Raw genomic sequence first — 68256 nt, 5'->3', positions numbered from 1 at the left:
ACACACACGCACGCACGCACACACACACACACACACACACACACACACACACACACACACACACACACACACACACACACACACACACACACACACACACACACACACACACACACACACACACAGGAATTGCACTTGTTTTAATGGTCTTTTTTTATGTCAACTATATTTCTGTAGCTATTGGTTCATATTTGAATTGCTAGTATTAATATTATTATTTTATTTTTTTCATATTTATTAATCATTTTTTATTTTATTTTTCTCAGCTCCACCTGAGTTCCTGCAGTGGCCGCAGTCTGTGTCTAGGCCACCAGGTGGCAGTGCGGTGCTGACCTGCAGCGCGCAGGGCGTCCCCGAGCCGCATATCATCTGGCTGAAGAACGGAAAGATCCTTTCGCCTGGGAGTGGGAACAACGTCAAGCTCACCAACAACAACACGTGTGTAACTCTCATTAGCACACCCACCCTGCTCTGTGTCACCTTTTACAAATCCACCCTTTATATCAGTCAGCACAAAGCAAATAATCGATATTGTTTTATATTATTATTAATATATATCATATATATGTTTGATATTATAATATTACATATTGTATTACAGGACTCTAGCCATAACCCGTATCACAGCAGAGGATGAGGCCATCTATCAGTGCATCGCTGAGAACAGCGCTGGCACCAACCAGGCCAGTGCCCGCCTGGCCCTAAGCCCCTCCTCCCAACTACCTGAAGCCCCTGCCCACCTTCAGGCCACGCCCACTTCCTCCACCTCCGTGAAGCTGAGCTGGGAGCGCCCCTCCCCCGAGGTCACAGAGCACATCATCGGATATGTACTGCACATACGCATGTTGGGAGGTAGGGGGCGCCAGACACCAGTCTGATCCTAACGATACGTGAAACACGGAATATGTGTTGCATGTAAAATTAAAGCGATGACTCACGAGGGCACCGGTATCCTAAGTGCTTCCGTTGGATGTTTCAGAGCCAGACAGTAAGGAGCTTCAGGAGGCGGTCAGCAAGACCACCTTCCAGCATGAATTCTCCGCCCTGGAGCCGGCCACCGCCTACTCCATCTACCTGAAGGCCTACTCCCCGCTGGGGGCCAGCCAGAGCTCCAGCACCCTCGTCACCACCACCCTTGGGGGCGGTACGAACTTCTCACAACACTACAACACTTTCCATACGATTTTTATTAGTATCCATAAAGGGATGCACAGAGTCAGCGATGCGTCGGGGTTTGCCTGTCCTTACCTGGATTCAGACGAGTTGTTGCTTTCCAAATTCATCACTGTGCCTCTAGAAGGGGAGGTCGCTGGGTTGACGTCTGCTCTCCGTTAGCCGCATCCGTTGATTTGTCTCGCGGTGTCTCCCTCTATATCTCCTAAAAGTCTGTCAGTCTCTGTCTCTCTCCTCTCTGTCTCCCCCCTCTATCTCCTAACAGTCTCATTGTCTCCCTCTGTCTCCTAACAGTCTCCTTGTCTCTCTCTGTCTCCAACAGTCTCATTGTGTCTCTCTGTCTCCTAACAGTCTCCTTGTGTCTCTGTCTCCTAACAGTCTCCTTGTGTCTCTGTCTCCTAACAGTCTCATTGTCTCTCTCTGTCTCCTAACAGTCTCCTTGTCTCTCTCTCTGTCTCCAACAGTATCCTTGTGTCTCTGTCTCCTAACAGTCTCCTTGTGTCTCTGTCTCCTAACAGTCTCCTTGTGTCTCTCTGTCTCCTAACAGTCTCCTTGTGTCTCTGTCTCCTAACAGTCTCCTTGTGTCTCTGTCTCCTAACAGTCTCCTTGTCTCTCTCTGTCTCCTAACAGTCTCCTTGTCTCTCTCTCTGTCTCCAACAGTCTCATTGTGTCTCTGTCTCCTAACAGTCTCCTTGTGTCTCTGTCTCCTAACAGTCACCTTGTGTCTCTGTCTCCTAACAGTCTCCTTGTGTCTCTGTCTCCAACAGTCTCCTTGTCTCTCTCTGTCTCCTAACAGTCTCCTTGTCTCTCTGTCTCCTAACAATCTCCTTGTCTCTCTGTCTCCAACAGTCTCCTTGTCTCTCTCTATCTCCTAACAGTCTCATTGTCTCTCCCTGTCTCCTAACAGTCTCCTTGTCTCTCTCTGTCTCCAACAGTCTCCTTGTGTCTCTGTCTCCAAACAGTCTCCTTGTGTCTCTCTGTCTCCTAACAGTCTCCTTGTCTCTCTCTGTCTCCTAACAGTCTCCTCGTCTCTCTCTATCTCCTAACAGTCTCCTTGTGTCTCTGTCTCCTAACAGTCTCCTTGTGTCTCTCTGTCTCCTAACAGTCTCCTTGTGTCTCTCTGTCTCCTAACAGTCTCCTTGTGTCTCTGCCTCCTAACAGTCTCCTTGTCTCTCTCTCTGTCTCCTAACAGGTCTCCTTGTCTCTCTATCTGTCTCCAACAGTCTCCTTGTCTCTCTCTGTCTCCAGCAGCCTCCTTGTGTCTCTGTCTCCTAACAGTCTCCTTGTGTCTCTCTGTCTCCTAACAGTCTCCTTGTGTCTCTCTGTCTCCTAACAGTCTCCTTGTCTCTCTCTGTCTCCTAACAGTCTCCTTGTCTCTCTCTCTGTCTCCAACAGTCTCCTTGTGTCTCTGTCTCCTAACAGTCTCCTTGTGTCTCTGTCTCCTAACAGTCTCCTTGTGTCTCTCTGTCTCCTAACAGTCTCCTTGTGTCTCTCTGTCTCCTAACAGTCTCCTTGTGTCTCTGCCTCCTAACAGTCTCCTTGTCTCTCTCTCTGTCTCCAACAGTCTCCTTGTCTCTCTCTGTCTCCAGCAGCCTCCTTGTGTCTCTGTCTCCTAACAGTCTCCTTGTGTCTCTGCCTCCTAACAGTCTCATTGTCTCTCTCTGTCTCCTAACACTCTCCTTGTCTCTCTCTATCTCCTAACAGTCTCCTTGTCTCTCTCTGTCTCCTAACAGTCACCTTGTCTCTCTCTGTTTCCTAACAGTCTCTTTGTCTCTCTGTCTCCAACAGTCTCCTTGTCTCTCTCTGTCTCCAACAGTCTCCTTGTCTCTCTCTCTGTCTCCAACAGTCTCCTTGTGTCTCTCTGTCTCCTAACAGTCTCCTTGTGTCTCTGTCTCCTAACAGTCTCCTTGTCTCTCTGTCTCCAACAGTCTCCTTGTCTCTCTCTGTCTCCTAACAGTCTCCTTGTGTCTCTGTCTCCTAACAGTCTCCTTGTCTCTCTCTGTCTCCTAACAGTCTCCTTGTGTCTCTGTCTCCTTACAGTCTCCTTGTCTCTCTCTCTGTCTCCAACATTCTCCTTGTCTCTCTCTGTCTCCTAACAGTCTCCTTGTGTCTCTGTCTCCTAACAGTCTCCTTGTCTCTCTCTGTCTCCAACAGTCACCTTGTGTCTCTGTCTCCTAACAGTCACCTTGTGTCTCTGTCTCCTAACAGTCTCCTTGTCTCTCTCTCTCTCTCCTAACAGTCTCCTTGTCTCTCTCTGTCTCCTAACAGTCTCCTTGTCTCTCTCTATCTCCTAACAGTCTCCTTGTCTCTCTCTCTGTCTCAAAACAGTCACCTTGTCTCTCTGTCTCCTAACAGTCTCCTTGTCTCTCTGTCTCCTAACAGTCTCCTTGTCTCTCTCTCTGTCTCCTAACAGTCTCCTTGTCTCTCTGTCTCCTAACAGTCTCCTTGTCTCTCTCTCTGTCTCCTAACAGTCTCCTTGTCTCTCTGTCTCCTAACAGTCACCTTGTCTCTCTGTCTCCTAACAGTCTCCTTGTCTCTCTCTCTGTCTCCTAACAGTCTCCTTGTCTCTCTCTGTCTCCTAACAGTCTCCTTGTCTCTCTCTCTCTCTCCTAACAGTCTCCTTGTCTCTCTCTGTCTCCTAACAGTCTCCTTGTCTCTCTGTCTCCTAACAGTCACCTTGTCTCTCTCTGTCTCCTAACAGTCTCCTTGTCTCTCTCTCTCTCTCCTAACAGTCTCCTTGTCTCTCTCTGTCTCCTAACAGTCTCCTTGTCTCTCTGTCTCCTAACAGTCACCTTGTCTCTCTCTGTCTCCTAACAGTCTCCTTGTCTCTCTGTCTCCTAACAGTCACCTTGTCTCTCTCTGTCTCCTAACAGTCTCCTTGTCTCTCTCTCTCTCTCCTAACAGTCTCCTTGTCTCTCTCTGTCTCCTAACAGGTCTCCTTGTCTCTCTCTGTCTCCTAACAGTCTCCTTGTCTCTCTGTCTCCAAACAGTCTCCTTGTGTCTCTGTCTCCTAACAGTCTCCTTGTCTCTCTCTGTCTCCTAACAGTCTCCTTGTGTCTCTGTCTCCTAACAGTCACCTTGTGTCTCTGTCTCCTAACAGTCTCCTTGTCTCTCTCTGTCTCCTAACAGTCTCCTTGTCTCTCTGTCTCCTAACAGTCTCCTTGTCTCTCTCTCTCTCCTAACAGTCTCCTTGTCTCTCTGTCTCCTAACAGTCTCCTTGTCTCTCTCTGTCTCCTACAGTCCCTGCCTCCCAGACCTTCCTCACTAAGGTGCTGAACCGGACCGCCGTGCAGGTGTTCTGGGAGCTGCCGTCCAAGCCCGGGAAGGTTGAGGGCTTCCGGCTGTCCCACCGCCGTGTCCCCCTCCCGGACTTCGAGGCTCTAGAGACCCTCCCCGCCCACATCAACACCCACACCTACTCCGGCCTGGGTCAGTCATATAGACTATTTAATCAATATTATTTCTGAAGATACATAGATAATATACGTCATATACAGATATTATAGAAAATACATAATATACGTCTATGTGTTGTCATGGTACCGGTGTGTTCCTGTAGCAGTGGGTGGTTTCGTTCAGTGGCGTCACTAGGCTGTTTCATTCATGGTGTGGATAAAATTTGATTAGCCCAGAATCTTATTAAAAAAAATAATAATAATATTCAATGTGTTGTTTTTTTCTTTTTTTTGCTTGCTTTACACGAACATGGAGATTCCAGGGGCATCTAAAAGTAGCCTAGTCCTTCTAGATAGTCCTTCTGGCAAGAGAATAAACGATTTAAAAACATAACCAGACTGTTTACCACCTCAAGTGAATTAGCCTATCCAATCTCCTGTCATATATATACATACATATAAGGTCTGTCTCAATTGTATTCATTTTACTCTGAAATAACTTGAAATTAACTTTAGATGTCTGGGGATAAGCAGTACAGCAGTCAGGCAGCTATTTAAAGCTACAATAAACGGTGTATTTTGTATATTTATGTAAAGCATTATGAAAAAATGTGCATGCGCAATAAGCATAAAGAAAATATTGCTGCACTCATTTTCCCTATCCCTCTGGGCTTGGCCCCCGGGATATTTCAGAAACCTAGAACCGCCCCTGGTTTCGTTGTGAGGTCCATGTTAGCGGTGTGTGTCGTCATGGTAACCCTGTGTCCCCGTAGAAGCGGCCGGTGTGTACGAGGTGAGGCTGGTGGCCTACAACGGGAACGGAGACGGTGCGGCCACCCGGCGGTTGGTCTCCCTGGCCGACCCCCAGCCCCGCCCCGAAACTACAGGTAGCCCCCCCCACCCCCACCTCTCCTTACCCTGGGGTCGTTGTGGACCAGTGGGGCCCCCCCTGTAACCTCTGTGTGTGTGTGTCCCTGTGTGTGTGTGTGTGTGTGTGTGTGTGTGTGTGTGTGTGTGTGTGTGTGTGTGTGTGTGTGTGTGTGTGTGTGTGTGTGTGTGTGTGTGTGTGTGTGTGTGTGTGTGTGCGCAGGGTGTAACTGTGAGGACAACCACGGCTCCGGCCTTCTGATCGGCGTCCACATCAGCCTGGCCTGCATCGTCTGCTGCCTCCTCTTCCTCGTCTTCGGTTACAGACACAGGTAAATAGAGGCCAGTGAAGGGCAGTAGAGGGGCCAGTAGGGGCAGTAGAGGGGCCAGTTGGGGCCAGTAGGGGCCAGTAGGGGCCAGTGGAGGGGCCAGTGGAGGGGCCAGTAGGGGGGCAGTAGAGGGCAGTAGAGGGGCCAGTAGGGGCCAGTAGGGGGCAGTAGGGGCCAGTAGGGGGCAGTAGAGGGGCCAGTAGGGGCCAGTAGAGGCCAGTAGGGGCCAGTAGGGGCCAGTAGGGGCCAGTGGAGGGCCAGTAGGGGCCAGTAGGGGGCAGTAGAGGGCCAGTAGGGGGCAGTAGAGGGGCCAGTAGGGGCCAGTAGGGGGCAGTAGAGGGGATAGTGCACTGTGACGATTTTGTCTGTCTTCTCTGCAGAAAGGGGACCCAGGACCGCTGGACCCTTCCTAGGGGCCCCGTTGGAACCAGGGCCCCTAAAGACGTAGCATCCCCGGGTCGCCCCGAAGCCATTGAGCTGAGCATTCAGGTTAGTTACCCCTTGTTTAGAAACAAACATACACTCTCTCACACACCAACACTCAAACACACGTGCACACAAACCCAAACATGCACACACACCCACACACACACACACACACTCTCACACACCAACACACACACACACACACACACACACTCACACACCAACACACAAGCACACATGCACACACACACACACACGGAAACCCAAACACAAAGATTGTCTTGTATTTACATCCGGTTGCCCACCCACAGGGACGTGACCCCACCCCTGCTCCAGTGACGGAGAACCCTCCTCCGCCCTGCCAGGTCCTGGTGGAGGCACCACCCCCCTGTCGCTCTGGCACAGACACCGACCAACACACAACCTCTCCCTAACCCTCACCCCTTCCCCTTACCCATACTCTCACCCTCTCCCCTTACCCTGTCTCTCGGTCTCTGCTTCTTCGCCTGTCCTGCAAACCAAAGCATTACCCCCTTAGAGTCGCAGCCCGGCGCTGTCCAAGAACTTGAGATATGTTTTAGAAGTGAAGAGTCACTATGAAGATGTCCCTTTGCTTTGACTTCGACTCAAGGAGTTGCCTCTTCGTGATTTGGAACCCAGCTACCTGTTACAGAACACACATTTCCCCTAAAGTCTCCTAAAGGGACTGTGATGTCTTTGTATCCCTGTGTGCTGATTCAACACCTCACACAAACTCACTCTTTATGATTTTCACCAACGATGCCCAGTTTTATATTCTGCCAAACGCTTCGTCCCAGCGGCCTTGCGGCTGTCCGAGCAGAGAGCCTCCCAACGAGGGATGGTGCCAAAGTTACAGCTCTGCTCCGACACGCCCTTCATGAACGACAAGCCTTAGCCACCGACGTGGCCTCCAATGTTTGCCTGAGTCCTGACAGCGGGAGGCGAAGCAGAGACAGCCCCCCCCCTCCTCCCTCCTCCCTCCTCCCTCCTCCCTCCGCCCCACAGAACTCTTTAGCTCCAAAGATAGCTACCTCAGCTTGGCCACAGACGCCTCAGCTACACAAGGAACCACTTTGCCTCGAGCTGCTGGAAAAGCAAGCCAACCCCCCAACCAAAAGGGCTGTCTGACGCCCCTGTCCTATTGTATGTAATGCCTTTGTCCGTGTCAACAGCCCACCTCCTGTGGGGAAATACAGGAGCCCTGAGACTGTGATTGTTGTTGCTGCTGCGCCTCTTCCTCCCTCCTCCTCCTCCTCTTCCCCGGGCCTGATGGGGAAGCCGAGGGGGGCATGGTGTGTTGTGCCTCACTACCCAGACCTTCTGGACTGGTTCTGGAACATTCTGCTTCTGGTAAAGGAGTATTGTTTAGCATCAGGGTCCCAATGTTTGTGAATGGGGTCTTATTACGTGGACCGACCTGAGGATCGAGGTCCTCGACACACGGGGGGGGGGCAGGAAACAGGATGTCCAAGTCCCTTCCTCTTCACCTGATCCGGTTCTCTGGAATGCTCTAGAAGCTTTCTGCCGCTACGCTAAAGAATACCTCTGGCATGTTGAGCTTCACATAGACGTGATTTTTCTATGACACACCATTTTCATTTTTTTCTTTAAAAAAAAAAATTGAACAAAAAGTATCTCTACATTTACAGAACTGCCTCTCTGTAGATCTATTTAGAAAGATATCCAAAGATGAAAAGTGTTTTGTGTGTTTTGTGCAAGCTGTAAGTGTTGAGGGGTCGGAGTGAACAGTCCTCTCCTTCTTCGCACGGGACAGATTTTGATCTCTTTTTGACTTGAGGATAATTCTATATTTTCACATATTATGAAGAGAACTCCCTAGAAGTAGTGAAGTCTGCCAAATACGTGTGTCTCGACCTGTAGGAAACACCAGAACCAAATGTCAGATTAATTTTTATACTCTTTGATATAGAAGCCCAGTATGATGAGGGATTTTACTTTGGATTGCGTGTGTTGTTGTTTTTTTGTTAGATGGGGGTACGCTGGAGGGGTCCTTGTCTTGTCATGTATGAAATTGATAACTAGACCTACCAATACAAACTATTTGCTAACTCAGACCCTTAGTTTAACAGTTAACTAGACCAACCATTATACACTGTTAGTTAACCAGGCCAACCAAAACACACAGTTAGTTAACCAGGCCAACCAATACTGACCATAAGTCAACCAGACGAAATTGTTAGTTAGCAAGAACCTTGCTAGTTAGTTAGCAAGGTTCTTGCTAACTAACCTAGTTAGTTAGCTAACTAACCTAGTTAGTTAGCAAGAACACTGTTCTTTATCGAGCCCAATTAAACAGTTTACTAGACAACCCAATAGTCTCCAAACCAAATAGTAGCCCAACCAATAAGTTAACCAAAACCTTTGTTAAAATACAGACAGAGATTCACACCATTTATTGTGGTTCCAAACAAGTAATTGTAAAATATATTAGCAATAACTTTGTCAGTTATGTAGGATTTCTTTTTTTTTTTACCATTATACCTGTCAGATGTGAAAGGAGTATGCTGCCAAAATAAGAGCTTCTTTAACATGCTATTCTATAGTTTGTTGACCCTGTGATGAATTTTGTAATTAGAAGATGTGAAACTGTGTTTTCTGCATCGGGTAAGGTAACTTTTATAACACTTTTATAACCTATAACGTCTGCATATGGGAGCAACAGCCATAAATATATATGTTTACTTGCCATATTTAATAAGCCATAAGGATTGTTTTGAAGCCATATTCTACACTATTGAATGCTGAAGTTCTGGTGATACATATGTTCTGATGCTGTTATTCAGTTCAGAAACAAAGCTTACCTCTTGCTTTTTACAAAATATTTAGTTCAGAAAGTGAAAACGTAGAATGATATACTGATCCATGGCTCTGACCAAGGAGAAAATGCTTTAACGTTATGAATATTATTTTCTCTTTCTTCTTTTCTTTAAACATTACTGGGAGGATTGCCCAAAGCTTTAAGATGGTTTTAAGAAGACTAGGGTCAGTCAAAGATTGATTGACACAGACACAGACACAGATGTTTTGCTTCGGAAATAATTCAATTGCAAATAATACTAAACAATTTGTATATTATCAGAAAAATGGATTCATATTTTTCTCCTAACATCTGAAATGAACGGACTGTATTGTCTCTCTCCCAGATAGAAAACACATGATGTCCTTCTAGACTTCTTCATGTTCACCACGTGTTTCTGGTGATCTCTGTTCTTCCATCTGATGTTCTGATACCTGCAAACCAAATAAAACAATGTAGTTGACTCCTTGTCCTTTCCCTTGCTAGACCCACTAACAAACCGACAGACAGACAGGAGGACAGAAGTTCATATAGACACACTAACAGACCAACTTTAGACCCTGATAGCATGATCCTGTTTAGATACCAAATCTATCCCATATTCTATTTATAGAGCGACATCAGAGGCCAACAGGTCACCATGGAAACTAGACCCCTAAAGAAGAAAGGGAACCTCCTCAAGGTTTGTCGTCATTGACTGTTGAGCTACGTTGACTACATTTGTAAAGGAGGAAACAAAATCAATAATATATTCCCCCAAGTTATGCAAGGGCATTGTGAAAATGAGCATTGCACAGGTCTATATGTGTCACAGACCTGCTGTGCGGCCATGTTATATGCAGCAGTTCCAAGGAAGAAGGGAGTAGAAGAGATGTGACCCCATCTCATCATATATTTATGTTATTTTCCTCAGGAATAGGTTCTCTGAGTGGCCCTTTTGACAGGGATCAACCTAATTCTATGGAGCAAAGATGGATAGACCTGTGTGATCATATAGTTTTATTATTACAAAGAGACCCTGAGGCATACACAATCATTCCATAATGTAGTTATATCTGAACGGTACATAATAATCATAATAATCTTTCAATATAGTTATATCTGGAATATGTGATTTGTTCATCTGTGCCACACACATCTCAATTCTAAAAGATTATATTCATCAATGCATAGACTTCAATAGTACCAATCAATACAGGTGTTTACAGGGCTAATAAATCAATACAGCTGTTCACAGTGTTGATATGACAATACGGGTGTTACAGGGTAAATTGAACAACCTTCACTATAATCATTTTGATGCACCCCCATGCAAATACCATAGAGAGAGGTATGCAACAAATCATTGGTCTATATGTATGTTCATATATACTACTGCCATGCACACATATATAACTGTATATATGCATATGTAACGATGAACAGGATATATGTATCTTTATTTGATTCCTCATGATGTTAAAAACAGATCAAAACAAACAACAGCGCTGAAAGGACAGCTCTTTGTTTTAGGTATTGCTGGCTAATCTGATATTTATTCACATGAAGAATCTGATATTCTGTGGAAATACAAAACACAAACGGCAGCCTGAAAGGGTTGGGCTCACCCTCACCCTAACCCTGTCCAACCCTTCCTACTGCTCATATTCACTAGTGGACCGCAGAAGATACAGGGTAACCAAGAGGCCACTTAATACCATGAAGGTTGAAATTAAAGTTGAAATGTGCCTTTAAAGAGCAGGGATGATAATTTCTTATTGCCCCCCTTCCAGATGAAGTTTAGCAATTGGCAAATCGACGTTTTGTTGTATACTTGCACTGTTATTCAAAGCATAATAAAACAAACCTCAGAGCCTTTGGTTTAATCCAAACTCCCACCATTACACTTACCCCTTACCCTTATCCCTAACCCTCTTATACCCTCAACCTTACCGCTGGACCGTTAAGGGGCAGGTATGGGGTTGGACAGTAACTACGGAGACAGTTCATTAAGGAACAGCTATGGGGTTAGACAGTGAATGCAGAGACAGGACATTAGGGTATATTTTGGACATCATAATTCATATACATTCTGCTGCAGGTGTGTTTACAGGTTCATTAGAGGTAGAACAGTATAAGGGTAATTGGGTTTGAGTTCATCTAGTGATCAGGATGCCTGTCTGGTCAAATAGACCACCTACTTTGTGTTTCTACTTCCTGCTAAAACCCCGGATGTTTTCCTCGATCTCCATCGTCCCAATGATCAACGGCTCAACAAGAATCTCAATAGGAGTTTGAATCGTCTCAGGGACCGAGGATACATCAGCGTACTAACAGGAAGTGTGATAACCATTCTTACGACTTCATCATCAGACACTGACCCACCTGATATCGTCTGACTCGCTTTTGATTGGCCGGATCATCCACAGCCCATGTTCCCTTTAACGATGACTCCTCAGACCCAGCCGGCCCTGATCCTTCACGGCCCGCTGTGTCGTGCTACTGCTGGTGCCCCCGCGCTCGGGCGACCACGTCTCCCATCGAGCATTGGGGGTATAAAAAAAAAAAAAACGAAACGCACCCTCGGTGGTCGCCATGCCTCTGAAGGGAGACGAAGAGGAGGACGCGAGCGTGTCGCCCCCCCGCCCCAGCAGCCCTATGTGTGGTGGGCGCTGGCTGGGTCCGAGTCGGGCTCCCCGCTGTGGGGTTGCTGTCGGGCGGAGAGGCGGTCCAGAGACCTGGGGGAGGCCCCGGCGGCGCTGGGGGCGGGGCAGCAGCAGCAGGCGCTCAGGTCGGCCCTGAAGGAGGGCGTGTAGAAGCCGTAGATGATGGGGTCGCAGCAGGTGTTGAGGTTCCCGAACACAAACAGGCCGTGGTGGACGTACTCGGGTGTCACCGCCAGCATCTGGGGCTGGAACCAGTACCAGATGCCCAGCAGGTAGTACGGAGTCCAGCACACGATGAAGGTCATCACGATGATGATGGTCATCTTCAGGGTCTTCATGCGAGCCTTGGGGATCATGTCTGTTCCGCTGCGCCTCAGGTATGACTCTCCGGCTGCCGACGCAAACAACATACTTATTTAGGACCACACATTACCATATGGTGCTGCACATTACCACGCATACCCTTACGGTCACCATCATTACCGTTGTTACCATGCATTACCCCGGCCTAACCAATTATTATCATATGTTACCAAACATGACTGTTACATTACCCATACATTACCCATTCATTACCAATATTTACCCATAATTATGATAATTTAACTAAACATTACCAAACATTACCAAAATGTTACCCCCTTCAGCATTTCAGTGTGTGTGTGTTCATGTCATTGTGCGTGTGTGTGAGTACGTGTTTGTGTGAGTGTCTGTGCATCTGTGTGATTGTGTGCGTGTGATTGTGATTGTGTGTGCGTGTGTGTGAGTGTGTGTGACCGTCTGTGTATCTGTGTGATTGTGTGTGTGTGATTGTGATTGTGTGTGCGTGTGTGTGAGTGTGTGTGAGTGTCTGTGTATCTCTGTGATTGTGTGTGTGTGTGTGTGTGTGTGTGTGTGTGTGTGTGTGTGTGTGTGTGTGTGCGTATGTGTGTGTGTGTGTGTGCGTGCGTGTGCTTGCGTGCGCTACCCTTGTTCTGCTGGTGCTGGCGGTTGATGTGGAGGAGAATTCGGGAGTAGCAGCAGGCCATGACCAACAGGGGGACGACGTAGAGCGTAACGAAGTGGAACATGTTGTAGAGGGTCTCCTGCCAACGCCGGGGGAAGCTGCCGTGTGTAACACACTGCGTGAAGTCCACTCCTTCAGCCTTCAGCGCCCCGAATATAAACAGCTGGAGGACCAAACGTTTCATGGTCTTAAAGTTCAAATTTCACTACCCTCTCTATCATCACATAAAATGTCATAGATTCAGTATCACATAACACGTTATATAGCTCTAATATGTTATAAATCTAATATCACAAGACATGCCATGTTAGCCTCTAACAAAGTTGTCTTTCTTTCGCTCTACAGTAACTATGTATTCAAATACTTTAAAAGAGAAGTCACATTTTTTCTATTACTTCTCTACTACTTCTCTTTCCTTTAAACTGCATTCCTAGCATTGTTCACATCTAACATTAAAGCACAGTGCTGGTATAAGCTGGAGCTAGCAACAGGAGGTGTACAAACATCAAATCTTTAGTCCCATGAGAAAAGCACATTCTTCTAGGGATTTTAATTTACCTTCACACACACAAACACACAAACACACACACACACACACACACACACACACACACACACACACACACACACACACACACACACACACACACACACACATCTATCCCTAAAAGTTAATTAACGGTTGGCATGATGTTGTTTGACAAGTTACAAGAGTAAACTATCAGAACAACAGTGTTGCAATAACAGTCGTGTCCAACACTGTGTCTGCAGTAACAGCACTACTGTGTAAACAGACCACCAGTAGAACAATAGGCTTACCTGTAGCTTACTGTTATATGGTATCACCTGGTGTTTCCCGTAGCGTTAGCTGTATTGAAGTTCCACCTGGGATGACTTGTATTGTTATCTCTGGTGTAATCTGTTTGTTAACTGAAGTATCGTCTGGTGTTACAAGTGCCACCCGTAGTGTAACCTGTAGTGTCACCTGCAGTAGGACCTGAGGTGTTACCTGAGGTGTTACATAGATGTTCCCTCGAGGATAACCTGTAGTGTGGCCTGTGCTGTTATCTGTAATGCTAACAGTATGTTGCCTGTACTGTTATCTGTAATGTTAACAGTATGTTACCTGTGTTGTTATTTGTAATGTTAACAGTATGTTACCTGTGCTGTTATCTGTAATGTTAACAGTATGTTACCTGTGCTGTTATCTGTAATGTTAACAGTATGTTACCTGTGTTGTTATTTGTAATGTTAACAGTATGTTACCTGTGCTGTTATCTGTAATGTTAACAGTATGTTACCTGTGTTGTTATCTGTAATGTTAACAGTATGTTACCTGTGCTGTTATCTGTAATGTTAACAGTATGTTACCTGTGTTGTTATCTGTAATGTTAACAGTATGTTACCTGTGCTGTCACCTGGTGCTACCCGTGTGTTATCTGTTGTTACCTGTGGTGAGGCCAGCAGTAAGCTCAGGCTCCAGGCCAGGCCCAGCATGCGCCGGTTGCGGTGGTGGGCACTGAGCGAGTCCAGGGGGTGTAGGATGGCGTGCTGGCGGTCCAGGCTGATGACCACGAGGATGGAGGCGGACGACTGCATGGCGAACAGCTTGAGGAAGGACAGCAGCCGGCACAGCACGTCGCCGCCACGCCACTGCACCGTCACGTTCCACACGGCGTCCAGCGGCATCACCACGAAGGTCATCATCAGGTCCGCCGACGCCAGGCTCATGATGAGCGGGCGCAGGTGGGAGGCCAAGCGTCGGCCGCGGCCCCGCCACACGCTGATCAACAGGGCCAGGTTGCTGCAGGCGGCGAAGACGAAGAGGACAAACGTGGCGCCGACCCTGACCTGGGCAGCGCGGGTGAAGGTGGGCGTGGCCCATTCAGCCGGAGGGGACGGGTGGGAGGAGTTCACCGACTGTTCTGAATCCATCTGAAAAACGCAACACATTCCACATCGTTGACATTAAATATTCATCAGCATTCTAGCACCATCTTCTACTGGTTACTATTATCACACAATATATTTAACATCATACTAGTACCATCCAGTACCAGATTGTAGTAACACGTAATACCTGTAGCTGATCTTATGAAAAAAGTAATCACTATGATAACCTACAACAGAATCAAGGGACACCTTATTCAGCAACACGACGCAGACACCAATCTTAGCAACGTTACTGCCGCAAGGAATGTGTCACGGATAGAAACGTTAACCACGTTTTACTCGACACGTGAAAGTGTCGAAAAGTGAATGCAGATGCAGATCGATGGATGGCTAGATGGAAAGATTAGAGATAGAGCGGGAGTCGAGAGAGCGGGATGGGTTGTTCGATATTGGGAGAATTTCTCACCTTCTAAATCTTTGCTCCCGTCTTAAAATAAGACCGCACTTCGGCAACATTCATAGTTGCGACGTGTTACGGGATGAAGTCGACATGCCTTTTCCCTTGAACGCCGTGCCGTGACTATCTTCTTTGTCTCGGCATCCAGCTGTTTGTACCTCTATCCTGCTGTTAGTTTCTGTATCCAGCTGTTCTGTGAGGAGGGAGCTGTCCCGGGCTGCGGGTGCTGAGTATGCGGGTTACCGGGGAAACCACCTCCGCTACATCAGCGATAGGATATTAGAAAAATTATGATTGGAGCTGAGACCCGCATGCGCCGTCCACTACTCGGACATCAGAGTTAGGGAAACAGTTTGTGGACGATATGCAATTTATAGAATCTCGCTGGATGACGTAGTGATCGGTGCGTCACGGTGCGGGCAGCAGGTGAATGATCTAATAAAATCCCATGAGTTGCTATGGTTGCATTCTGTAGGTGCTATGATAAGTCTACCCTCATTATACTTAATGACATAATGTAACGCTAATATCCTGCTGCTGATTTCTTGCTGCTACTTTGATATATGCTACTTTTTCATTGACTGAAGGCAACAATGACCATCCCCATGGATGGTCTATAAATGATAGACTATGTAAATGATGTTTACATACATCTAGGCTACATAGAAGGGGGTAGTGGTAGCAGGCTAAAAGGAGACCAACATCAGGGGGTAATGCATTGCATTAAAGTATTTATAGATTATGCTGACATGTGTCCCTAGATTGGTTCCCTAACCACAATCCTACCTAACTCCAAACACAGGCTTACAGACCGTGGTAGACAGACAGACAATCAGACAGACACACAGGTACACGACAGAGAGAAAACAGACAGGTAGACACATGAAAAGCGAAGTAAACAGAAGGTGGAAGAGATAAGATTGTTGGTCAGTTAGAAGGCAAAGAAAGCAAGAACCATCCACAGACACACGCGCACAGACACACACACGCACACACACGCACACACACACACACACACACACACACGCGCGCACGCACACACACGCACGCACACACACACACACACACACACACACACACACACACACACACACATACACACACACACCCACCAACACACGCACACACACACACACACAAACACACACACTATTCCTACTAATGGCTTTACCTAAATATATTGCTCAAAGCAATAGATTATGTCTCAGTTGAATTACGAATAAAAAACAACGAAGAATACAGTAGTAATTCATAAAATAATAGATACTTATTTAATAATGATTAATTATAATAATTCCAAAGGATCCCATTAAATTGATCAAATTAATGAAAGATCGATATGTTACGGGAGGAACTGGCGGCCTCTGACTCACTTGACCTGCGACAGTTTTAATTGGTGCAGGCGTCATATGTTCGAAACACACCAACAATAGTGAGGGCGGATGGGGGAGGAGGAGGGGGGAGGAGGGGGAGCAGGATGTGACAACAGTGTGAGAAAGGCGGTTCAATAATAACTTGATAATGAGGTGAGCAGAGCATCGAACACCATCATTAAAAACCAGTCACCCACTCTACACCAAACCACACAGCCTTAAAATGAAGCAGCTCCTAGACAACAGCAATGTAGAGTCTGTTCTGCTCTATGGTTCAGAGAGCTGGCGAGTTGTCAAAACAGACAGGAGCAGCATGGAAGTGTTCCATAATGGACGCCTCCGACGAATACGCCAGATCCTTTGGTCTAATAAGACGTCCAACCATGACCTGTACAAGGAAGCGGGAAGCCGGAGCATCACCACGGAGATTACGCACAGACGTCACGCCTGAGATGGCGAGGACATGTGTGGAGGGTGCAGCAGGACCGCGTCACAAAGGTCGCCTTAAGATGGACACCACCAGGCAAAAGGAAACACCAAAAAACCACCTGCCGCAGAACTGTGACACAAGAGCTGGAACAGAGGACACTATCATGGGGAGAGGCCAAACATGATGCCAGGGACTGGATGCAATGGAGAGTGCTCATCGAGGCGTTATGAGTGCTCGTTGAAGGGGAGTAGTAGTAACAGCAGTACTCTACACCATCGTTAGAGATAATAGTCAATACCGCTCTACTTTGTTAGAGATACCAGTGTGTACTGCTTGAGGGGTTGCATCTGGGGGAAGAGGGGCTTTGCACATGCTTGGCGTCGTAGTTGTTTTCGACCAATCATGTGGCTGGAGGTGATGAACACAAACTGGACTGATAATAATAATAATTGATCCGTTTTTAGGACTAGTTCCTAGGACTAGTACGAGGAAACACGCTTTGAGTGGCCGCTGGTCTGAAAAGCGCTCCATCATTAGAGATACTAGTCACTACCACCCTCTGTTAGAGATACCAGTCACTACCACCCTCTGTTAGAGATACCAGTGACTACCACCCTATACCCTACTGTTAGAGATACCAGTCACTACCACCCTATACCCTACTGTTAGAGATACCAGTCACTACCACCCTATACCCTACTGTTAGAGATACCAGTCACTACCACCCTATACCCTACTGTTAGAGATACCAGTCACTACCACCCTCTGTTAGAGATACCAGTCACTACCTCCTTATACACTACTGTTAGAGATACCAGTCACTACCACCCTCTGTTAGAGATACCAGTCACTACCACCCTCTGTTAGAGATACCAGTCACTACCACCCTCTGTTAGAGATACCAGTCACTACCACCCTATACACTACTGTTAGAGATACCAGTCACTACCACCCTCTACACTACTGTTAGAGATACCAGTCACTACCACCCTCTACACTACTGTTAGAGATACCAGTCACTACCACCCTCTGTTAGAGATACCAGTCACTACCACCCTCTACCCTACTGTTAGAAATACCAGTCACTACCACCCTCTACACTACTGTTAGAGATACCAGTCACTACCACCCTCTACACTACTGTTAGAGATACCAGTCACTACCACCCTATACCCTACTGTTAGAGATACCAGTCACTACCACCCTCTACACTACTGTTAGAGATACCAGTCACTAGTACCCTCTGTTAGAGATACCAGTCACTAGTACCCTCCGCTGTCAGAGATACTTTTTTATGTTTTTATTTATTATTCATATGTTTGTAAATGTATTGAGTAAGAGAGAAACAGAGGGAGTGTGTGTGTGTGTGTGTGTGTGTGTGTGTGTGTGTGTGTGTGTGTGTGTGTGTGTGTGTGTGTGTGTGTGTGTGTGTGTGTGTGTGTGTGTGTGTGTGTGTGTGTGTGTGTGTGTGTGTGTGAGAGAGAGAGAGAGAGAGAGAGAGAGAGAGAGAGAGAGAGAGAGAGAGAGAGAGAGAGAGAGAGAGAGGTGGTGGGGAGACAGATCTGTTTGGAGTGAAGAGAGATAGATCTTCTACCAGTATCACATAAGCACCTACACATTTCCCATGCAAGCAATCCAAACAGTATTAGTAATGCAAACTGCTGGAAAAACTGCTGGAAAGGGATTACAAAATTTGATGGACATCCCTTTTAAGGTAAAAAAAAAAAAATTGGTTCCAATTTGTTTTTTATAAAATGTAAGAAAAACTGAACAAAAAGTGCACTTCAAGAACCATGGAACGCTCCCTGGACTTGCTGTCACGTTACGTTGGCGACGTAGGTTTTTGCGCAACCATTGTTTTGCGCAGAACAGTGGGAGGACCTTGTACTCTAGCCAATAAGATTTTGCGCATCACAGTGGGCGTAGTCTCCGGTTCTCTATCCAATCAGGTGTCGGCGGGTCTTTTCAAACCCAGACGGTAAACATGTCGAGAGATGTCGGAGAGTTGCTCGGATCCGCTTATTAGTCATTATAGGTTCCTAATTTCATTGACTGTTGCATGACGTATTATTTTCCCGCAAAGGAACTAGATTGTTATCGTTTATATCATATATTTAATACTTTACTCAACTTAAAACAAACGTATTCGTTCAGCTTGTAGCTCGCTAGCAGTGGCTAAATGGAGCAGTCAGACGGACACATGCGCTGTGAGTTTGGTTTATTAAACTTAAATCTTCAAAATTGGAATTGGTTTAGTTATTTGAAGTGCAATGCAATGTACTGGCCTTAAGTCACAATGCTTATCGTTCGGTTTATATCAATCATAATGTTTGTTGACATCATGTTTGGTTACAGATGAGCGACTGACAGCTGATGAGATGGACCAGCAGCGGATCCAGAATGTTGCTTATCAGTACCTTTGTCGACTGGAGGAAGCCAAGAGGTACATTAGTAGTTTTATATTATACAACTATATTAGTAGTTAGTATCAGTACCTCTGTCGACTGGAGTAAGCCACCCTCCTAGATATATTATATTATTCAACTATATTATAGATTATCAGCACTTCCGTTGATGGGAGGAAGCAAAGCAACTAGATACATAATAATGTTAAATTACTTTAATATTGTCCTCAGATGGATCTACGCATCTCTGTAGGAGGAGCTCCCTGCTCCTATGTATATGTTATTTTATGTATATATCTATGATATAATGTTATTTCCTGCCAGGTGGATGGAGGCGTGTCTAGGGGAGGAGCTCCCTGCACCTACAGAGTTGGAGGAGGGGCTTAGGAACGGGGTGTGGCTGGCTAAACTGGCCCACCACTTCTCCCCAAACACCACCCCCCTACGCAAGATCTACGACTTGGACCAGAACCGCTACAAGGTCTGCCACTCCATCTTACACTGCATGATATACAATCTATTACACAAGTTAGACACGCATACTACCTGTAAAATACACTACTATACTACATTATACAGAAATGATAACTAGTACAGCAGGACAGCGTGTCTAATCCTGTGTACTCTCGTCCAGGCCCAAGGTTTACAGTTCAGACACACTGACAACATCAACCACTGGAGGAACGCCATGGCGCAAGTTGGACTCCCAACGGTAATCCATCTCATGATCTCTCATCATCTGTAGTCTGCAGAACCTATTCATTAAACTTTACCTAACCCGCCATCGTGTAAACCTAGATGACCTATGTGGAGTGGCTGTAAACTTTCACACGTGGTGCGTCCACTTTGCTTAAGATATTTCATCCGGAGACGACGGACATCTATGACCGGAAGAACATGCCTCGGGCTGTGTACTGTATCCACGCTCTCAGGTACCAGCCGTGTCTCCAACTATTACTACTAGTCTGAGGTTGTTATCAGTTATTGTCCGTAGCAGTTATAACTAAGACATCTTCATAGTTATAACTAACTAGTATGCATAAAAGTGTGTAGCAGTTATAATAGTGGGAAGAAGTATAATTGTGTGTAGCAGTTATAATAGTGTAAAGTAGTAGTTATAAGTAGTTATAATTGTGTGTAGTAGTTATAATGGTGTGTTAATTTTACAATATGGTTGTCGATATAATAGTGTGTATCTTTTGTGTGTGCAGCATGTATCTCTTCAGGTTGGGATTGGCTCCTCAGATCCAAGACCTGTATGGAAAAGTGCAGTTTACTGGTAACCATCTCCTCACACATTTCAATCGCCTTAATATGGTTCTCTAGATGTTAACACATGATCAGGATGGTGTTTACATGATAGATAATGTTTAGATGATAACTATACTGTTTACATCTAGTGTTTAGGTGAGTTTAGACGATGAGGATTGAATTGTGTTTCTCTGGTCCTCAGAGGAGGAGATCAACAATATGAAGCTGGAGTTGGACAAGTATGGCATTCAGATGCCCTCCTTCAGTAAGATCGGCGGCCTCCTGGCCAATGAGCTGTCAGTGGACCAAGCTGCTGGTAGGTCGATCGCTACCGTACTATACCACCATACTGTCTGCAACCATACCAGGATACACACTATGTTACCATAATACTAACCTACTACAACCATATAATCGAGTTTATGGCAATGGAAAAAAAAAAAGAATAATGCACCAGTGTCATAGTGATTGTATCTCTGCGTGTATATAGTGTATCAGTATCATAATGATGGTATGTTATTTGGGTATATTCTGTACCACTACCATCATCATAATGATTGTGTGTGTGTGTATATATTTTTTACAAGTAGTATGCTGATTTAGTGTGTTTTATATTGTGGTACAGTGTGTGTGTGTGTGTGTGTGTGTGTGTGTGTGTGTGTGTGTGTGTGTGTGTGTGTGTGTGTGTGTGTGTGTGTGTGTGTGTGTGTGTGTGTGTGTGTGTGTGTGTGTGTGTGTGTGTGTGTGTGTGTGTGTGTGTTTGCTTTGTACATATATTTTGTACCAGTATTGTAGTGATTGAGTGTGTGTGTGTGTGTGTGTGTGTGTATAGTGGTATTGAGTACCAGTATTGTAGTGATTGAGTGTGTGTGTGTGTATAGTATGGTATTGTGTACCAGTATTGTAGTGATTGAGTGTGTGTATAGTGTGTTATTGGGCCCAGTATCATAGTGGTTCTGTGTGTGTATAGTGTGTTATTGGGCCCAGTATCATAGTGGTTCTGTGTGTGTATAGTGTGTTATTCTGCCCAGTATCATAGTGGTTCTGTGTGTGTATAGTGTGTTATTGGGCCCAGTATCATAGTGGTTCTGTGTGTGTATAGTGTGTTATTGGGCCCAGTATCATAGTGGTTCTGTGTGTGTATAGTGTGTTATTCTGCCCAGTATCATAGTGGTTCTGTGTGTGTATAGTGTGTTAATCTGCCCAGTATCATAGTGGTTCTGTGTGTGTATAGTGTGTTATTGGGCCCAGTATCATAGTGGTTCTGTGTGTGTATAGTGTGTTATTGGGCCCAGTATCATAGTGGTTCTGTGTGTGTATAGTGTGTTATTCTGCCCAGTATCATAGTGGTTCTGTGTGTGTATAGTGTGTTATTGGGCCCAGTATCATAGTGGTTCTGTGTGTGTATAGTGTGTTATTGGGCCCAGTATCATAGTGGTTCTGTGTGTGTATAGTGTGTTATTGGGCCCAGTATCATAGTGGTTCTGTGTGTGTATAGTGTGTTATTGGGCCCAGTATCATAGTGGTTCTGTGTGTGTATAGTGTGTTATTGGGCCCAGTATCATAGTGGTTCTGTGTGTGTATAGTGTGTTATTGGGCCCAGTATCATAGTGGTTCTGTGTGTGTATAGTGTGTTATTCTGCCCAGTATCATAGTGGTTCTGTGTGTGTATAGTGTGTTATTCTGCCCAGTATCATAGTGGTTCTGTGTGTGTATAGTGTGTTAATCTGCCCAGTATCATAGTGGTTCTGTGTGTGTATAGTGTGTTATTGGGCCCAGTATCATAGTGGTTCTGTGTGTGTTTAGTGTGTTATTGGGCCCAGTATCATAGTGGTTCTGTGTGTGTATAGTGTGTTATTCTGCCCAGTATCATAGTGGTTCTGTGTGTGTATAGTGTGTTATTGGGCCCAGTATCATAGTGGTTCTGTGTGTGTATAGTGTGTTATTGGGCCCAGTATCATAGTGGTTCTGTGTGTTTAGTCCACGCTGCAGTGCTGGCCATCAACGAGGCGGTGGTCCTGGGGGACGTGGGCGCGACGGCCCTGGCCCTCAGGAACCCCAACGCCATGCTGGAGCGCCTGCAGGGGGCGCTGATGGCCGTCTACCAGGAGATGCTGCAGCAGGCGCGCAACGCCAAGACGCACAGCGCTGCCACTGGGGTGGGTGTGGCCGAGCCTGACGTACTGCTACGCCATTGGCTGAGGGCCATGCGAACGTTCCAAGCTGCTACGGTGTCAGGAATATTGATTTGACCTCTGGTCGGATTGTGGAATAATCTTTGAGTAATGCCTTAGTTCAGACGTTCCTTTTAATGCCTTTAAATGTTGTGTAAACGGAATGCAGATTAATATCATTGTAATTAGATGTAACTAGATCTATAGATATAGATATAGTTGGGTGTTTTAGTGATAATGTTCCTCTCCCCTGTGCAGTGCTCCCGAGCTGAGAAGGACATGTACGAGGAGTATCTGAGTCAGAGTGAGATTCAGGACAACATCAACAAAGTCAACGGTAAAGAAACCCCCTCAGATTGCTCTCTGTTTCGGACTGTGACTCTCTGTCTGTCTGTGTGTGTGTGTGTGTGTGTGTGTGTGTGTGTGTGTGTGTGTGTGTGTGTGTGTGTGTGTGTGTGTGTGTGTGTGTGTGTGTGTGTGTGTGTGTGTGTGTGTGTGTGTGTGTGTCTCACTCACTCACTCACTCACTCACTCACTCACTCACTCACTCACTCACTCACTCACTCACTCACTCACTCACTCACTCACTCTCTCTGGTAGAGTTGGTGGATGAACCGTATGCATTTATACATGTTTATATCTTTATTCCCATAGTGCGCTCTGCGGTAGAGCTGGTGGACGAGGCGCTGGAGAGCGGACAGGAAGTGGAGCTGCTCTCCGCTCTCCAACTTCCTGCGCTGAAGCTGCAGGCCCTCAGGGCGGAGCACAGCCCCTGGTACCTGGACCAGCTCACCTCCGCCCGACAGCACTGCCTGGTAATCTACGTTCTACCGTGGTACTCATATACTATACACACTAGGGGTGTGCACGGGTACACGTGTACACGGTTAGTAAATCATAACCGTTTAGGAAAAATAATTAAACAAAAACCGTTAAAAAAATAAAATCACGGCGCCATTGTTTCAATGGGAATCGCGACGGTCCATACTTTCAACACAAAGTTTACATATTTATCATATGAAATTCGTCCCAGTATACCACAGATACTAAAGGGTCAATTGCATATAACCGCCTTTTCTCATTACAGTTTATTGTAACAGTAAGCTGACAACATCCTAATTAACACCGCAACTACAAATTAACCTCACAGAGATAACCATGGCAACCGGTCAAACAAAAATTATTTTTTGCGATCATTCTGCTCGTGCATCCGCCGTGTTGATAAACAAATAATCCCCCTATAGCGCGACTGCGGTCCACTTAAATATAAATAAATAAATCATTAATTAATAAAAAAAACGGTTAACCGTGTACACGGGGAAAAAAAGGGGGTAGTGTAACCGTTTAAAATAATGTGTAACCGTTCACACCCCTAATGCACGCTACACACTAGTGTAGACAGTACGTTGTTATTGTGTCACTATACAGGACCAGGGCTTAGTTCGAGTGGTTACAGGGCGCATATTGTCATACAGGACCAGGGGTGTTGGTGTATGATTGTGTTGTGTTATAGTGGTTATACTGTGTTATTGTGCACACAGGAGCAGGGCTGTGCTATAGTGTATGATTGTGTTGTGTTATAGTGTGTTCTTATTGTGTTAAACAGGAACAGGGGTGTGCTATAGTGTATGATTGTGTTGTGTTACAGTGTGCTCTCATTGTGTTAACCAGGAGCAGGGGTGCGTTACCGTGTATGATTGTGTTGTGTTACAGTGTGCTCTCATTGTGTTAACCAGGAGCAGGGGTGTGTTACAGTGTATGATTGTGTTGTGTTACAGTGTGCTCTCATTGTGTTGAACAGGAGCAGGGGTGTGTTACAGTCTGTGATTGTGTTGTGTTACAGTGTGCTCTCATTGTGTTAACCAGGAGCAGGGGTGTGTTACAGTGTGTGATTGTGCTGTGTTACAGTGTGCTCTCATTGTGTTAACCAGGAGCAGGGGTGTGTTACAGTGTATGATTGTGTTGTGTTACAGTGTGCTCTCATTGTGTTAACCAGGAGCAGGGGTGTGTTACAGTGTGTGATTGTGTTGTGTTACAGTGTGCTCTCATTGTGTTAACCAGGAGCAGGGGTGTGTTACAGTGTGTGATTGTGTTGTGTTACAGTGTGCTCTTATTGTGTTAACCAGGAGCAGGGGTGTGTGATTGTGTTGTGTTACAGTGTGCTCTCATTGTGTTAACCAGGAGCAGGGGTGTGTTACAGTGTGTGATTGTGTTGTGTTACAGTGTGCTCTTATTGTGTTAACCAGGAGCAGGGGTGTGTTACAGTGTGTGATTGTGTTGTGTTACAGTGTGCTCTCATTGTGTTAACCAGGAGCAGGGGTGCGTTACAGTGTATGATTGTGTTGTGTTACAGTGTGCTCTCATTGTGTTGAACAGGAGCAGGGGTGTGTTACAGTGTGTGATTGTGTTGTGTTACAGTGTGCTCTCATTGTGTTAACCAGGAGCAGGGGTGTGTTACCGTGTATGATTGTGTTGTGTTACAGTGTGCTCTCATTGTGTTAACCAGGAGCAGGGGTGCGTTACCGTGTATGATTGTGTTGTGTTACAGTGTGCTCTCATTGTGTTAACCAGGAGCAGGGGTGTGTTACAGTGTGTGATTGTGTTGTGTTACAGTGTGCTCTCATTGTGTTAACCAGGAGCAGGGGTGTGTTACAGTGTGTGATTGTGTTGTGTTACAGTGTGCTCTCATTGTGTTAACCAGGAGCAGGGGTGTGTTACAGTGTGTGATTGTGTTGTGTTACAGTGTGCTCTCATTGTGTTAACCAGGAGCAGGGGTGCGTTACAGTGTGTGATTGTGTTGTGTTACAGTGTGCTCTCATTGTGTTAACCAGGAGCAGGGGTGCGTTACAGTGTGTGATTGTGTTGTGTTACAGTGTGCTCTTATTGTGTTAACCAGGAGCAGGGGTGCGTTACCGTGTATGATTGTGTTGTGTTACAGTGTGCTCTCATTGTGTTAACCAGGAGCAGGGGTGCGCTACAGTGTGTGATTGTGTTGTGTTACAGTGTGCTCTTATTGTGTTAACCAGGAGCAGGGGTGCGTTACCGTGTATGATTGTGTTGTGTTACAGTGTGCTCTCATTGTGTTAACCAGGAGCAGGGGTGCGTTACAGTGTGTGATTGTGTTGTGTTACAGTGTGCTTTCATTGTGTTAACCAGGAGCAGGGGTGCGTTGACCCCCTGGAACCAGAGGAGCTCCAGCACAGTGTCAACCTGGCCAATCAGGAAGCTCTGTGCTCCAACAACAGTAGGTCACTTCCTGTCCGCTCCTTTGTGTGCATGGCCGCCCGGTTTGTCGTCCGACCCTAACTATGTGTATAAATATAACTCGGTAAAACGCACTATAAATAGCTAGGCGGAGAGAAGGGCATCAGTTTTATCGTGTATATCCGGTCTACCAAAACGCTATTTCCGCCCTCTTGCTTCCTCTGAGTCCATCAGCTGACAGTACCTGGACGATAGCCCGCCACGTAGTGGAAGGACTCCACGTACCAACTCTGTGGGTTTACATTATGACATTACATATCTCCTCCAGATTATAATATCAATCTATCGGAGGTCCCGCCCTCCTATAAGCAAATTCAAATCATCTCCTCCCGAGTCTTGACGGGGGGTGCATTTCACGTTTGCTCATTCGCGTAATCGAGCAATCGCGCACAAAACACATTTCAAAGTGGACCGGCCCTCTTCCCGATCGTCCCGATCTCCAGTCCCTGCTGCAGAGCGAATTCAATGAGAGAGGAGGCGCGGGCGACTCCGCCGTCAGTGCGTGTGCAGTGCGTCAGTGTTACGCGGGGTTTATCCAATAAGTGATAGTGTACACTACCCGCGCACCATTGGCATGTCTGCACGCTTGTCTCTGTGTGCGTGTTTGTGTGTGAACTAGAATGACTGGGAGAAAGTGTGCTATGCAGACTGCAGAGATGAATGAACAGAACGATATTTATATTTCAAAATGGCGTAAAAAATTAATAATTAAAAGCAGAATGAATTTGTGGCATCTCATACCAGGGTATCTGTTGTGATCTGACGACACCTGAGAGCAAGTCAATGACTTGCTATGACTGTGTGTGTGTGTGTGTGTGTGTGTGTGTGTGTGTGTGTGTGTGTGCGCGAGCAGTGCAGGATGCGGTGCGGTGCATCAACATGGCGTTGCAGCGGGCCGACTCCACCCAGACCCTGCGCTGCCTGCTGAACTCGGACGCCATGCTGCCTGACGTCCTGCCCTTCGCCGCCGCTCTCTACCACCAGCAGCTGCAGCTTCTGCAGCAACAGCACCCCGAGGTAGGGACTGTAGCACCATCAGGTAGGGACTGTAGCACCATCAGGTAGGGACTGTAGCACCATCAGCTGTAGGGACTGTAGCACCATCACCTGTAGGGACTGTAGCACCATCACCTGTAGGGACTGTAGCACCCCGAGGTAGGGACTGTAGCACCATCACCTGTAGGGACTGTAGCACCATCAGGTAGGGACTGTAGCACCATCAGGTAGGGACTGTAGCACCATCAGGTAGGGACTGTAGCACCATCAGGTAGGGACTGTAGCACCATCAGGTAGGGACTGTAGCACCATCAGGTAGGGACTGTAGCACCATCAGGTAGGGACTGTAGCACCATCAGCTGTAGGGACTGTAGCACCATCACCTGTAGGGACTGTAGCACCATCACCTGTAGGGACTGTAGCACCATCACCTGTAGGGACTGTAGCACCATCAGGTAGGGACTGTAGCACCATCAGGTAGGGACTGTAGCACCATCAGCTGTAGGGACTGTAGCACCATCAGCTGTAGGGACTGTAGCACCATCAGGTAGGGACTGTAGCACCATCAGCTGTAGGGACTGTAGCACCATCAGCTGTAGGGACTGTAGCACCATCAGCTGTAGGGACTGTAGCACCATCAGCTGTAGGGACTGTAGCACAATCAGCTGTAGGGACTGTAGCACCATCAGCTGTAGCTCCTACACCACCCTCAGGTAGGGACTGTAGCACCATCACCTGTAGGGACTGTAGCCCCAACAGCTGGAGCTCCTACACCACCCTCAGGTGGTGAAGTATCCAGATTATAATGAGACTGGAGGATGTTTGTAACCAGACTGTTCTGTGGTACCGTCTTCGACCCACCAGGGGGAGCTTCAGCAGGAGGAGCTGTATGTTGCCGTGGAGATGTTGACAGCCGTTGCCATGGTGAACCAGGCCCTGGAGGCTGAAGACCTCCGCTCCTTCTGCTTCAGTTTGAGGAGCGCGACGGCGGGCCTGTCTGATATCCACGACGACCTGCTACACAGGTCTGGTCACACACACCAACACTAACCCAGCTATACCCTCCGCTAACCCAACTCATACCCTCTGACCAACACTAACCAGTTATAAGTTATAACACAGAGGACCAAGACTAAGTGATTCATTTTACGTTTAACTGGACAAAACTGAACAGCATTAGCATCCTAATAACGTGTAACTACGACCACGGGGTCATACCCGCAGCAGTACTGTTGTACTGTGTACTGTACATATAATGTCTTGTTTTTGTAGGTATTTTGAGGAGCTGTTGGGTCTAAGGAGTCGCACCGGAAGAGTTTTACTAACATGGAACCAGCTGCAGGAAGGAATCACATCAGTCAACATCGCTGCAGAAGAAGACCAACAGAGTATGTCCTTTATACTACTAAATACACTTAGTATGTACGATAGCACTGTATTCTGTTAGATACACTAAGTATGTACAAGAGTACTATGTACTACTAAATACACTTAGTATGATGGAACTGTATACTGTTAGATACACTAAGAATGTGCAAGAGTACTATGTAATACTAAATACACTTAATATGTACGATAGCACTGTATACTGTTAGATAAACTAAGTATGTACAAGAGTACTATGTACTACATACACTTAGAACGATAGAACTGTATACTGTTAGATACACTAAGTATACTACTTTATACACTTAAGTATTTGCTAATCACTACTCACTACACTGAGTATGAACCCTGCGCCTTGTTGTACCTCGTTCCCTAGGGGACCTAGTGTTGGACCTGCTGCAGCAGGCTCTAGAAGGAGGAGACCCCCGAGAAGTCCTGTCAGCGCTGCTGCAGCCCTCTAGTGGCGTGGAGGATGTAGTGCCGGCCAATGCCAGCCGCTACCTCCACCTGCTCACCCACGCACAGAGACTCAAGGCTCAGGTATGGGTGTGCTATTAACCTGAGGGCGCAGATGTGCTGTTTACCTGGGGGTACAGGCGTGTGTTGTTTACCTATGATCGGTTTGAAGAATTTAAAATAGACTTCATCGAGAAGGTTTGTGTTCTCATGTGCTGTGACTGTCCAATCACAGAGAAGCGGTGACCCGAGAGCTGAGCTGTCCTTGGCTGACGTCCAGGAAGCAGTGAGGAGGGCCAATCAGCAAACCCAGAGGGCTATGAAAGGTGTGTGTGTGTGTGTGTGTGTGTGTGTGTGTGTGTGTGTGTGTGTGTGTGTGTGCGTGTGCGCGCGTGCGTGCGTGTGCGCGCGCGCGTGCGTGTGTGTGTTGTATTGCTTAGCAGCACTGCACCAGGCAGTGAAGATTATTTAGTGTCTGTGTTGTAAATTGTGTGTGTGTGTGTAGGGGCCCTGGCGCTAGCAGCAGTCAACCAGGCGGTGAAGGAGGGGCGCGCCGACCAGACCCTCCGAGTCCTGCGGCTGCCAGAGATGGCGCTAGAGGGCGTGGCCCCGGAATGTTCAGCAGCCTATCAGAAGCAGCTCCGCAGCCTGCTCAGCAGCAAGGCCCAGAGAGGTGTGTGTGTGTGTGTGTGTGTGTGTGTGTGTGTGTGTGTGTGTGTGTGTGTGTGTGTGTGTGTGTGTGTGTGTGTGTGTGTGTGTGTGTGTGTGTGTGTGTGTGTGTGTGTGTGTGTGTGACAGCATTTCTTTTCCTGGATTTCCATCCCAGTATGACTAGCGCTCGTGTGTGTGTGTGTGTGCCAGGGGACAACCGGAGCCCGTGGGTTCGATCCCAGACCGCAGATGGCGCGTTCTACTTCCACCTCTCGAGGCTCGAGGGCAACTGGGACAAACCAAAGGGGTTTACCCAGAATGCACTATTCCTGACCAACCAGGAGATCCAGGTGTGCATCAACACTCGTTGGATGTTTAATGAGTTAGTTAGATATTGTTTAGATGTATAATGTATGGAAATATAATAGCTGTATAGTTATATAATGGATGAATAGATGTATAAATCTATTCTATATATGAAGTCGAATATAAATGTCGAATATATGATTGCAATATATAGATATACTAGGATGTATATAAAATAGATGTTTAATAAAGCTGTATAGACCTATAGATATAGATTTATATCCAATAGATGTTTAATATATATAAAGCTGAATAGACCTATAGATATAGATTTATATCTGCTAGATGTTTAAAATAAAGCTTCATTGACCCATAGATATAGATTTATATCTACTAGATGTTTAATATATATAAAGCTGTGTAGACCGATAGATATAGATTATATCTACTAGATGTTTAATATATATAAAGCTGTGTAGACCGATAGATATAGATTATATCTACTAGATGTTTAATATATATAAAGCTGTGTAGACCTATAGATATAGATTATATCTACTATATGTGTGTCGTAGGGCGTGGTGAGCAGCGTCAGCAGGAGGAGGGGATGGGAGGAGAAGGAGGACCTGCTGGTTCTCCTGCAGGCCAGGAGCCGGGGGTTCCTCCTGCGTCAGAGGCTGTCCTCACGCCTCCTCTACCTGAGGAGCCAGGGAGCCGCGGCCACCGTCATACAGGTGCTCGCTCTCTCTCTCTCTCTCTCTCTCTCTCTGTCTCTCTTTCTCTTTCTCTTTCTCTTTCTCTTTCTCTCTCTTCTTTCTCTACCGCTCCCTGGCCTGAGTGGCACTAACAACGGTGTGTGTGCGTGCGTGTGTGTGTGCGTGGGTGTGTGTGTGCGTGCACAGAGCCACTGGAGGCGTGTTATGCAGCAGAAGGCGTACCGCCAGCGGATCCAGTTCCTCTATGGGCACTGGAGGGCTGTTGTCAAGGTAACAACCTCTTCCCCCCCCCCCTCTCTAACCTAGCAGCAGCACCGGGGTGAGGTGGGGTGCTCACCTTCTCCGTTTCCTCTGATCCCGTTCCGGATGGTTCTGAGTTGAGCCCGTCTTGTTTGCGTCCTCAGATCCAGGCAGGGCTCCGGATGCTCCTAGCGCGGCGGCGCTACAGAGCCCGCCTGCGCTACTTCAGAGACCACGTGAGTGCGCCCCCCTGCCCGCCTGCTGTCACACACGTCTGGGACACCGTCCCGGGCCTGGGTGTTAGAGTAGGGGTTCTCAAAGTTTTGACAGCTGAGGGTCAATTTAGGAAACCAGAGTTTGACTGAGGGCCGCCAAAGGAGAAATAAATTGGCGGGAAACGCCGTTAGCATCCCAGTGGTGAAAAAGAACATTGCACCGTGGACCTCTGGGAGTGAGGTCAAGTGAGGTCTAAATCACGAACTGATGTTCGTCCTTTCAAAGTAATGTACAGTCGGATTAAAACTAACAAATGGAACAGGATTTAATTGAAAGCTAGAGAGAGTCGACTTTTCTTTTTTTTTGTTGAAATAAATATTGATATAATAATTTAAACTTACATCTGTATGTCATTGTGGGCCGCCATTGGCCCGCGGGCCGCACTTTGAGCACCAATGGGTTAGAGGGGGGTGCCGTCCTGAAGCCTGTGACTCTGACCTGTCCACAGGTGGCTGCCATAGTAAAGATCCAGGCCTTCTTCAGGGCCAGCCGGGCCCGAGAAGAGTACAGGATGCTGGGTGAGTACCTCCACCCTAATGCTGGACTAATGGGCTGCTCGATTATGGGAAAAATCATAATCACGATTATTTTGTTCAATATTGAAATCACGATCATTCAAACAATTACTTCTGAGTTTGAAAACATGATGTATTTATTCAGCATGTCTCTCCCAAAATAATTTGTAACTGAGAACTTTGAATGTTATATACACAAAATACACAAAATGGTCAAAAACAGAAAATGTTCCAATCTAAATTAATTCACAGATATGTATCCAGCTGTCCCTTTCTATAAAAATAAATAAAAAAGAAATCGCAAAGCTCGATTATATTAAATTTGTGATCGTTGGACGCTAAAATCGAAATTGCGATCAAAATTCGATGAATCGCCCAGCCCTACACCGTGGTGAAAAATTGCACAAATAATACTCTGCTAGTATTATACAATGTGCTCTGTACCACAACGTATCATAGGATATGAATCAGTATTCATGGTGACTAAAGAACCTCTTCCCCAGTCCACTCAGCCACGCCCCCCCTTGCGGTGGTCAGGAAGTTCGTCCACCTATTGGAGACTGGCGACGGTGACATCATGCAGGAGGCGGAGCTACTGCACCTCCGGCAAGATGTGGTCACGACCATCCGATCCAACCGGCAGCTAGAGGCTGATCTGGACCTCATGGACCTGAAGATAGGGCTGCTAGTCCGAAACCGCCTCACCCTGCAGGTGAACGATACGCCTGGATAAAATGTAGAGGCAGTCGTGTATTCTTGGCCCGTCATCTCATTGTGGTGTGTGTGTGTGTGTGTGTGTGTGTGTGTGTGTGTGTGTGTGTGTGTGTGTGTGTGTGTGTGTGTGTGTGTGTGTGTGTGTGTGTGTGTGTGTGTGTGTGTGTGTGTGTGTGTGTGTGTGTGTAGGAGGTAGTGTCTCACTGTAAGAAGCTGACTAAGAAGAATAAGGAGCAGCTGGCGGGCATGATGGCTCTGGAGCGCTCCAAGGGGCTCAAGGCCCTCCACAAGAGGTGTAGGGATCGACTGGAGACCTACCAGCACCTCTTCTACCTGCTACAGGTAACTAACACACCTACCAGCACCTACCTACCTGCTACAGGTAACTAACACACCTACCAGCACCTACCTACCTGCTACAGGTAACTAACACACCTACCAGCACCTCTTCTACCTGCTACAGGTAACTAACATACCTCCCAGCACCTACCTACCTGCTACAGGTAACTAACATACCTCCCAGCACCTACCTACCTGCTACAGGTAACTAACACACCTCCCAGCACCTACCTACCTGCTACAGGTAACTAACACACCTACCAGCACCTACCTACCTGCTACAGGTAACTAACACACCTACCAGCACCTCTTCTACCTGCTACAGGTAACTAACACACCTACCAGCACCTACCTACCTGCTACAGGTAACTAACACACCTACCAGCACCTCTTCTACCTGCTACAGGTAACTAACACACTTCCCAGCACCTACCTACCTGCTACAGGTAACTAACACACCTACCAGCACCTACCTACCTGCTACAGGTAACTAACACACCTACCAGCACCTACCTACCTGCTACAGGTAACTAACTCACCTACCAGCCCTTACCTACCTGCTACAGGTAACTAACTCACCTACCAGCCCTTACCTACCTGCTACAGGTACCTAACCCCCCTACCAGCCCCTCCCTACCTTCCTACCTGCTGTATTTAAATCCCCGTGTGTCTGTTGTTTCAGACCCAGCCGCTGTACCTGGCCCAGCTCATCTTCCTGATGCCTCAGACCAAGTCCACCCGCTTCATGGAGACACTGGTGTTCTCTCTCTTCAACTACGGCTCGGACAGCAGAGAGGCCTTCCTGCTGCTGCAGCTCTTCACCGCTGCTCTGCGCTACGAGATCAGGTCAGATATATAGTTATCCTGTATACAAGTTTAGTTTTCTTGAGTTTTATCCTTGATTAAACAAAAATGTACTCTATTTCAGCTCCATTCTGCTACCATGTTATTTCATCCTTAATGTGAATGTATCTTAATCGGGGGCCTCAATTGGCCCGGGGGCCAATTGAGGCCTGCGGGATGAAACATTGTGGCCCCCTACTTGACATCAAAGTTTAGTGTTAGTGCGGCCCGTGCGTTGTTGTCAAACGCGCATTTTTGCTGAGAAGCTTGCCACGCTTTTTTATCACTTGTGATAGGATGACCAGATGTCCCGGTTTTGCCGGGACAGTCCCAATTTTGAGTTACGTGTCCTGAGTCCCGACAAAAGCCAAAGGACGCTAAAATGTCCCGGTTTCCACCAACAACTACGAAATGTCCCCTGTTGTCAGTGATTACATAGCCAACGTGATCTAATGGTAGCCCGATCATTAACTCAGATTGGGTCAGTTGTTCTACATTTTTTTGTGGAATACTTGATGTGGCCCGGCCTGACCCAGAATCTACCTCCAGTGGCCCCTAGGTAAATTGAGTTTGAGACCCCTGATCTTAATGCATAGTCAATTTGTATGTATATTCATCTATCATTCTGCTCATCTCCTCTTGACTGTGACGGTGTTCAGGCTGAAGGTGGAGCAGCCCCAGGAGGTGGTGACGGGGAACCCCACGGTGTTTAAGATGCTGGTGAGCTTCTACCGCCACGCCCGCGGCCACAACGCCCTGCGCCAGATCCTGGGCTCCGCTGTGAAGGACGTCCTCAGCGACGGGGCCCTGAGCATCAGGACCGACCCGCTGGAGATCTACAAGACCTGGATCAACCAGACGGAGACCAGGACCGGAACCAAGAGGTCTCTCTCTCTCTCTGTCTCACGCTCTAGCTATCTCTATCTCACGAGGAACCACACTGAGACCCAATATCAGTGTGGTCAATCCTTTTCCCCAGACCGAGACCGGAACCGCAAGGGCTCAATCAATCAGTCGCTCACTGGTGTCCCTCCTGTCTGTTCTCAGCTCCCTTCCCTATGACGTGAGTGCGGAGGACGCTCTGTCCCATCCGGAGGTCCGGCGCAGACTCGATATCGCCATCATCAACCTGAAGAACCTGACTGACCGGGTGTTCATCGCCATAACCACCAACCTCTACAAACTACCGTAGGTCTACAAACTATCATAGGTCGCCTGTACAAATTACCGTAGGTCTACTAACTATCATGGGTTGCCTTTACAAACAATCGAGGGTCTATAATCTATTAAGGCTCTGCAAACTATCATAGGTCACCTATACAAACTATCGTAGGTCTAAAAACGACCGAAGGTCTACAAACTATTATCGTTCTCCTGTTCAAACTATCGTAAAATCAAAACTATCATAGGTCCCCTGTACAAACTATCGTAGGTCTCCTGTAAAAACTATCCTAGGTCTCCTGTCCCTAGGTCACCTGTACAAACTATCTTACGTCTACATGTGTATCTTGGGTCACCTCTACAAACTCACTTCACACTCCCATAGGTCGTAGATCTACCCTGATCCAACCCGGCTTACAAGTCAAATGCCGCTTTTCCACCGCACATGTAGCTCGACTCGACACGACACGACTCGACACGACTCGACACGGTAGCAGCGCGGGTGCTTTTCCACCGCAAATAGTACCTCCGGGACGTGGGCGGGGTCGTCTGCGCGAAAGGGCTGTGACGTATTTTTGTACGCGACGCAAACAACACCTACGTAACCTACACATGGACAGAACCAACATAACAACAATGGTGTTCGTATTATTAGCTGGCATGTTGAAGAAGTGGAATATGTTGGCTGCGGCGCTGCTATGGCTGTTACCAGCATGGTTGCCATGTCGCTCTCGTGACTTCGTCACACTCTCTGGCCAATCAGTGGCCGGCCGTCTGCCGACGTCACCTTTTAGCATCGGCTCAGCCGCTTGGACCCTAGAGCGAGGCGGTACTAGAAAAAGCAGCCACTTGAGGTACTAGATTGCGGTGGAAACGCAAAAAAGGCGAGCTGAGTCGAGTCGAGTCGAGTCGTGTCGAGCTGGTACCATGCAGTGGAAAAGCGGCAAAAGTGTACTCCTCACCTCAAGTGATTTCCACCTGGTGTTCGATGTTGAGTTAGTGCTCAGTGTGCCCCCAGCTTTAGTCCCATCCATGGAGATGTGCTTTTCTAACTTGACCTTGGTCCACACACGCTGCTGTAGAGGACATGGGGTCATATTGAGTGGCTGTGTCCTGTGTGTCCCTTCAGCTACGGCCTCCGCTACACCGCCAAGGTCCTCCGTGACGCGCTGCACTCCAAGTTCCCTGAGGCCAGCCAGGAGGAGCTCTACAAGGTGAAGCTAGGGACACTGGGTTGGTCTGCTGGAAGAAAAAGCGGACCAACCTGCTGCTAGAAAAAGCTAGTGGTGCTAACCAGGGCTTTGACTTTTGCCCAAAAATCCTATTCGAAGTTTGTTTGTTTATTACTATTAATATTAGAATATATTTGAATATTTATTAATAATATTTTGACCATTAAATGACTTCAGTAAGACCTGGATTGGGCTTCGCGAGGTTTGTTTACCGGCGTTGCTATGGTTACCGGTCTTGCGCGTTCCAACGGTTTATTAGGTGTCGCTAATAAATCGCTGTCTAAACAATACTTCATTCGCTGCCTCTTCCGTGGTTATTACAATATCATGAATAGACTGCGTCGGGTTCTCCGACGTCTCTCCCTCTTGTCCTGCCCATAACAGGTTCGAATATTAAGGGCTGCCTAATATTCATTCGAATTTTGATTTATTTTTTGATATTCGAATTATATTCGAATAACGAAGTTCGGAGTCAAAGCCCCAGTGCTAACCAAGCTAGTAGCATGGCCCTTGTGTACTCTCGCTTTGTGATTCTAATGATGCTAGTTGGGCTGAAGATCAAGGGGAACCTGGTGTACTACCACTCAATGATGCTACTACTGCTACATGTTGCTAGTACTACTTCTGCATGATGCTGCTACCGCTACATGAAGCTAACGATGCTAGTTGTGCTGCAGATCGTGGGGAACCTGATCTACTACCGCTACATGAATCCGGCCATCGTGGCCCCCGACGGCTTCGACGTGCTGGAGATCTCCGCGGGCTCCACCCTCCTACCGGAGCAACGGCGCGTTCTGGGCTCGATAGCGCGCATGCTGCAACACGCAGCGGCCAACAAACACTTCCAGGGCGATAGCCCCCACATCCAGAACCTCAACGAGTACATCAGCCACACCCACGGCAGATTCAGGTACAACCGCACACCTCTGCTATAGTTATGGTTGGATAAACAATACAATAGAGATTAGTAGTGCCCGACCGATATTGATTTTTGAGTGCCGATGCCGATTATTTTCAGAGAAAAATTACGATTACGATTTAATCGGCCGATTTAAAAACAAAACAAAAAAAAGCATATAAAACATAGTTTTTGATACCTTAAATATGCTTTAAACACTTTTGACAAATATGTGAATTGAATGCAGAACCTTTGAGTGTTTTAGAATACATTTACAGTCAAAAATGAGTGTAATGTAAAATGTAAAATAAATAACTAACTCCCAATGTGCTGCGCTCGTGAGCAGTGACTAACACGTGCGTGCTGAGCAGTATGGTCTCACCGTTAGAGTCTACAGTGTAAAAAATCAGCTGCCTGAGCGAGCGTGCTTTCATGTTGTACGGTAAAATTCAATCTCCTCTTTTTTACTACAGCTAAAGTTGTTAGTTAGCAAGGCGAGTAGGAGTGCAATCTGCAGGATACTAAGCGCAATAACATTACTAAAAAAAAAAAACGGTTGTAATCTGCGTCTTTTTGGCAGATGATGCTAACACAAAGTGGACAGGAAGTGGTAACCGTTGAACCCTCACTGTGTCTGATGCTCCCAGGAAGTTCCTCCAGGCTGTGTGTGACGTGCCGGAGCCAGAGGAGCGGTTCAACATGGACGAGTATTCAGAGATGGTCATCCTTAACAAGCCTGTGGTCTACATCTCAATCGGCGAGCTACTCAACACGCACAAGGTTCATGTTCTTAACTGGAAATGTTAATAATAAAAACAATATATTCTCCATTCTATATATATATGTATCTATAGATATTTGTATGTAATGTATACTGTGTATTTATATATTTGTGTGTGTTTTGTGTCTGCTTGTAGCTGCTCTTGGAGCACCAAGAGGCCCTGGGACCCTCCCCCTCAGACCCCCTCAGAGTCCTACTGGGTGAACTGGGAGGAGTCCCTTCACTGGAGGAGCTGCTGGGTAAGTCTCCCAGCCTGGCACGCTCCCCAGCCTAAACCTAGCTGTACAAACTACGTAGGACTGCTAACTATCACAGGTCACCTGTACAAACTACGTAGGACTACTAACTATCACAGGTCACCTGTACAAACTACGTAGGACTGCTAACTATCACAGGTCACCTGTACAAACTACGTAGGACTACTAACTATCATAGGTCACCTGTACAAACTACGTAGAACTGCTAACTATCATAGGTCACCTGTACAAACTACGTAGGACTGCTAACTATCATAGGTCACCTGTACAAACTACGTAGGACTGCTAACTATCATAGGTCACCTGTACAAACTACGTAGGACTACTAACTATCATAGGTCACCTGTACAAACTACGTAGAACTGCTAACTATCATAGGTCACCTGTACAAACTATCAAGCGTCTACAAACTATCGTAGGTCTACAAACTGTTATTGTTCTCCTGTTCAAACTATCATAGGTCACCTGTACCTTGGTCACCTGTACAAACTATCTTACGTCTACATGTGTATCTTGGGTCACCTCTACAAACTCACTGTTAGTGCACCAGGCGTGGGTGATGGAGGGCGTCACTGACCGAGTCCCGTCTTGTGTTCAGGTGACTCCGGGGGGAGCTCCGCGGACCAGTCCAAGATGGAGGTGTCCCTCACGCTCACCAGCCGCTTCGACGTCTTCAGCGACCAGGACCAGTCGGACAGCAGGGGCGTCCTCCTCAGGTGCTGCCCAGGGTTGAATCCAGGGAATACCCCCCTGCTTAGGTTCCCTGTCCCGTTTCCAGAAGGAATTTCTCTGTCTGAATTGGGAAATTAGAATTAATTAAGTAAAGATGGAAACGCGTCGTCTCCTTCTGTCTTGTCGCTAGCAACAAGCTAGCTGCCGTTCTGCGTTAAACCACAGCGTTGTAGTTGAGACCCCCGGCGTAACCTAGCCCTATATTCTGCCCCTCCTACCCTGTGCCCCCCCCAGCACCAAGCAGCTCATCGTGGACTTGCTTCGGACCCAGTCGGGTGACTCTCTGAGCCAGCTGTTGAGGGCGTCGACGTCACGTGACCAGGTCGGCAGGGAAACGGAACAGTAGGTGTTATCTGTTCGGCCCAGTGAGAGGACGGCCGCACTCATGCTCCTCTCTGATTGGCTAGGAGCTGCAGCACGGCTGGATGATGCAGCGCCGCGCCCAGAGGGACGCTCGGACCCCGGACAAGATGAAGAGGAACCAGTCGCTCGTCGCCGACGGCAACCTCAGTCTGGAGGAGAAGAAGAGGAAGATCGTCCGCAGTCTTCGCCGCCTGGAGGCGCTCGGGGTCTTGACGCCCCCCGACTCTGAGGCCCAAATACTGCAAATGATAGCCAAGGTAGATGCCCGTATATGGAGCCTTGGTCAGGAAACATGCCCATATATGGAGCGATGTTCAGGAAACATGCCCATATATGGAGCGATGGTCAGGAAACATGCCCATATATGGAGCAATGGTCAGGAAACATGGCTATACATAGGAGTGATGGTCAGGAAACATAGCCATATATGGAATGTCTGTATGCATACAAACTGTAACGGCTGTTTCTTACGCCAGGACATCCGCCACCAGCGCCTGTACCGCCAGAGGCGCAGGGCCGACACGTTGAGGCTGAAGCAGACTCTGTCCAGTCTGCAGGAGAAGAGCTCCGCCCACAGCCAGCAGGTGGACTACTACAGCCAATACATCACTTCCTGTCTGGATAGCCTCACCGCCAGGTAACGCACGCAATATTGACAGGACTCCGCGGTTACAGTAGGTGCAGCGGTAAGAAGCTTCTCCACGGTTACGGTAATGATGGAGATCCGTGGTTACAGTAGGAAGAGCAGTTTTAAGCGTTTCCATGGTCACTGTAAAAAAAAACGGATTTCAATGGTTACAGAAAGATCAGCGGGCGAGGATCGTCTCCAAGGCGACCGTAATGACGGGGTTTCATGTCTGCAGTGAAAAAGCTACAGTGAGAAGCGTTTCCGTGGTGACGGCAATAACCCGGTTTCCCCCCCCCGATTACAGCAAGAGCAGCGGCAAGAGCAGCGGCAAGAAGAGGCCGTCTCTGAGCTACAGCGCGGCGCGGCTGCAGGAGAAGGGAGTCCTGCTGGAGATCCAAGACCTGCCCGCCACTCAGTAAGACACACGCCATGTGCTACCACGCTGTAGGGCTTTGACTTTTAACCAAAAATCATATTCGAAGTTTGTTTGTTTATTAATGTTAATATTCGAACATATTTGAATATTTATTCATAATATTTTGACCATTAAATGCCTTCAGTAAGACTCGGGCTGTGTTCCAATACCCGTACTTCCATGAGTACACTTAAAAAGAAGTACACTATCTGCACTATCCGTACTCACTTGAGTACGCTAATTTTTCAGATGTGAGTGCTGTTCCAAATCGAGTACTCTGTTGTGCACTAACCGGAAATGACGATCACGACTGCCGCCGCGGCTCCTCCCCCGCAATAAACATCCCGCTTTGAACGGTGAACTCTTTACGCCTAGCAGCTATAAAAAGCTATAAAAACTACAAAATGACTCTATTAATGCAGGCTATGTGGAAAATGCGCCGACTTTGGCTCAGCCTGGCTCCGCCTCTTCCGCTACGTAGCCAAGATGGCTGCCGTTGAATACGGAGAGTGTCCTTCGATCCACACTTCACGATTAGCCCATTTTGAGTACGGCATCCGGGTCCTTGAAGTATACTTATTTTCGCCGGATCTGAATTGGAACGTACTACGTACTCAAATTTTGAGTACGCAGTACCGACAGTACGGGTATTGGAACACGGCCCTGGATTGGGCTTTGCGAGGTTTGTTTACCGGCGTTGCTATGGTTACCGGTCCTGCGCGTTCCAATGGTTTATTAAGGTTTCTAATAAAACGCCGTCTAATCAATACTTCATTCACTGCCTCTTCCGTGGTCATTACAATATTATGAATAGACTGCGTCGGGTTCTCCGACGTCTCTCCCCCTTGGCCTGCCCATAACGGGTTTGAATATTAAGGACTGCCTAATATTCGTTCGAATTTTGATTTACTTTTTGATATTCGAATTATATTCGAATAACAAAGTTCGGAGTCAAAGCCCTACCACACTGTAACGACACGCCCAGAGGAAGATCCGTCTTCTCAGGTCCCTACTCATATCAGTCCTCTGTCTTTGTTTGATCGTTTAGACTTCTGTCAGCAGAGAGATGACCCAGATGCTCGTCCGCATCTTTTATCTGAAATGATTAACAAGCCAGTAAGCAGCCGTGTGAGGCACTTATCAGTAGTTGGTATCCAGCCAGCATAACCAATATGGCAATCCTGTCCTGTGATTGGTCCATAGAAGCCCACTCCCGACCTCTCACTCGCTTGGAGTTACGTGTGCACACATTAGTTTTGCAACACATTGAGCAAAGGGTTGTTGCAGAAGTGCGGCCTAGCTGTAATTCTGAGTTTAATAATATTTATATACGTATTTTAGTCAACACATATTGATTAACTGGGGATTAGAACCTGCAAGTCCCTCCCTTACACCATGATATTTGAACTCCCTAAGGTTCAACCTGATGTCTGATCTACTGTAGGCTGACTGTGATGTCTGACCCACTGTGGGTTAAACATGGTGTCTGATCTACTGTAGGCTGACTGTGATGTCTGACCCACTGTGGGTTTAACATGATGTCTGATCTACTGTAGGTTTAAGAACGTGATGTTCGATATTGTTGCCGGGCAACAGACTGGAAGCTTCCAGGTCAAAACTCGCTTCCTGGGTGTCGAAATGGAGGAGTTCCCCCTCAAATACCAGGTATATATCAACACACACGCGCACGTACGCTCGCACGCACGCAGACACATCCACCTCTCAGGATCAGACACAAACTAATGGCTTATGGTGGTCCATTGACATTGTGTCTTTGTGTGTGTGTGTGTGTGTGTGTGTGTGTAGGACCTGCTGCAGCTACAGTACGAGGGCGTTGCGGTGATGAAGATGTTTGACAAGGCCAAGATCAATGTCAACCTCCTCATCTTCCTCCTCAACAAGAAGTTCTTTAAGAAGTGAACTCATCGTATTAATGTATTCATACCATAGTTGTTTTCAGGGATTCGTACAAACACTCCTTTACTACTATCTGAATCCTATTAGAAAATTTGTTATAAATCACACTAATAATAACAAATCACACTATTATCATTATCGGTCATGCACACAATTTATCTCGAGTATTATTAATCATTCATTTTCAGTATAATTCATTCTCTATCGACACTATTATTGATAATTGATCTACAGTCTTCTGTAGTCCTTTTTCTTGATCTGATGATGTCATATTATTGTGATAATCACAGATGACCAAAGAATTCTTTCTCTGTTTATATTTTTCTGTCTTCTGTAAATATGTTCTGTCCCCAGTTTACCTTCTTCACTGAACCCCCATGTTTTGTCTTTCATATTTGATGTATTTTTAAAGTACAGTATAAGGGAACATGTTCATGACAAAGCTTCAGCATTTAACACTTTATTACTAAAATAACACTTTTACACTTTTTGTAATGGAATGTTTCACGTTTTTTACAGCAATAAATATTTCAAACTAAAATGTGCTTGAGTGTGTTTTTATGAAACACATTTGCCAGGTAAGATTGAGTCTGCTTTAGTGTAAATTACACTAGTTTTGTAAGAATTAATTTCTCTTTATGTAAGCACTATCTCCACTAGGTGGCGAATGGCGCATTGTGCCTGATTCTTATAAATATCCATGCTAGAAGCTTACAATACGAATAAACACAATGCAAGATTATCCGCCAATATTATTTATGTGTTCTACAGGCTAGTATTAATATTTGGGTTAAGTATTTAGTATTAAGGTTAGTATTTATGGTCAGGTTCAGGGTTAACGACTATGTCAGGTTAGTATTACTTTCTAAAGTATTAAGAAAGTGCTAACAATGTAAGTATTTAACGCAACAGAAAGTAAGACAAGGCTTTGGTTTGATACATCTGAACATGGACGTTTATTCCACATTAAATTACAATTGGGGTAAAAGACAAAAAATAGAGTACCTACATATAATTTACTACTTCATAACAGGCATACAAAAAAATGTTTTCGTTTTGTTTAGATTCATCATAAAATTCAAGTAATTTACAGACGTTTATTCAGCACAAAGTCAAATCTTCAGCACTTGGGACGCAGCAGTTGGAGATGTTGCTGAACGGTGAGGGCAGTCCACAACACAACATGGTGATGATCGTTGATTACCTGTACAGTAGACTGACTAGTTGTATAGAATAGGATCCCCAGGTTATGGGAAGTTACCTGTGGAATAGACTAACTAGGTGTTTAGAGAAGGACCCTCAGATGATGGTTGGTAACCTGATTAATAGACTAACTAGGTGTTTAGTGAAGGACCCTCAGATGATGGTTGAATACCTGATTAATAGACTAACTAGTTGTTTAGAGCAGAACCTCCAGATGATAGGTTGGTTACCTGTTCTATAGACTAACTAGGTGTTTAGAACAAGTCCTTCCAGGTGATGATAGGTTACCTGTATAATTGACCGACTAGGTGTTTAGAACCGAACCTCCAGATGATAGGTTGGTTACCAGTACAGTATATTATTCACTAGATATTGTCAACTGGTCCTCCAGTTGAAAGTGGGTTACCTGTAGAGGATATTAACCAAATGTTTACAACCAGAGCTCCAGATGCTAGTCACCTGTAGATTAGACTAATTTAGCAGACACTTTGAATATTTTACCAGAGTAAATTAGATACTTAGAACAGGACCTCCAGATGATGATTGGTTACTTGTATGGTAGACTAACAATATATTAAGAACAGGACCTCCAGATGATGGGAAGTTACCTGTAGAGTACACTAACCAGATTAGACTAGGGTTCTATGGTTGGTGCATCTCTCAGCATAGCTCAAGGTTCTACTTGTGAACCATTTTAACTCAACTGTTTAAACGTGAACGTAAAGAACACTTGACACTTGGTTGGATCGTTACAGTACTGCCTATATTGCACATACAGTATTTCATGAAATATGAGGTTTATCTCATCTGTACACTTTATACAGTCTGTGAGGAATTCACAGCAATCTCTTTCAGGGTTGGTGGGATCAACATTCGTTGTCCATGGTCTTTCTTTGGAATTTACTATGTAAAGTAATGCAAACAAATTAAATCAAAACACAAAACATATCAATATATCTTCCAACAACTAATCCTTGCCAGGTAACTTCATATTCCAGGAATCGGTTTCTCAAAGGTTACAGGAGTAATGGCCTTATGAGTTTACTTGCAATTACCAAATGACACTGGGGATGAATTGAGTTTGTCTTCAATCTAAATCCTCCCTCATCCTTTAGTTAGCATCTTAATAGAGCCAGAGCTTCGCTGGCCTTCATTACACCCATTGCGAAGGTGGGGCTACCATGTGAGCTGGCAAAGCATTGTTATTGGGATTCATTCATCTCTTCAAGCCAAACAATACAGACTCCTTCACTGGCAACCGCTACGTAGCATTAAAAAAAAAAGGGGGCTTCTATTGCACCCGGCGCCATTTTATCAACAAGTATTTATAATATTTTGCAGGAACATGAAATCTGAACCTGGCTCTGGTGACAGATTTCACATTGTGTGTGACGGCCGACTCTGGCTAATCCGACAGGATGTTACATAGCTCTGTCTGATCAGACACAACGTTACATAGCTCTGTCTGATCTGACAGGATGTTACATAGCTCTGCCTAATGTTATAGCTCTGCCTGATCAGACAGGATGTTACATATCTCTGAATGATTTGACAGGATGTTACATAGCTCTGTATGATCAGACAGGATGTTACATAGCTCTGTGTGATCAGACAGGATGTTCCATAGCTCTGTGTGATCAGACAGGATGTTACATAGCTCTGTGTGATATCACAGGATGTAACATAGCTCTGTGTGATCAGACAGGATGTTACATAGCTCTGTGTTTTCTGACAGGATGTTACATAGCTCTGTGTGATCAGACAGGATGTAACATATCTAAGAACTCTATGAAGAAATCTCTGCCTGATCAGACAGGATGTTACATAGCTCTGAAGCATCCTTTGAATAAAGGTTCTGTGTAACTGAGGTCAGTTGATAAAGGACAGTTTTAGTGAACAGACCAGTAAAACATTATTACAGCGTATAGATTGACAATACTCCATATTGGAATCAACATCATAATCATAATGAATCATACATCATAATTATAACTTCATCCACTAATAAACAAAAGATAGCTCTTCTTGTAAACACCTCAATGCGTAAATTTGAATCTATGTTAATATATTTCCGCAAATGATTTGGTAGATTAGACCAGTGGCATACCGGGCTGAAGTACTAAGTCTGTTGGCTCATATCATTTCACATTTCACAATTGGCCTTTCACATCTTTTACTCTGAAAAATGGAAATGCCATTGGTGCAAATTGTGCATTTGTAAACATTAAATAAGTCACACAACTGTTCTCAACTCTTCTAGGTTCAATGTGACCTCACCGACAGCAAAGCTCAACTTACAAAACAAGGCTGAATGTTTTTTTTTTCAAATGATTGACGTGATGAAGTCTGTTGTACAGGTTATCCCTCTTACTCCTCTAGGAGTTATAGTTACCAAACATGCGTTGCTTGAATGAGTCAGCGTTTGACCGGAGGATCCTCCTAGTCAGCGTTTGACTGGACAACCTTCTCAGCCAGGATTTCCTGGAAGGTGGAGAGCTGCTTCATCTGCTCCGTCTGCATGGAGTGCCTCCGCAGCAGCTTCTTCTTGACCTTGAAGTCGGGGCCTCTTTTGGGGGAGGCGGGGGCCACCGGCACCAGGATCTTCCCGCTGCACGGGGGAACCCTGATGTCTGGGATGGGTCTGTGGGGGTTGACGTTGAGGGGGGGCAGGAAGCCAGGCCTGGTGTGGGAGATGTGGTCCAGGAGGAGAGTCCCTGACCCCCTCCGCTCCAGCAACCCCGGGGCCCGCCGGCGCACGCTGAGCGGGGACACCGAGTTGGGGATGTTCTCCAGGGACTCCTTGGAGGAGGAGGCGAGCAGGGACAACGGGGAGGCGTTGAAGCGCCTCCTCTCCACGGACACTCTTCCTGAGTCTGGGGATCCCGGGATGGACTTTGGGCAGAGGTGGCTGTCGGACTCATAGTGGTCCATGCGGGTCAGCTTGGGGTGGACGAGGGCCTTGGGGGCCGCGGCTGCGTTTTCCTGGGTCTCGGGGGCGGTGTTCCTGCGGTACAGACTCTGGTGCTGCTGGACCTTGTCCGCCCAGGAAGAACTGGGGAGCGTCGGCCAGTCCTCGGAGCTGGAGCGATCGGCGAGCTTTGGGGAACAGGGATCGTGGGTCTCTATGCTGTGCCGCCGCCATAACAGAGGTCTATCCGGTTCTGGTTTGTCTGGTTCTGAGGCGAACAGGCTGGTCGCATCTGCCTCCTCTTTAAGTCCAACGTCCACCTTGTCCTGAGCAAGAGCCCCCAGTACCGTGGGGGCCACGAGTCCCCAAGGCTCAGAGTTCAGCCTCTTCAGCAGCTTGCGGGGAGGAGGCCTGCGGTCCGCCGGGGACGGCACTGACGGTAAGGCCAGTGCAAAGCTGAACATCCCTTCGTCATCCTTTTCCTTTTCTGTCCCCGGGGAGTTGGAGGTGCCTACCTCAACCTGGGATGGAGACATGCAGGTCGGGGAGGCCTTGTCAAGTATTGCAGGGGAGGGAGGGGAGTTGAGATACTGCTTGGTCTTCTTGGTGCCGGAGGGCGACATGTCGGTGGTGATGATGATCACCTCCTTGCCCTTGGCCTTGCAGGCGTCCAGCAGCACCTGGAGGGTGTCCCGGTCGCCCCTGTTGATCGCGTGAACCAGGGCGGAGGAGCCGGAGTAGTCCTTCAGACTAGGGTCCGCTCCGTTGTCCAGGAGCAGCGACACCACCTCCTGGCCCGCCTGCTCGGCACAAGCGTGCATGAGGGCAGTTCGGCCACTCTTGTCCGCTATGTTTGGGTCGGCGCCTTTCTCCAGGAGGTAGCGCACCATCTTGTTGCGGGTCTGCGGGTTGTCGTAGCTCGCGATGCAGGCGGCCGAGATGGGGGTTTCCCCGCGCTCATTGCCCTCGTTGATGTAAGCCCCGCCCTCTATCAGCAGGCGGGTGAGTCTGAGCTTGCCTTGGAAGACGGCTTTGAGAAGGGCATTGCCCTCTCCATCCCCCATGGTCCCCGTGGTCCTCCGGGAGTTAGCCTAGCACTGCCGACTCACGCTCCAGGAGACGGCACATGACCTTGGGGAGGAAACAAAGTAGATATTCAGAACTTGTAGCGTAGATAGAGATAGTTGGCATTTAGAGTTGGCCTCTAGAGAGAGTACATGTAGAATCTAGAGATAGCCTCTAGAGTTAGCATCTCTTGATAGCATCTATAGATAGCATTTAGATATAGTATATATAGCATCTATACATAGCATCTACAGCTAGGACTATAACATCTAGAATTATATGTATATATAATATTAGAATCTAGATATAGCAAATTTAGCATTTAGAACCTGCATTTATGGTTTGCCTATGGGGATAGCATAAATAGCGGTTAAAGATGGCATCTTCTGCATCTAGAGTTGGCATCTGAAATAAGCATCTAGAGATAGCATCTAAAGCATTTAGAGTTAGCACCTATAGCATCTACCACCAGTGGCTGCTGTGGTCCTCCAAGCAGATTGGCATGCAGGTTACACAACTGCAAAAATATGTTTTAAAAATAGGTGTTATTCTTATTATTATTATGTATATATATAAATATAACAAAAGGTAGCAAATATACATTAAATATATAAAAGTAGGCTCTCATGGTCTAGTGTTTGTGGCAGCTTGTTTTGGCTGCATATCTGCAATTACATAAGCCCAATTTTCAACATTGCTCCCAATCACTTGGTTGCCTTTTATTCAGATCAATATTCCCAAGCAGTCGTTCGTTTGGTTTCACTGCAGAGGAAGTAAGTACATGGAATAGAGACACATAACGATACACATAGAGAAATATCGAGACATAACGATACACATCGATGCGCTCAGGCTTTTCCCTTTCCATTTTTTCTAAAAGCTAATTCATCGGATCTCTTCCCTGGTAAGAATAGCAAGACAATTAACGTTGTGTTATTTGAACAGATAGCTAGAAGTCTGTATAGTCTCATTTACCTGCTGTGATTTCTTCAGCGCTTACCGTTGATTTTATCATAATAGGCCTGTATATAGAGTCTATATATAGCATGCAGTTCATATGTTTTCATAATATACAGTTTATATGTTATCATTATATATAGTCTAAATATAAAACCTTACCGCGCTGCCATTACATCCACTCCGTCTCCTCTCCTGTGCGCGCGCGCGTGTGTGTGCGTGTGTGCGTGCGTGCGTCGTGTGCGTGCGTGTGTGCGTGTGTGTGTGTGTGTGTGTGTGTGTGTGTGTGTGTGTGTGTGCGTTCGTGTGTGTGTGTGTGTGTGTGTGTGTGTGTGTGTGTGTGTGTGTGTGTGTGTGTGTGTGTGTGTGTGTGTGTGTGTGTGTGCGTTTGTGTCTCTGCGTGCCCGCGCGTGCGGGGGCGGAGCCGCTGGATCAGACGCTCTCTCGCGCCCACTCACTGAATTCACAAGGAGCTCGCGGAGAACGGCAATGATAATCGGAATGTTTGACTGGCAGGTTTGAAGTGCGTGTGCGTGTATGTGTGAAAGTACGCGCGGTTGTGTGCGTGCGTGTGTGTGTGTGTGTGTGTGTGTGTGTGTGTGTGTGTGTGTGTGTGTGTGTGTGTGTGTGTGTGTGTGTGTGTGTGTGTGTGTGTGTGTGTGTGTGTGTGTGTGTGTGTGCGTCTGCGTGTGTGTGCGTGTGTGTTTATGTGTAATAATAATACTGTATACTGATAATTATAATTATCCTACGTATTTATTTAAATGTTATTATAATTGTTATTATTAAATTAACAATATCATTACTATTATTACTAGTTGTTTTTATTCTTCGCATTATTATTATTATTAGTAGTAGTATTATTATTATTATTATTATTATTGTCAATACTATTATTATAAGTCAGTAGCCCTCACAAAATTCCTCAAGGTAGGTTTTTTTAGGGGGTATATAGTGACTGTTGCTATTATAGAACACAGTTTCTATGGCAACTGGTTCGCTAGATTCCGACAGACGCGTTCCTACGACAACACGTGCTTCCTAACACACATGCACACGCAGACAGAGAGAGAGAGAGAGAGAGAGAGAGAGAGAGAGAGAGAGAGAGAGAGAGAGAGAGAGAGAGAGAGAGAGAGAGAGAGAGAGAGAGAGAGAGAGAGAGAGAGAGAGAGAGAGTTTGGAGTGGTAGGGATACAGGTATAGTGTGAGAGAGAAACAGGTGAAGATAGGGAGATCAAGAGAGGAGAGGGAGAGAGAGCGGGAGAGAGAGAGATGCAGAGAGCGGTGGTGATAGAGATAGGTGGAGAGAGACAGAGAGAGAGAAGAGAGATGGAGAGCGAGAGAAAGAGAGAGATGTAATAGCGAGTCACATAGATTTTTCCTGAATATAAACAAATAGGTATTCTAGAAAAAGTCTATAAAATTGCAAAAAAATAAATAAAAGATCTCCCTAATAACAACCCATACACATTCTGAAATCCTCAACAGCTTCTTAACTAAAAATAATTACTCATTATGTCACTGCATACCGACCCCCGAATCTCTTCATGAATTATATGGATTGAAGCCGTTAACATTATGGATCGACTACATGTAGAGATGGTGTCGTGGGACTCCGTACCAACAGGGGGCAGAATAACACACATATTCATATATCAGGAACCATGCGTATAAACAACAATATAGTCTTCGTCTTTTTGTTAGATTTATTTTGCAAGGTTTGTACCGTTTCAGTACTCTTTGTATTGGCGATATATTACTGTTTAACTGGTTTCATTGCAATTCTAAAATATTACTGCTCAACTGGTTTTACTGTGATGTAAGATATTACTGTCTTAAGACATAATTATGATGGGATTATAAAGTTGTGTGTTCTTTTTAGCGGTTGGATCGAACTGATTAGCAACAGCTAGCAAAGGTAAATACCATTATTCTTATTGTTACTATTTATATTAATATATAATTATTCTTCGTCTTTATATGCATGTTATTACCCGTTGAGATGTGTAACGTAAACGACCTCGCTAAGTGGCTGGAGATATGAGGAAACCAATTACTTTTTAACAGGGCTGCTGAAGTCACTATTGCTTGCAAACTTTGTGTTGGACTAGATCTTCAGCAATATAATAATTAGCGCAGCGGACGGTGGAAAATACTGACCGTAACAGACAGTAGTAAAATACAGTATTACTGTAGCATAAACTATAACTTTTACTGACAGTAGCAGACAGATTAACAGTAATGTACAGTATGATAGTTCCAGAGAGTATGAAACAAATATATAGTACTTACTGACCAGACAGTACTGACCGTAACAGGAAAAGATAGTATCAACAGACAGTAACGGACAGTATAATAGTTACAGAAAGAATGATTGTAAAGTACTGACAGTAGCAGACAGTTTTACAATCACAGACGGTATAATAGCAACAGACAGTATAATAGCGTCAGTACTGACATTCTGCTTCTTCCCAAGAGGGGTGCGGCATGGCGGGTCGCGGCCGCGGTCGGGGACGCTCGAACCTGACCTTCAGCATCGAGGCTATGGGCTTCGCCAAGGGAGAAGGGCTCCCTCCATCCATCCTGCAACCAACACCTCTGTTCCCAGTACGTAGATGGGTCTATTCCCAGTATGTAGAGGGGTCTGTTCCAATTACGCCGATGAGTCCATTCCCAGTATGTAGAGGTGTCTGTTCCCAACTTCCCAGTATGTAGAGGTGTCTGTTCCCAGTACATAAATGGGTCTATTCCCAGTACGTGGACTGGGCTATTACCAATGCAATCACAGGCTTAGGGCACTTCCCACTTTATGCTTATATCCATGATTAAAACCTGTATGATAATGATCAGCTATGATAATGATCAGCTATGATAATGATCAGCCATAGTAATGATCAGCTATGACAATGATCAGCCATAATAATGATCAGCTATGATAATTCTCAGCTATGATAATACAATGTGTAGACGCCATGATTCCATATCTGATTGATCCTCGTTTTGGGTTGCAGCCAATGGAACACAAGCCGGTTCCCCTGGCGACAGGCGAGGAGGCCGAGTACATGCAGGCTCTGAAACAAGAGTTCAGAGGAGCCATGAAAACCCTGCCCTTCTATATCAGACCTGCGGCTCCCAAGACAGGTACACACACAGACGGCTAGAAAAAGACAGGTACACACACAGACGGGTAGACACACAGACAGGTAATAAAAGACAGACAGTAGACAAAGGCGCTGGTTCTCCGCAGAAAAAAGTGGAGTGCATCAAGCCTGCGCGCTGTATACAAACATTAAGTCACGAGGAGATTCAACCTTTTACATTGAGCAGAAATACTTTTAAATGCACAGTTAGTAATTAAATTGATCAAGGGGCTTTATTTAAAGCTACAAAAAGAATACAAATAAAATAATAAATAAAAAAAATTCAACGCAACTCTGACGTCCCCCAGCTGGTGGGGGGCTAACAACGTCATCGTATGCGTTTCAGGCGTCCACACGAATCCTAACACGAAACCACATAGGTCTGGATAGATTTGAAACCACCTCCGAGGGTGGTTTCGGAAATGAGCAGTTTCAGAAATGAATCCGGCTCCGTCTGAACGGTCGGCCGAAACGGACAAGACTTATGCGGTTTCACCAAAAAATCGGCTTTGTGTGGACGGGGTCTCTCTACACAGCTAGACAAAGGCGGGCAGACACAGACCTGTAGACAAAGACCGGAAGACACACAGTCAGAGAGGAAGCCACACAGACAGACAGGTAAATAGGGAGACAGATTTATAGATGTATCAATATAGGTGGAGCACCTTCATCCATAAAAGAAGATTGTTTGTTACTGTAATATACTGTGAATACTGCAGTTATATACTCAGAATATTGCAGTTAATTACTGTGAGTATTGTAGTAATATACTGTGAGTACTGCAGTCATGAAAATGAATAATGTGACTGCTGCTTCAAGTATTATGAGTACTTCAGTAATATACTATGAATACTGCTGTAATAAAGAGGAATACTTTAAGAATACTTAATATTTCTGTGTTTCAGACGTGGAGCGCTACTCTGATAAGTACCACAGTGGGGAACCTGCGGACAACGTGATAGACTGGAAGCCAGGTATTACTACTACTATACGACTCCTGTATTACTATGAGTATACAATTACTATATTCACTTTATTATTTCTTCTTTTCCAATATGGCTTGTGCTATAATGCAATATAAAAACAATACTTCCAAAATGTTTCACGCACATTTATAGACCCTCGAAAAAATATAAATAAATAAATATTATATATATTATATATTTATTATGTAAAATAAATAAATACAAACATTACCCTGGAAATCTCACTGACACAGCACGATTTATATGTCAACTTCTGTAGTATGTACCACTATTTACCTTTCAAATGTGTGTGTGTGTGTGTGTGTGTGTAAGACTGGAGTCGGCTGCCTAAAGAACTTCGTATCAGAGTCCGAAAGCCTGTGGAGAACAGTAAGTACAATTATATATATATACATATACATAATATAAAGGGCTGTAACTACTCAGGCATTCTACCCGGTAAAGTCAGCTAGCATCTACATTGGAATGACAGATTTGTTTTTCATATCAGGGAGCTCTGATGCAAGCTAAAACCTTTCTTCTGTATCTATTTCTGTTTCTATTGGATCATAGTAAATCTCTGCTGTCATTGCATTATCAATATAGGATCTTTATTAATGTGTTTACATTCACGTTTGTCCAATACCTTCTGCAGGGGTTTCTCTTCCGGTTGATCGCATGGACAGAAGTTCAGCCAATCACAACCTCAGTAAGAAAGAAGATGTACTGTTAAAGCTGGAGGTAAATCCTTTTAAAATTATATTATTTCTACCAATAACTGTATATAATAGGGATGTAACAATTGCATCCCTATCTGCCTATAAACCCTCTAATCCTGTCATTGATGATCTACCGATCATCCATTAAATGGTCAAATGTTAAACGGCCCCAACAGTTATATGCAAACATTAGGCCCCCCAAAAATGTCTATGCTCCCTCCTTCCCTATTTTTTTCTGCCATTGAGAAGTGGGGTTCCTTCCCTGATTATTATTATGGGATGTATGTTTCTATTCAAGGCGCTCGAGAAGGGTGAGAAGGCCGGCAGCTCAGAGGATGAGGACGAGGACGAGACGAAGAAGAAACAGAAGGAGGAGGAGGGGACAGAAGGAGAGGAGGAGTACGAAGAGGAGGAGCTTGAGGAGGTGACATGCATGCAAATGTATCATATCACTCAGGGATAGGGGTTGAGTTAGGTATATCCAATTATTAATACATACATAAATATTCAAATATATATGGTTTTAGGTTGCGTAGGCAATACATTTGTTCCAGGTGTTTTACATCCTGATCGCAATCAACAAATCAAAAGCTCCCAACAAAAAAACTCAGTGATTGAATGGCTTACATGTCCTTCGAGCTACCTAATCGGCCACCTGCACCCACTCCACCCGTGCAATCATTGCGCACAAGCAGTCTTCCACATGGCTAAGCAGACCTGTTGCTAGAGTAAGCAAACTAGTCACGTGTTTAAGGGGAGCGACGTAGGCAGGGTGGCCTCAAGGAAGGGGTGGGCATTTTTTCGGTTTGATACTTTTTTAAATCTAGCTTACTCTGGCTGGTTCCGCCAAATATCCTACCCTAGCTTTGAAGTGTAAGTATGATGCTACATGTATATCTATATATATATAGATATATATGTATTATGTATTTAAGGAAAACTTCTTGACAGCTCAACCTGGACCCTATTTTCCAAATATTTTAGGTCTAAGGGACTAATGCGGACAACTATTTTCGGGTTACGGTTAGTATTGGGTTATGGGCTGATTATGTTTTCCACATTCACGCAACGCAATGACCATGCAGACGCTTTGACGCAGTCGTGAACCTTTATGGTTCTAGTGAGCGGACCAATCACAGCCCTCGCTGCTGCGTCGCCTCAATGGAAGGTTACAGGTTTTGGGAGGCGCACGTCAGGCCATTGCGGTGGACGCAAGGAGGGTCCGCACGAACGTAATGGGTCCTTAACCCCCTTGCGTTGCGTGAACGTGGTACTATAAGCAGCCCTTTAGTATTGAGTAACAGGCTTCAATGTAATACTTTGGGGCAATAGCGCACTGTCGATAATCATCGTCTAAAAGTTTGTTTTGCCTCATTATTGAAGGGATCCATACAGCAAAATAAACTGATGCCAAAAAAGTTTCGCTCAAGGAGAAGTCATGCGACCGATTTCAGAGATTATAAGAAAATAGGTTCCAGGAGGAAGGATCCAGAAGTTTTCCTGAAAGTGTTGAAATAGGTCAACACTTTAACAACACTAAACACTCTAATAGGTACTATACAATACATCATAATATTGTGTCTCCAGGGAACGGACTACATCATGTCCTACTTTGACAACGGAGAAGACAATGGAGGTGACAGCGATGAAAACCTGGATGAGGCTGTCTACTGACCAACATGTACATGTCTCTTGGGTTACTCCTGGTTCACAACACTTTTTATCGTCTGTGTGTACTCTTTTAATATTTTTTTAAAGCAAGCCTTTTAGAGAAAGTGTCTGTGTGTCTTTTTATCAGTTGATTCTAGGGTGACAGCCTGGATGTTAATAATAATAATAATAAATTTTATTTATAAGGGTTAGCCCTTAGCCCTTAGCCCTTAGCCTTACCCCTATGGAGTCCTGTATATACATTAGTCTTAGCTTAACCTTACCCTATAGAGCTTGTACATTATGCATCATGTTGTTTGTTTTTTGCCGATGTTCCCCCATATTGAGAGGACTCAAGAGTCATAGTACTAAAAAGCCTTTACATAAACATACCGTCACCTAGTTAAAAGCTTTGATTTGGCACGCCACGCATGAGAAACGCTTTGCCTGTTTTAAAGACAGTAATTTTTCCCCATAATGCCAAATAATTTCGCGATTAATCACTAAAAAAATACCAAAACCATTAATATCAAGATACTAGAACGCTCCTTTGCGGCGGTAATTGTTAGTGACGTGATTTACAAGCCCTATCTTGGAATAACGGGGTCATTTATTGCGGGTAAATACAAGAGTAATTTACGACAGGGACCATTGTGGTCATTTATTGCGGTGCTATATTTAGGTCTGGTAAACTTGGATAAAATAAATAGCATAGATGCTCTTTTAATAGCTTGGAAAAGATTGAAAAAACTTTATCAGTGTGTGGAGGCTTAAGTAAAGCGGAAGTTGATGTAGGGTGGAGTTAAGCGGAAGCGATTGAAATACGGAAGCAAGGCGGACGAGGTATTTAAGGTTCTTATCTCTGGTTCTTAGTATACATTTAACATATATAAGGAATATAGAGTTTAAATATAAGGTAAATTAGTCAGAACATTTTATATCTTATGTATTGGTATATTAAGTGGCACATAGAGAGGGACATGTCGGTAGATCGCAGTTGTAGACTTTGAAGTTTCCGTAGTCGACATTACGCAAAGTTTTTTATTCAGCCGTACAAAGTCAAAATCTTATTTTTTGGGGTATTTCATCTGTAATCTCTTGAGGGAAATATATTTGTACCCGAGTAAAAATAGCCGGTGACACCGTTTCGCTTGCTATCCAGTAGCTAGCATGCTTTGGCTAATATAAATCTTTATCGTTGGTATGCAGTCCTTGGTAATGCTTTAATGTACACGAAACTTTGTAGAACCGATACAGTATCGACAAAAGCGTCAACTATTCGCAGTAATATAACATTTTATTTAGATTGTGGACAAATCCTAATGGTCCGGGCAGCGCATGAAGGGTCGTGGTGCATTAGTCCTGAACTGGGCGTTGGTTCGGGAAATTTTGTAGTCACATTTTGCTAACATGTTGGAATCACATCTAGGTGAGGTCGTATGATGATGACTACTGACATGACTCTCTTTTTTTCAGAGACGCTGACCGAACACAAAACCCAACTGCTCTAAAACAACATCTAAAATGTCTGGAGTGAATAGCGTGGAGGCGGTGAAGCGGAAGATCCGAGTGTTGCAGCAACAAGCGGACGATGCGGAGGAGCGAGCCGAGAGTCTCCAGAGACGGGTGGAGGAAGAGAAGCGCACCAGAGAACAGGTGAAGGACGTGTCCCGCTATATACCTGTTTTATTTACTACTCTGTATATTGCACTTTATGACCGCACCAATTTGCCCTGCACAATGGTCTTTAATTGTGGGCTTTTCTAGGAGATTTTCCCGAGGAAATAGTGGATTTATTTGGCCCTGGTAATGACCAGCAACCACGACCAAGGATAAGGAGTTCTGAGAGCAGATGCTGGTAGTTGTTTAGTTTGATAAGAGGCTTTAGTTGGCAGACTGAAGTTAGTTGGCTTGTGCTGTTTGTCGTCTATGCGTGTGAGCAGACGGCTAAGCCTCAGCCAAGCACTTTTTAAGGACTCCATATTGGATGAATATATATAAATGTATACATTTGATCAGCTGTCTCCTCTCTAGTCCGCATAGCAGCAGCAGTCGACTTTCTGGTCCTTTTGGGGCCAGCAGTATTTCGTTTACTTGGTCATGTTCAAAGTAAAATGATAATGTCCGTTTGGGAGGCCTCTGACATATGAACATTTTCCAGGCTATTTGTATTTTTGTTCACAATTTAATATCAATATTTATTGAATTAGTAAGTTAGAAAAATGTATCGAAGCAAGAGTTACAAGGTGCAAGGTAATGGGTACAATGCAAATATTAATGAAAATTGGACTTCACGAATATCAAATAACTATAAAGTGATGTTAAAACTGTACAGAAGGGAAACGTGCATCATAAAACAAAGTGTTAAAACAAGAGTGTTTGAGTAGGTGGATGGCCTGTCCTCTGTCTGACCCAATGTAAGATTTATAAGCATTGATTTGCTGGAACACATTCTCTGATAAACGTGCACAAATGTGTTTGTGACATTGAGAGTTAAATGTCACTTGATTTGACATTGGATGACCCATTGATTCTCCATATACAATTTGAATGTAACCGTGTCCTTTATGGCACCGTGGCATTCATACCTACTCTCAGTAATGAGAATTATTTTTTCCGTTTTTGGAGCAGGATAATTACAATTTGACTTGGCATGAAAACATGATAAAAGGGGAAATTAAGCATAAGAGGAAGTTGACCTGTATTTATTCAATTATATACGCTTTACATCAAATATAAAGTAGCCGTAAATATGGAGCTCGTCACTTAAAACAACCTTGACATATCTGTAGTCAATGCTAGTGTTATCATTTAAATTAATTTTTTTAATAAAAAATAGAAAAAACATTTATAAAAATGCTGGCCAGCCCAAAGATCTCTCTGGGGTTTGAGGAATCTTGGTTTCGACACTCCCTTAACCCCTCCCACTCAAACCACCCAGCCAGATGAGCTACACCCGTTTGCATCACACAGTTGCACAGCCAGCGAGAGAGGACAGAACATTGCTATTGAGTCATTTCAATTCTGCATGGCTAACTGAGGAGTGGAGTAGTCTCACACGTTAAGACGGTAGCGTGTGTACATGTTGTGTCATCGTGTCTGTACCTTGTGTCTCCAGGCCGAGTCTGAGGTGTCATCCCTGGGCAGGCGCGTCCAGCTCCTCGAGGAGGACCTGGACCGGGCCCAGGAGAGACTGTCCACCGCCCTGCACAAGCTGGAGGAGGCCGAGAAGTCATCTGATGAGAGCGAACGGTACATACTGGGGGTGGTCGCCATGCGTCCACTAGCTGTTGCTTTACTTTCTCGTCTGCACCAGACATGCTAGTCGTTTAGATCTTTGAAGTGAAAAAATTGTTTTGGCCGAAGTCATCAGTCATTTATTAAATTAGGCTTTAATTTTTTTTTAAATTGGGTTCACATTTCTCCGTGACGCTTCTCAACCCAGTAAGTAATTGCAGTCCGGCGCACGGCCGTTCGCACTCAGCTAGTCTTTTCATGTATTCGTATCTTGTTTTAACATTTAGTCCGATTTACCAGGGCTAAAATATTTAAAGGATCTGTAATTGTGCAAGACATCCCTCAAATATCAACCTTTCACGTCAATGCTTCAGTTGATGTAGCGGTTAGAACTTTGAAGCCTTGTCCCCCGAGGTTATCGATACTTCAATAGCTACAGCTGACATGGGGATGCTTGAATAATGACAAAGTATAGGACTACTCTTGAATCCACAAATTAAAAAAAACAAAAACCCACATCTCCAGTGAGACGCAGGTTGATCATTTCTATAACGGAGAGCAATGAAACAGGCTATTTGTTTATGGCTAAGTGTAGTCTTCCTTTATTGAGAGTCAGGATGACCTAAAGAGGAAGTACGTTATATGCAGGGCAAGCATTAGTTGTCTCAGTGAGGGAACATAATGACGGCCCGTCTCGTGAACAATACAAGTCTTTGGGTCCCGTGATCGGGTAATTGCTAGTTGCATCCGACAACAAGGTACCGCTCCTCTGTGTTGTTAACGCGTCCAAACAATAAGAGGCGATAATCATTTGTGTTAAGCCCGTTATTGATTCCTTTATCGCCCAGCCCTAGTTCATAATGATCGTATTTTGCAGCCATTTCAATGTTTTTTAAACCAGACCAAGATATCACATTTCGGCCTGATTTAAAACAGATTTTGGATGAACCAAACATTTCAAATGATTCCTTTAATAGCAAAAGATGGTAATGTGCTACATTTTGACAGATGTCATCGCTTTTTTCACTAGTTGTTCACCAAACGTCTGGTTAACTTTCAGTGTGCCAACACAAACACAAACAAACCTAAACCAGGCTAGCTGTGTGTCTGGCTACGTGGCCGGCTGCTGACTCGTGGGGTTCCCTGTGCATCCCCAGGGGTATGAAAGTGATCGAGAACCGCGCCTTGAAGGATGAGGAGAAGATGGAGATCCAGGAGGTGCAGTTGAAGGAGGCCAAACACATCGCAGAGGAGGCCGACCGCAAATATGAGGAGGTGAGTTCCCGCCGCCGGTCGCCATGGATGCAAACGCGCATACATTGTCTGGCTGCCTGCTCCAACGCTGTTTCTCTGTGTCAGGTCGCCCGCAAACTGGTGGTGCTGGAGGGAGAGCTGGAGCGCACGGAGGACAGGGCCGAGATGGCAGAGGGGTGAGTGACCCGTGCCCTCTCTCTGTATCGCTCCATGTCTCAGGCTCTCTGTGTCTTTCTGTATGTCATTCATCCATTGTAATTGCACAATGGTAGATTTTATTTTTTATTTTTTTATTTTAAATCAGTGTAATCAATGAATCACATCGGGTATCTTTTAATATGGGCACTGCGATGTCTCTGTATGTCCCCGTACGTCTCTCTATCTCTGCATGTCTCTTTGTATCTCTGCATGTCCCGGTCTTGCTTTGTCTCTGCATGTCTCTCTCGCCGCATCACGTCTCTCCCTCTGTATCCATCGGTCTCTGCATCTCTAAAAGTACTCGGGCATTAATTAGTTATAAATATAGCTGAGCGCCACTCCCTCTGAGACCCCTCCTGCCTGTCCCTAGGAAGCTCCGGGAAATGGAAGACCAGATGAGAGGTTTCGACCAGTCATTAAAGAGCAAGCAGGCATCTGAAGAGAAGGTAGGAGCCACACCCCTTTTACCTCCTGTCAATCACTTAATGAGGGTGGGGCTATACCTCCTTCCAGTCAAATTAGTGCGGGTGTGTGTGTAGGGGGGGTGCATACATTTCATGGATGGACGGAATAATGTAATGCACTACAAAGTTATGTAAAGTTTTCAAATAATATATGATTGAACACAGACCATATTATGACTTGATTTAAGCCTCCATTTGGTATTTCTTTCTAATGGTATCTAACCCTTTGTTGAACCATTCGGTCTCTCCAGTATTCCCAGAAAGAAGACCGCTATGAGGAAGAGATCAGGAACCTGAGTGACAAACTGAAAGAGGTGAGATCCCCTCAGGTTAACCATTGTGATAATCCACCTACTAACTAAAGGCTGGCAACGTGGAACTCACGAAATGTCTTATTAATCTCGAGAGAAGTCGGCACTGGAAGGTAATGTTTAATTGCAATGTGGTACGGGAACATGGGTGGCTTTTGTTAACATGGCCCTGTGCAGTTGTATCCTAACATCTTCGTCAAAATATCTGTTTATTTTTTGCACATATCACAACCCCTTATATTAACTATGGCGATTCCCCTACTAGTTTCAACGCTGTCCGCACAATATAAGGCTAAATCGTTGTTTGTTTAGGCTATTCATCTATTTCTCACTGTCTCACCCACTCACTCCAATAGTGTGCTAACTATTGACTTCCTGTCTCAGGCTGAAACCCGGGCCGAGTTCTCAGAGAGGTCCATCATCAAACTAGAGAAGAGCATCGATGAGCTCGAGGGTAAGTCTTCCTTTCACTTTCCACTCGGCGGGGGTGCAATGGTTCCCGGTACTATAACCTCCCGTACGGGATTACGCTCTTGGTTCGGTGCGCTCCCTTGTACGGTTATGGACTGATTGAAATATGGTACGGCATAGGGAGGGGGGAAAGGCGCCTGATGTTTACCGCATGGCAGTCAAAGCCGAGTAGTTATTATAAACAGTGATGTCTTTATAGTAGCAGGACCTTATTATATACACAGTGACAGCCAATACCAATGTCCACTATCGTTTACCTCAGTGATGAGGAGTTATTAGGAGTTGAGAACCACATAAAGGTTGATAATGGCGACCTGGGTTTATAAAAAAAAAAACTGTTTTAACGCGCTCAATGCTCTGTTGAACCCTCTAGATGCTCTGTCTGCCGCCAAGGACTCCAACAAAAAGCTTCAGGCAACCCTGGACCAGACGCTGGAGGACCTCAACAGCTGCTAGGGCCTGACCTCCTCCTCCTCCTCCATTCCTCCTCATACATTCCTCCACAGTGTTCCAGTCTCACTGTTAACCCCATCCTGCCAATAGCCTGTCCAGGTCTGTGACGGACGTAAAGATCTAGCCAATACAGCCAAGGAGCTGAGTGTTAGCCAATGCGGGGAAAGGTGATCGGCCAATTGCAACACATTCCACTGCACTAATGGGAGGGGCCAACGAAAAGCCTTGGGTCAAAGGATCTCTTAATGATAGAATTTAAGTCTATTTTTGCAGCAAATAAAGTGATCATTGGAAATATAACAATTAAAAGAAGTAGATCATGCAAGTTCTGAAAGATGACAATTCTCTCCCAGTATTTGCAGTTTCTTGCTGTGATGTTATTGTAATTAATGCAGGATTTTTAAAAATAAAGGGCCACATTTAATAGCATTTCATTAGTGGTGTCATTATTTAATATGTGAGCACATCTTTGCACACTCGTCCCCTTCATTCCTTGTAGATAATTAAACTAAACTGTACCCAATATGAATCCTCCCAACCGTCCCAAATCTAACCCGCTAACCTTTACCCAAACCCAAAGTCTAACCTTTAACCCTGAAACCATTAGTCTCTAAACTTTACCTTAACCTAGCCATAATCTCATTATTATAACCATCTCTCAAAGCTTTACCCTAACCGTCCCATCCTCCCAACGCCTACATGGATGGATTATTCTGGGTAAATAAACCTTATGAAGGAAACTTTATTCTTTGCATTATAAAGCGACGGAAAGGTTTCAGGCACTCGATGTCCAGTTAGGACTATTATTGTCTTGTCATGCTCAAGGAACTGGAGGGCTAAAAGAAGGCACAAAGGTTCTGACGAAGCATTTGTGCAACGCAGCCGAATGTTTTCAACAGTGTCTTCTGCGGTTGTGGTGGGCTGGACGTTTCTGACGGAGGCTTCAGGAGTTGTGCGGTCCTGCTGCATGTGAGGCGAGTTGTAAAATGTTCTCAAGCTGCTCTTCTAAGGCTGGAGCCTCTGCCTCATTGGTGATGATCCAGTCGAACTGCTCCCCGTCCAATCCACACTCTGACTCTGCATCGTCTATCCCTGCCGAGAGATGTTAAGGATGTTAAACATGAGTCTTTTGGGCTAGAAGGAGTGTGAGCATGAGTCTCTAGGACTAGAAGGAGCATAAGTCTAAAGCCAGAAGGAGAGGGAGCATAAGTCTTTAGAGCTAGAAGGAGAGGGAGCATACGTCTTTGTAGCTAGAAGGAGAAGGAGCATACGTCTCTAGAGCTAGAAGGAGAGGAAGAAGGAGTAGAAGGAGAGGGAGCATGAGTCTTTATAGCTAGAAGGAGAGGGAGCATGAGTCTCTAGAGCTAGAAGGAGAGGAAGGAGTAGAAGGAGAGGGAGCATGAGTCTTTATAGCTAGAAGGAGAGGGAGCATGAGTCTCTAGAGCTAGAAGGAGCATAAGTCTACAGCCAGAAGGAGAGGGAGCATGAGTCTCTAGAGCTAGAAGGAGCATAAGTCTACAGCCAGAAGGAGAGGGAGCATGAGTCTCTAGAGCTAGAAGGAGAGGGAGCATGAGTAAAGCTAGGAGTCGCGGGAGCATGAGCGGAGTGTTACTGGCCGTTAAACGTGGACCTCACCTGCTGTGAAGCGCCAGCCGCGGTCCGCTCGTGTTTCCTCTGAAGCCTGGACCCTAACGCAGCGCGTCTGACTCGGATACTCTGTCTGGAACCACCGCAGGTCCGAACGCCGCCGCGCGTCACTCACAATCTGACACACCACATGTAGAGTCGTATTACATTTGATGTGTGTACGTGTGTATATACATTTGTGTGTGTTTGTGTATATGTTTAGATTATTGGTTAACCCCGTACCCAGACGGGCTGCTGGGCTGCCTCTGTTGCTAGGCGACAGAAGAAGCCCGGGTCTTGGCGCCTCTGCTGCTCGCCCCAGGCGATCATGTCAGCGCGGTGTGTCTCCTTGTAGCCCCCTGCGGCCAGCAGCTCGCTGTAGTCCAGTCCGTGGTCCTGAAATTCAAATTAGAACTCTTCAGGATAGGAGACCAACTGACGCCTGACTTTGACACGGCACACAGGAACGAAAACAAACCCTTCCGCAATAGTTAATAGCATCCCACAAAGGAACCACAAATAACGTACCTTTAGTGTCATACCACAGAAGATCCACAGAATTTAAACATCATACCACACAGGAGCCCCAACTCAACGTACCTTTAATGTCATACCACACAAGCTCCATAGAATTTAAAATCTTAACACACAGGAACCACAAATAACCTTAACTTTAACCTCACACCACACAGGAACTAGAACTAACCCAGAGTTCAACCTCGTACCACAAAGGAACCACAACTAACCCAGAGTTTAACATCATACCACACAGGAACTATAACTTACCCCGAGTTTAACATCATCCCAAAACTAATGTTGTGGAGCAAGAGGCTTTATGTGAGTGATAGAAAAGTGAGGGTAAGGTGTGTGTGTGGGGGGAAGTCAGTGTGAGGGTAAGGGGGGGGGGGGAGTCAGTGTGAGGGTAAGGTTTTAGGTGAGAGAGTGAGGATTACCTGAGCGTACTGCTTTTTCAGCGGGCCAGAGAGACGCAGGATGCAGCAGATCTCCGACCCTAGCCTTCATGGGTCAGAGAACTAGGTTAGTCAAGCCTCACCATTCAAAGGGGCAGCAGGTAAGATCTTGGAAACATTATTTGAGTCTAATTTGTTACAAACACACACGCATCTATCTAGATATCCATATGTCTAAAACTGATAGACGGCCGATACAATACTGTCAGATATATATATATATATATATAGGTCTGTATAGAGGGAGTGAACTGACAGTAGGTTTTTCTATAGGACTGGACGTATCCAATGCTAAACATTTACCTTTTCAGAATGAAATCCGTCACATAATCTTTGCCGGATTTGCGTTTCCCACTGAACACTAGAATAATTTTGGGTTCTGCTGAAGCCATTGTCTTTATTCAGGTGTATAACTACTTAATTGTAGTTTTGTCGAGCCACAGCATGTTCGGTTTATTGTGCCAATCGATGAGCTGATTGTGACGTTACCGTAATACAGGGAGTTCGGGATAAGAGGAAATTATTACTCGTTTGAATTCACTCTAATATTGTCAAGTTATTTTATTTGTATTAATAGTTGTTTATGAATGGATATAAATTATACAAATGTAATCAAAATATATGTATAATAGTCACCGGGAAAAGTAAACAGATACGGTCTTTTTTTGTGTGTATTATATTACTAGGTTTACGTTAACATGTGATAATCGCCACACACTCGACCAAACCATTGTAATTTTCATGAGGGGCATGTGAATAATGGACCAAACCATTGTAATTGAATAGAAGGCGTGTTCAGCTTTTGTACATATGTAATGATTTTTCATTTGTTTTCGACTGTATTTGTTTCTTGAATGTAGACACTAGAATTAAAAGCCCAACTTACATATGTGCAAGCTTTAAGTTAAACAAAACATACTTGGAAACATTACTTTCAAACATTGTAAGGCGAAACTCGGTGAAAGTTCATTGAAGACATGGCTGCATCATGTTTATCTTCTCTCGGTAAAAACATGTTCCTACCTCAACGATGGATCCTGCAAGCTAGGGTAAGACCATACATTTATGTACTATTTAGTTGTCTTCCAGTGGCGACTTGCAATGAATCCGGAGACTGACCAATAATGAGCACGTAGGGGTTAGATAGTGAATAAAGAGACAGGTCCTCAAGGAGTAGGTAGGGGTAAGACAGTTTATTCAGTAACAGCTCCTTAAGGAGCAGGTTGGACTACAGAAAAAAGTCAAAAGGAGCTGGTAGGGGTAAGACAGTGAATAAAGAGACGGGTCCTCAAGGAGCAGGTAGGGGTAGACAGTGGATACAGAAACGTCACTGTGTAACCCCTACCTGCCGCTTAAGGACCTGTGTCTGTAACAGAGACAGGTCCTTAAAGGGCAACTAGGGGTTAGACAGTTAAAACACAGACCGGTCATTATGTAGTAGGTAGGGGATAGACTGTGACAACTGAGACATGTCATAACTGAAATGTGTGTCAGGGGTAGGTTAAGGTTTAACCCTAGAAGATTAAACTAGCAATAACCGGCTTCGACTTGGCTTCCAACTGTAAATGAACGCATAAGTGAGTAAATGGACCGACAGTCCAATGCATTTGATAGGCCAGACGTTCGTTGGCTAAACGTTGTGTCTCTGCTGTTGTTGCAGCCCTGGAGTCGTGCTCTGAGCCAGAAGGATGGAGGGCACTTCCCCGCCTGTGAAGGAGCCATGTTGCTCCCCGGGAGCTTCAACAACAAGGTGGCTCTGATCACCGGGGGGGGCACGGGCCTGGGCCGCGCCATGACCACCACGCTGTCCGGCCTGGGAGCGCAGTGCTTCATCGCCAGCAGGTGGGCGGGGGCTGTAACTATGGACTATGTATGACTGTAACTATGGACTATGTGTGAATGTAACTATGGACTATATGAATGTAACTATGGACTATGTATGACTGTAACTATGGACTATGTATGAATGTAACGATGGACTATGTATGTAACTATGGACTATGTATGAATGTAACTGGACTATGTATGACTAACTATGGACTATGTATGACTGTAACTATGGATTAGGTATGACTAAATAAGGGCTATGTTTGAGTACCTGTGCTATTTATGACTAACTATGGAGGATGTAAGACTTACTATAGAGTAGACTATCTTTGACTGAAACTGTGCTTTGTACGACTAACTACTGTACGGACTATATCTGACTCTGTAACTACCGTACCCCTGCTCTACGCGGTCCGGCCTGTATTTCAGGAAGCTGGATGTCTTGGAGAAGACGGCAGAAGAGATCACCTCTCAAACGGGAAACCAGGTGTGTTTCTTCCTTATCTCCTGTGTTCCTGTCCAATGTCCGGCGCATTGAGCGGTGGCTTGTAGCTCCGCTCTGACCTCTGACCCCGGCGCTCTCCACAGGTCCGGGCCCTCCAGTGCGACGTCAGGGACCCCGCGGCTGTGGCCGCTTGTGTGGACAAGCTGGTGGAGCTCGCCGGTCTTCCAGATGTACGAACTGGTCCCATCTAATCTGCTCTATTCTGACCTGGCTGGTTTTAATCTGGTTAATTGGGGTTCTGATTTAATCTGATCTGGTCCCCTCTGATATGATCCTTGTGTGTGTATAAATCACAACTCCATTTTTTCTAGATGTCATAACAGAGCTATTAGATCAGTTTAATCGCACTACATCATCGTTTGATCTAATGACATCATCGTTTGATCTAATGCGAAATTATGTAATCTAATGATGAAAAAAAAGCGCTATAAAAAACTGATTTATTATTATTATTATTAAAATCATTGTTTGATCTAATGACATCATCGTTAAGTCCGATGACATCATTGTTTGATCTGATGACATCATCGTTTGGTTCGATAACATCAGTGTTCACATGAGGTTCACCTTGGCTCTCCGGCGTGCTCCCAGGTGATCATAAACAACGCAGCCGGGAACTTTGTGTCTCCTTCCGAGCGTCTGTCGGCCAACGCCTGGAGGACCATCACCGACATCGTCCTCAACGGGACCGCCTACGTCACCCTGGAGGTGGGCAAACGGCTCATCCAGGAGGGCAAAGGTCGGGCTGGTTTACCCTGCTTGTGTGTGCGTTTGTTTGGGTGGATATGGATTGTGTGTGTGTGTGTGTGTGTGTGTGAATATGAATTATACATGTGTTTGTGTGCGAGGGCGTGTGCGCGTGTGCGAGAATATGAATCAACGTTTGTGTGTGTGTGTCTGAATATGAATTATATGTGTGTTTGTGTGCGAGTGCGTGTGTGAGAGAATATTAATTATACGTTTGTGTGCGCGTGTGAGAGAATATTAATTATAAGTTTGTGTGTGTGTGTGTATAGGAGCTGCTTTCCTGGCCATCACTACCATCTATGCAGAGTCCGGTTCTGGTTTTGTGGTTCCAAGCGCAGCCGCGAAGTCTGGAGTCGAAACACTCTGCAAGTAAGTCGTTTTGTTAACCCAACAGATTACTTGTACCCATATAATAACTTTAAACCATTGTAACCAATATTAGCCAGTGTTGTAAGTATATACAAGAGTAACCATTATAAGCCAGTGTAACCAGTATAAACCCGTCTAATTATAATAAGCCAGTGTAACCAGTATTTACCATATTATCAGTATAAACCAGTGGAATCAGTACAAGCCATTGAAATCAGTATGAATCAGTGTAACCAGTATAAACCTGTGTTAGCCTCTGTTAACGTTCAAACAAGTGTCTCCAGTATTAACCAGTTGGTTAATACTGGAGACTCTTGTTTGAACGTTTACAAAGCCTAACAAGTTCTAACCAGTATACACCAGTGGAAGCAGTTTAAACCAGTGTTATCAGTATAAACTTGTATAATGCTTTGTAATCAGTATTAAAAAGTATACACATAGTATTAACCAGTATAACCCAATAAAAGCCATTATAATCTGTATTAACTACTATTAACCAGAGTTCCTACTGTAATCCGTATAGGCCAGTATAAACCAGTGTTCCTGGTGAAGGCCAGTGTAGCAGGTATATATCAGTGTTACCAGTTTAACTGTGTTCCAGGTCACTGGCTGCAGAGTGGGGGCGCTACGGGATGAGGTTCAACGTCATCCAGCCTGGACCAATCAAAACGAAGGTAGAGCGCAGTCTTCAACAAGTACAACTACGGTACCGCTCAGGCTTCAGCCAATCACAGACTAGGAACATGAGGAGTACTGCTGACGCATAGCGGCTCACACACAGCTCCAGGCAAAGTGCAGTAACTACGTATTTTGTCAAAATTGAGTTCAGACTGAAAATGGGTTTTATAACACCTTCTTTGTCTTGAGACAAAAACTATTTTTCTTCCTATAAAGGTATTAATTGAAAGTATCACCACTATTGTACCTGCAACAGGTTTGGCCGGCCAGTATGAAAACTTTGAAGGCATTTTTCTCAGTTTCAATGTTGGCGTAGTTACTGCACTTTGCCTTTGTAGGGCAAGCGTTGACATACTTGAAACATACAGAATATTGGTGTGTTCGCATAGGCTGTACGGACCGCAACCAGTAGTGGAAACCCTAACAATGCATGTTCTTGCCCTGGCAATAAGTTAACACAAACATTGTTTGGAGTGTATAAATAGGATTATATAAATAGGGCCAATTCAAGTTCTTTGGCTTTTTTTATAGTGGATATAAGTTTGTATGGTGTAACTTATTTGTGCGCATGTTTGCCCATGTTTCCTCCATGGTTCCAGGGTGCGTTCAGCCGGTTGGACCCCACGGGGCAGTTTGAGAAGTCGATGCTTGGTCGTATCCCCGCAGGCCGTCTGGGGACCCCCGGCGAGATCGCTAACCTGGCCGCTTACCTCGTTAGCGACTATGCTAGCTGGGTCTCTGGAGCGGTGAGTGGGGAGGTTACCACGGTTAACGTGATCATCTTTAATG

At 45.5% G+C, this 68256-nt stretch overlaps 8 protein-coding genes across 10 annotated transcripts in view; 5 read left to right on the top strand and 3 right to left on the bottom strand.

Annotated features, from left to right (window-relative positions):
• LOC130392345 (immunoglobulin superfamily DCC subclass member 3-like) overlaps positions 1–7106 on the top strand; it is a 13691-nt gene extending 6585 nt beyond the window's left edge. Inside the window, exons 8-16 of the mRNA XM_056602836.1 lie at positions 267–438; positions 602–852; positions 980–1144; positions 4414–4602; positions 5342–5455; positions 5659–5769; positions 6135–6253; positions 6502–6589; positions 6979–7106. Coding sequence (XP_056458811.1) covers positions 267–438; positions 602–852; positions 980–1144; positions 4414–4602; positions 5342–5455; positions 5659–5769; positions 6135–6253; positions 6502–6589; positions 6979–7106 — 1337 coding nt within the window. The remainder of the gene's footprint in view (positions 1–266; positions 439–601; positions 853–979; positions 1145–4413; positions 4603–5341; positions 5456–5658; positions 5770–6134; positions 6254–6501; positions 6590–6978) is intronic.
• Positions 7107–11664: 4558 nt separating this feature from the next.
• On the bottom strand, positions 11665–14615 carry LOC130392344 (gonadotropin-releasing hormone II receptor-like). Its single transcript, XM_056602835.1, has 3 exons — positions 14130–14615; positions 12642–12843; positions 11665–12065 (listed from the first exon to the last, which is right to left on the bottom strand). The coding sequence occupies exons 1-3, from the start codon at positions 14613–14615 to the stop codon at positions 11665–11667; spliced, it is 1089 nt and encodes a 362-aa protein (XP_056458810.1).
• A 4194-nt stretch (positions 14616–18809) lies between these two features.
• On the top strand, positions 18810–42272 carry LOC130392186 (ras GTPase-activating-like protein IQGAP3). The gene is made up of 38 exons (XM_056602640.1): positions 18810–19040; positions 19189–19276; positions 19563–19719; positions 19873–19950; positions 20094–20170; positions 20450–20517; positions 20692–20805; positions 22470–22648; positions 22922–23000; positions 23318–23478; positions 25820–25907; positions 26781–26944; positions 27788–27948; positions 28196–28311; positions 28686–28849; positions 29001–29091; positions 29271–29438; positions 29627–29766; positions 30298–30456; positions 30625–30708; positions 30843–30914; positions 31403–31472; positions 31973–32181; positions 32373–32525; positions 33205–33368; positions 34025–34249; positions 34413–34553; positions 35656–35740; positions 36436–36668; positions 37304–37436; positions 37574–37676; positions 38293–38410; positions 38661–38748; positions 38834–39046; positions 39266–39426; positions 39722–39832; positions 41389–41497; positions 41639–42272. Exons 1-38 carry the CDS (start codon positions 19013–19015, stop codon positions 41750–41752), a joined length of 4866 nt encoding a protein of 1621 aa, XP_056458615.1. The 5' UTR covers positions 18810–19012; the 3' UTR covers positions 41753–42272.
• A 3119-nt stretch (positions 42273–45391) lies between these two features.
• On the bottom strand, positions 45392–46924 carry LOC130392508 (ankyrin repeat domain-containing protein 34A). The gene has a single exon (XM_056603032.1). It carries the CDS (start codon positions 46922–46924, stop codon positions 45392–45394), a length of 1533 nt encoding a protein of 510 aa, XP_056459007.1.
• A 2602-nt stretch (positions 46925–49526) lies between these two features.
• On the top strand, positions 49527–54957 carry polr3glb (RNA polymerase III subunit GL b). Its single transcript, XM_056603071.1, has 9 exons — positions 49527–49600; positions 49765–49800; positions 50359–50489; positions 50894–51023; positions 51928–51996; positions 52321–52377; positions 52643–52728; positions 53005–53130; positions 54294–54957. Exons 3-9 carry the CDS (start codon positions 50370–50372, stop codon positions 54378–54380), a joined length of 675 nt encoding a protein of 224 aa, XP_056459046.1. The 5' UTR covers positions 49527–49600; positions 49765–49800; positions 50359–50369; the 3' UTR covers positions 54381–54957.
• Positions 54958–55123: 166 nt separating this feature from the next.
• Positions 55124–61199, top strand: LOC130392531 (tropomyosin alpha-3 chain-like). Of its 3 annotated transcripts, none has more exons than XM_056603068.1 (9): positions 55124–55199; positions 55833–56012; positions 57475–57608; positions 58751–58868; positions 58953–59023; positions 59416–59491; positions 59761–59823; positions 60205–60274; positions 60665–61199. In XM_056603068.1, the coding sequence occupies exons 2-9, from the start codon at positions 55881–55883 to the stop codon at positions 60745–60747; spliced, it is 747 nt and encodes a 248-aa protein (XP_056459043.1). In that variant the 5' UTR covers positions 55124–55199; positions 55833–55880; the 3' UTR covers positions 60748–61199. The 3 variants fall into 3 exon arrangements, with proteins under 3 accessions (XP_056459043.1, XP_056459045.1, XP_056459044.1); XM_056603070.1 differs by having other exon boundaries at positions 55154–55208; XM_056603069.1 differs by having other exon boundaries at positions 55181–55272.
• On the bottom strand, positions 61164–63832 carry pmvk (phosphomevalonate kinase). Its single transcript, XM_056603072.1, has 5 exons — positions 63645–63832; positions 63324–63387; positions 62614–62766; positions 62380–62509; positions 61164–61836 (listed from the first exon to the last, which is right to left on the bottom strand). Exons 1-5 carry the CDS (start codon positions 63731–63733, stop codon positions 61688–61690), a joined length of 585 nt encoding a protein of 194 aa, XP_056459047.1. The 5' UTR covers positions 63734–63832; the 3' UTR covers positions 61164–61687.
• Positions 63833–64079: 247 nt separating this feature from the next.
• The window catches only part of decr1 (2,4-dienoyl CoA reductase 1, mitochondrial), a 5253-nt gene continuing 1076 nt past the window's right edge, over positions 64080–68256 (top strand). Inside the window, exons 1-8 of the mRNA XM_056603066.1 lie at positions 64080–64390; positions 65002–65183; positions 65598–65655; positions 65757–65843; positions 66265–66412; positions 66690–66789; positions 67391–67463; positions 68067–68213. Coding sequence (XP_056459041.1) covers positions 64319–64390; positions 65002–65183; positions 65598–65655; positions 65757–65843; positions 66265–66412; positions 66690–66789; positions 67391–67463; positions 68067–68213 — 867 coding nt within the window. The 5' untranslated portion in view covers positions 64080–64318. The remainder of the gene's footprint in view (positions 64391–65001; positions 65184–65597; positions 65656–65756; positions 65844–66264; positions 66413–66689; positions 66790–67390; positions 67464–68066; positions 68214–68256) is intronic.

Source organism: Gadus chalcogrammus, chromosome 11, assembly GCF_026213295.1.
Source record: "Gadus chalcogrammus isolate NIFS_2021 chromosome 11, NIFS_Gcha_1.0, whole genome shotgun sequence".
NCBI lineage: Eukaryota > Metazoa > Chordata > Actinopteri > Gadiformes > Gadidae > Gadus > Gadus chalcogrammus.
Note: the sequence above shows the minus strand (reverse complement) of the source record. Positions and strands in the feature narration are given on the sequence as shown.

What these genes read in the sequence shown, in the direction of transcription:
- LOC130392344 (XM_056602835.1), bottom strand. Translation starts at nt 14,615, where the DNA reads ATGGATTCAGAACAGTCGGTGAACTCCTCCCACCCGTCCCCTCCGGCT. An exon ending in TACTGCTGGCCTCACCACAG is followed by an intron (nt 12,844 to 14,129) that starts GTAACAACAGAT and finishes TTGGTCCTCCAG; the next exon opens with CTGTTTATATTCGGGGCGCT. An exon ending in CCAGCACCAGCAGAACAAGG is followed by an intron (nt 12,066 to 12,641) that starts GTAGCGCACGCA and finishes TTGCGTCGGCAG; the next exon opens with CCGGAGAGTCATACCTGAGG.
- LOC130392186 (XM_056602640.1), top strand. Translation starts at nt 19,013, where the DNA reads ATGGAGCAGTCAGACGGACACATGCGCT. An exon ending in ACTGGAGGGCTGTTGTCAAG is followed by an intron (nt 30,709 to 30,842) that starts GTAACAACCTCT and finishes TTGCGTCCTCAG; the next exon opens with ATCCAGGCAGGGCTCCGGAT. An exon ending in GCCAGGAGGAGCTCTACAAG is followed by an intron (nt 35,741 to 36,435) that starts GTGAAGCTAGGG and finishes GTTGTGCTGCAG; the next exon opens with ATCGTGGGGAACCTGATCTA.
- LOC130392508 (XM_056603032.1), bottom strand. Translation starts at nt 46,924, where the DNA reads ATGGGGGATGGAGAGGGCAATGCCCTTCTCAAAGCCGTCTTCCAAGGC.
- polr3glb (XM_056603071.1), top strand. Translation starts at nt 50,370, where the DNA reads ATGGCGGGTCGCGGCCGCGGTCGGGGACGCTCGAACCTGACCTTCAGC. An exon ending in AACCAACACCTCTGTTCCCA is followed by an intron (nt 50,490 to 50,893) that starts GTACGTAGATGG and finishes TTTGGGTTGCAG; the next exon opens with CCAATGGAACACAAGCCGGT. An exon ending in ACCTGCGGCTCCCAAGACAG is followed by an intron (nt 51,024 to 51,927) that starts GTACACACACAG and finishes TCTGTGTTTCAG; the next exon opens with ACGTGGAGCGCTACTCTGAT.
- LOC130392531 (XM_056603068.1), top strand. Translation starts at nt 55,881, where the DNA reads ATGTCTGGAGTGAATAGCGTGGAGGCGGTGAAGCGGAAGATCCGAGTG. An exon ending in AGGGCCGAGATGGCAGAGGG is followed by an intron (nt 59,024 to 59,415) that starts GTGAGTGACCCG and finishes GCCTGTCCCTAG; the next exon opens with GAAGCTCCGGGAAATGGAAG. An exon ending in TGAGTGACAAACTGAAAGAG is followed by an intron (nt 59,824 to 60,204) that starts GTGAGATCCCCT and finishes TTCCTGTCTCAG; the next exon opens with GCTGAAACCCGGGCCGAGTT.
- pmvk (XM_056603072.1), bottom strand. Translation starts at nt 63,733, where the DNA reads ATGGCTTCAGCAGAACCCAAAATTATTCTAGTGTTCAGTGGGAAACGC. An exon ending in ACGGATTTCATTCTGAAAAG is followed by an intron (nt 63,388 to 63,644) that starts GTAAATGTTTAG and finishes TGACCCATGAAG; the next exon opens with GCTAGGGTCGGAGATCTGCT. An exon ending in CGGCTGGCGCTTCACAGCAG is followed by an intron (nt 61,837 to 62,379) that starts GTGAGGTCCACG and finishes ATCTCTCGGCAG; the next exon opens with GGATAGACGATGCAGAGTCA.